Source organism: Acipenser ruthenus, chromosome 16, assembly GCF_902713425.1.
Source record: "Acipenser ruthenus chromosome 16, fAciRut3.2 maternal haplotype, whole genome shotgun sequence".
Classification (NCBI taxonomy): domain Eukaryota; kingdom Metazoa; phylum Chordata; class Actinopteri; order Acipenseriformes; family Acipenseridae; genus Acipenser; species Acipenser ruthenus.
The window spans coordinates 16,608,505-16,669,792 of record NC_081204.1 but is presented as its reverse complement, the minus strand read 5'-3'; the positions used below and the strand labels follow the sequence as shown (position 1 = coordinate 16,669,792).

The following is a 61,288-nucleotide window of genomic DNA, read 5'->3' as shown; positions in this document are numbered from 1 at the left end:
AGCCAATGAGTCCCGTGGCACAAGTAAAGGGGACAACAGCAAGTCTTTAGTAGCGTTACAAAAGTAAAATCTTGCAAGGATAGCTATACAGTACAACATTAGAGTACTCTGTTTAACATGACAGCGGTATTTAAGTATGTAATATGAATAGTGAAATACATCAAACCTGCAAACATGAATTTGATATAGCGCTATTTGAACTGCAGTACCAGTAATAATAATAATAATAATAATAATAATAATAATAATAATAATAATAATAATAATAATGTTTACAATAATACTAATACAGCCATACCTGATGGCAAGTTTATTTGTACTGTCTCTTAAGTAACAAGTCCTTAGAAGATGCTTCTGACACTAGAAGGAGCGTCCGAGTGACACTCCCGTGACGTGTTTTTATGAAAAACACAAGCCAAGTTAGTAGAAACAATTGGGGCAGCCTTGGCCCCCACTTCTTTTACAGTTGTGCCTGTTTGCTTGGTGCTGGCCAAGGTTGCCCCAGTTGTTTCTTCAAACTTGGCTTGTGTTCTTGATATCTCTACTTTCAATGGCTTGTCTCTTTTTAGAACTTGGGTGTTTTTTCACATTGAAAATGTGTTTTTATTTCAGATTGCACACACATAATACACACTGTCAGACTCTCTCTACAGCATGGATAGTTTGTGTTTTCAGGGTATTGGCGCAGCAAAAGTAAATCAGCCAAAAGCACCATTTCACTTTTAATTTGTAGTTCCCAACAGGTGAAATGTAGAAAAAAAGTCAATACCTGTCATACAGTAAGAGAAATGAGTCACCAAAGCAAGGTAAAAATGTTCTTCATTATCTCCCAACGTATTTTTTTGCAGACCCCAGGCACTTTTAACCATGCATATGTATACTACAGACCATCCGAGTTTAATGACAATTAACTTATTAATACACACGCCAATTGATCAGGGTGTGATAGTCATACACACAGAGCAGTTAATCAGGGTGTGATAGTCATACACACAGAGCAGTTAATCAGGGTGTGATAGTCATACACACACACACACACACATCAGGGTGTGATAGTCATACACACACAGCAGTTCATCAGGGTGTGATAGTCATACACACAGCAGTTAATCAGGGTGTGATAGTCATACACACACACACACACACATCAGGGTGTGATAGTCATACACACACAGCAGTTCATCAGGGTGTGATAGTCATACACACAGCAGTTAATCAGGGTGTGATAGTCATACACACACAGCAGTTCATCAGGGTGTGATAGTCATACACACAGCAGTTAATCAGGGTGTGATAGTCATACACACAGCAGTTAATCAGGGTGTGATAGTCATACACACACAGCAGTTAATCAGGGTGTGATAGTCATACACACACAGCAGTTCATGCAGACAGTCCTACAGGTTCATAATGAATTCTGTGGATTATGAGGCTTCATGAGTGGTTTGTTATACACAGCCTTCATGAAATGGTGTCACCTTAGTGAGCACTGTGTTACATTACCTATGGTTTTTGCAGCATTCAAAGGTATTGCTTAAATATTTAAATGTTTTCCGTTTTGTGGAGAAGCAATCAAAGTGTCTCTATACATATTGCATATTGAAGAGGTCCACACGCTGCCTCTGCTGCCTCTTCACAGTACTATCAGGGCCATGCAGGTTTGCACTTGCCATTCCTCAAAACAGCACATCCCAATCCAATAGGGGTGCTATTATTTTTAGTTTTAAATGCAGTAACAAATCAACATTACATTATATACCTATCTACATATAGCTATATACATTAACAGAGATTAATTATGGTAATATACACCAGGATTGTAAGTAAAAGTCTACAGTGCATAAATAACAACTGATCTTAAAATGTATTCACATTCAGTTTAACCCTATATGTTTCCTGTGCAAATATAAGATTTCATGGTCTATTACATGGTTTATTTTCTATTACATGGTCTATTGTACGTCTATTATACTGTATATTACATGGTCTATTACATGGTCTATGTTCTATTACATTGTATAGTACACTGTCTATTACACAGTCTATTACATGATCTATTACGCAGTCTATGCTTTATTACATTGTCTATTACATGGTCTATGTTCTATGACATGGTGTGTTACAACAATTGACACAGCAGAGAGGGGAGGATTCCAGTGTTCTTTGACCAATGTGGCTTGCTTATTGATACGAGACCTGTAGTTTACAAAGATCAGCAGGCAACAGGCTTTGAAATACAGAAAAACAAAACACTAAATCCTGTCTAATCGAAGCAGCAACATAGTTACTACTGAGCAGTTGTGGGTTTACTGGTCATGTTAAGTAATATGAAAGCTTCTGGCTTACTCTTGTGTTTATCATTTAGGGTATCACTCGTAGCCCTGAGAATGTCACAGCCCTCTTTTTAGTAGTCTCCTGATCTGCCAAGTGGTAAATGGAAAACAGGGTAGTATTATTATTATTATTATTATTATTATTATTATTATTATTATTATTATTATTATTATTATTATAGAGATGTGTCCATTGTAATGCGTTTCCAGTTGAAGGGGAGTTTGGGTCTACGGGGCAGTGCAGCCTAGCAGTTTGCCTTACTCCCCTTCTATTAACAGATTTTCAAGTCCTGTCAGTTCCACTTGGTCCCCTTTTGTCTACACTCCGCAGTTACACTGTACACATGGCAGCTGAGGCTTAGTGAAATCCTGCACTACTTTCCTCCGTGACTGTGGCACCTGGACCCCTTGTAACCAGAGAAATGCACCCGAGACAGTTCATACAAAATGTTTACAGGCAGGCCGACAAGAGGGGTGGAGTTGCAGCTCTGCTTAGGAGATCTTCTTGCTGCTGCTGTCCTGCTGCGCGATGAGGAATTCCAGGATGAGCTTGGCGGTTTTCCGGGGCCGCTCCATCACCACGGAATGACCGCAGTTCTCCAGCAGATCAACGTGGCAACCGCGAACGCCGCTGGCTAGAACCGTCGCCCCGGAGACATCAACCACCTGCAGCAGAAACAACGTGCATGAATCCTGCCCCAGCTCACCACACCACACCCCAGCACAGCTCACCCTGCCCCAGCACAACACACCACACCACACCCCAGCACAGCTCACCACACCACACCCCAGCACAGCTCACCCTGCCCCAGCACAGCTCACCACACCACACCACACCACACCACAGCTCACCCTGCCCCAGCACAGCTTACCACACCACACCCAGCACAACACACCACATCCCAGCACAGCTCACCACAACACACCCAGCACAGCTCACCCTGCCCCAGCACAGCTCACCACATCACACCCCAGCACAGCTCACCACACCACACCCCAGCACAGCTCACCACACCACACCCCAGCACAGCTCACCACACCACACATCACCCTGCCCCAGCACACCTGCCTGCCTGCCTGCACTGTGCCTCACCTTTCATGAGCACTCAAATCACAAATGAATGCTTCAGTTTTACCTGATCCTGTTTCCCCCAGATCACCTGCAGTGGGACGGTAATCAAGTGCATATTCTCCTGCAGGGAGTGTCTCGACTTCTCACCCACAATCTCTAAAAACACTGCCAACAAAAAAATAAACACATTAAATAAACCTAAGAAATGTGTCACAGAATTTCATGTACACATATCACTGAGCAAAAGCAGGAACAGCTCTTAGTACTGGTAAGGGGAGCTCCCTATGGCGTCTAATGTCTGATGAATAAGACTGAAATGTTAAGACAACCTTGGGGAAAAGACTGTGACTGCCAGTTGTACTAAAACCATCATGAATGAAGATCATTTCTTCAGAGATGACTGGGAATATATTTTACTGAGGTTCAATTATTCCAAAAACAAAATGACACAAACACCTCACACAATGACAGATCACATGTCAGCACCCCTCACACAATGACAGATCACACGTCAGCACCCCTCACACAATGACAGATCACACGTCAGCACCTCACACAATGACAGATCACACGTCAGCACCCCTCACACAATGACAGATCACACGTCAGCACCCCTCACACAATGACAGATCACACGTCAGCACCTCACACAATGACAGATCACACGTCAGCACCTCACACAATGACAGATGACACGTCAGCACCCCTCACACAATGACAGATGACACGTCAGCACCCCTCACACAATGACAGATCACACGTCAGCACCTCACACAATGACAGATCACACGTCAGCACCTCACACAATGACAGGTCACACATCAGCACCCCTCACACAATGACAGATCACACGTCAGCACCCCTCACACAATGACAGATCACACGTCAGCACCTCACACAATGACAGGTCACACGTCAGCACCTCACACAATGACAGATCACACGTCAGCACCCCTCACACAATGACAGATCACACGTCAGCACTCCTCACACAATGACAGATCACACGTCAGCACCTCACACAATGACAGATCACACGTCAGCACCCCTCACACAATGACAGATCACACGTCAGCACCCCTCACACAATGACAGATCACACGTCAGCACCTCACACAATGACAGATCACACGTCAGTACCTCAAACAATGACAGATCACACGTCAGCACCTCACACAATGACAGATCACACGTCAGCACCCCTCACACAATGACAGATCACACGTCAGCACCCCTCACACAATGACAGATCACACATAAGCACCTCACACAGTTACATTCAAAAACTACACTTGTACTAAGATATTATATGATTTTTTAATATCTGATTTGCATTTTCATTGCTAATTAGAGTCTGGGCCCGAATTTTCACTGTGAGCAAATTGCCCGTGTAATGTATTTATAATGGAGATTGTAATTTGCCTGCAATTTTTCCCCATATGGGTAAATACAGCCCCCTGTCTGTGTACAATCTCTGATTCTATCTGCATGAGAAAATAACAGGACCTCTTCTCTGACAGGTAATAACAGGAGCGCTTCTCTGACAGGTAATAACAGGACCTCTTCTCTGACAGGTAATAATAGGAGCGCTTCTATGACAGATAATAACAGGAGCGCTTCTCTGACAGGTAATAACAGGACCTCTTCTCTGACAGGTAATAATAGGAGCGCTTCTATGGCAGATAATAACAGGAGCGCTTCTCTGACAGGTAATAACAGGAATGTTTCTCTGACAGGTAATAACAGGAGTGCTTCTCTGACAGATAATAACAGGAGCGCTTCTCTGACAGGTAATAACAGGAGCGCTTCTCTGACATGTAATAACAGGAGTGCTTCTCTGACAGGTAATAACAGGAGTGTTTCTCTGACAGGTAATAACAGGAGTGCTTCTCTGACAGGTAATAACAGGAGCCAGCTTCTCTGACAGGTAATAACAGGAATGTTTCTCTGACAGGTAATAACAGGAGTGCTTCTCTGACAGGTAATAACAGGAGTGCTTCTCTGACATGTAATAACAGGAGTGCTTCTCTGACAGGTAATAACAGGAGCGCTTCTCTGACAGGTAATAACAGGACCTCTTCTCTGACAGGTAATAATAGGAGCGCTTCTATGACAGATAATAACAGGAGCGCTTCTCTGACAGGTAATAACAGGAATGTTTCTCTGACAGGTAATAACAGGAGTGCTTCTCTGACAGGTAATAACAGGAGTGCTTCTCTGACAGATAATAACAGGAGCGCTTCTCTGACATGTAATAACAGGAGCACTTCTCTGACAGGTAATAACAGGAATGTTTCTCTGACAGGTAATAACAGGAGTGCTTCTCTGACAGATAATAACAGGAGCGCTTCTCTGACAGGTAATAACAGGAGCGCTTCTCTGACATGTAATAACAGGAGTGCTTCTCTGACAGGTAATAACAGGAGTGTTTCTCTGACAGGTAATAACAGGAGTGCTTCTCTGACAGGTAATAACAGGAGCCAGCTTCTCTGACAGGTAATAACAGGAATGTTTCTCTGACAGGTAATAACCGGAGTGCTTCTCTGACAGGTAATAAAAGGAGTGCTTCTCTGACATGTAATAACAGGAGTGCTTCTCTGACAGGTAATAACAGGAGTGTTTCTCTGACAGGTAATAACAGGAGTGCTTCTCTGACAGGTAATAACAGGAGCCAGCTTCTCTGACAGGTAATAACAGGAATGTTTCTCTGACAGGTAATAACAGGAGTGCTTCTCTGACAGGTAATAACATGAGTGCTTCTCTGACAGATAATAACAGGAGCGCTTCTCTGACATGTAATAACAAGAGCGCTTCTCTGACAAGTAATAACCAGAGTGCTTCTCTGACAGGTAATAACAGGAGTGCTTCTCTGACAGGTAATAACAGGAGTGCTTCTCTGACAGGTAATAACAGGAGTGTTTCTCTGACAGGTAATAACAGGAGTGCTTCTCTGACAGGTAATAACAGGAGCCAACTTCTCTGACAAGTAATAACCAGAGTGCTTCTCTGACAGGTAATAACAGGAGCGCTTCTCTGACAGGTAATAACAGGAGCCAGCTTCTCTGACAGGTAATAACAGGAGTGCTTCTCAGACAGGTAATAACAGGAGCGCTTCTCTGACAGGTAATAACAGGAGTGCTTCTCTGACAGGTAATAACAGGAGTGCTTCTCTGACAGGTAATAACAGGAGCCAGCTTCTCTGACAGGTAATGACAGGAGCCAGCTTCTCTGACAGGTAATAACCAGAGTGCTTCTCTGACAGATAATAACAGGAGCGCTTCTCTGACAGGTAATAAGAGAAGCGCTTCTCTTACAGGTAATAATAGGAGTGCTTCTCTGACAGGTAATAACAGGAGCGCTTCTCTGACAGGTAATAACAGGAGTGCTTCTCTGACAGATAATAACAGGAGCCAGCTTCTCTGACAGGTAATAACATGAGCTCTTCTCTGACAGGTAATAACAGGAGCTCTTCTCTGAGAGGTAATAACAGGAGCGCTTCTATGACAGATAATAACAGGAGTGCTTCTCTGACAGGTAATAACAGTAGCGCTTCGCTGACAGGTAATAACAGCCAGAAACCTGAACACTGTTCCCTGTATGGAGTCCATCGGACCAGACCTGACTGATTCTGCCATCTACTGTGGGCCGAGGGAAGGTCATTGGACACCATCGATCCAAGTTGAATACAAACAGAATTTACTTACTTATAAAGTACTTGAACCATTTCAACCCCTTTAGGCTTTGGAGTTCTACTTCAAAACAGGACTCAGAAATACATACCTTCACGATAGAAATCATTGTGTGGTATTCGAACATCTACCAGTCCCTGCAGAATCTAGAAGAATAAAGAAACAAACACAAGTCAGAAAGCATCAACCTGTGCCATTTCACTGGACCTTGTGCATTTATTACCAGGACTGTGCTGCACAGTGCATCATTCTTTACATTTATTACCAGGACTGTGCTGCACAGTGCATCATTCTTTACATTTATTACCAGGACTGTGCTGCACAGTGCATCATTCTTTACATTTATTACCAGGACTGTGCTGCACAGTGCATCATTCTTTACATTTATTACCAGGACTGTGCTGCACAGTGCATCATTCTTTACATTTAATACCAGGACTGTGCTGCACAGTGCATCATTCTTTACATTTATTACCAGGAATGTGCTGCACAGTGCATCAATCTTTACATTTATTGGGTTTCTGGTTTTAGTATTTAACTGCTAAACACCCTGAAATGAGAAAGCAGACTATTGTACCTGCTGTGGCACTTTGAACCTCACGTAGGAGCAGAGCTTCAGCATGTCCTCCATCTCCTCGGGGGTGGAGGGGATGAGAGGGATCCCCGACATGTTCTGCGTTGCCTGGAGTTCCTGCAGCTGCTTCACGAACTTGCTTTCATTGGGGATCTGCAGACCTGAACACAGACACTTGCTTTATACTGAGGTTTCACTGGGGATCTGCAGACCTCAGCACAGACACCCGCTTTATACTGAGGTTTCATTGGGGATCTGCAGACCTGAACAGACACTCGCTTTATACCGAGGTTTCATTGGGGATCTGCAGACCTGAACACAGACACTCACTTTATACTGAGGTTTCATTGGGGATCTGCAGACCTGAACACAGACACTCACTTTATACTGAGGTTTCATTGGGGATCTGCAGACCTGAACACAGACACACACTTTATACTGAGGTTTCATTGGGGATCTGCAGACCTGAGCACAGACACACACTTTATACTGAGGTTTCATTGGGGATCTGCAGACCTGAGCACAGACACCCGCTTTATATGGAGGTTTCATACTTTTTAGTTCAGCAACTGTATTATACGTTTCATGAACTCTAACATTGTGGTTTTCTAAGCGCTGTTTCAGATTATTGGGTGTTTGTTCGAGTGTTGTAAATTGATGTAGAGTTGTGCCTTTAAACTTTGTAAATCCTCTCAAATTCCTGAGCCCCTTTAAGACATTCAGCTGCAGAATGCCCATCGTGTTGTACATGGTTCAGGAGGCAGCTCTATTGGTAGAGTACTAGCGTCCATTCTGATTCTCTCCGAAACCCAGGTTTAATCATCCTTTTCATGGTTGTGATCAGCTTGTCAGGTTTAACCATCCTTTTCATGGTTGTGATCAGCCTGTCAGGTTTAACCATCCTTTTCATGGTTGTGATCAGCTTGTCAGGTTTAACCATCCTTTTCATGGTTGTGATCAGCCTGTCAGGTTTAACCATCCTTTTCATGGTTGTGATCAGCTTGTCAGGTTTAACCATCCTTTTCATGGTTGTGATCAGCCTGTCAGGTTTAACCATCCTTTTCATGGTTGTGATCAGCCTGTCAGGTTTAACCATCCTTTTCATGGTTGTGATCAGCTTGTCAGGTTTAACCATCCTTTTCATGGTTGTGCTCAGCTTGTCAGGTTTGTATTCTTATTATTGGTGCAGAAGGGTTGGATATGAAACAGACCACACCTGGATTCACTCTGGATCTTTACTGAAGGGGAGTATAATTAAAAAACAAAAACTTAAACATTAGGATGTACTTTCATAGATCCCACTTAGCACTGATCTGGCACTGCCTGACCTGAAGTAACAGCAGGTAGTCCAAGATGAGTGCTAATCAGGGTCTGTGAAAACTTAGGCAGAGTTAAGATTAGGAAATCAAGACACTACTATAACCAAAACTAGCAGGTACTCTTTAAAATACATCAATGGTGCAATGGCCATAACTGTCCCTCAATATACTGTAAGGCAATATTTTATAATTGGCCAGTGGTTATTAGTGCAGTTTAACTGTAGTCAATATGCAAACATCTTGAGATTCAGGAATGAATTTTAGGGGAGTCAGTTTGTGCATATTCTGATGAAAAATTCTAATGATTTAATTAAGAAATGTATTTTTGTTTGACAAATTAAACTTTGTCGTTACTGTGGGGACCTAGGAAGTTCAAAGCTTTTGTGACCTCACACTGCTGCAAGCTCGCCAGTGAGCGCTGCACGCTTGGTATAAAGCAATATCCCAGAGCCCCTGTCCATCCCACTGACCTGCAGGACAGATGAGCGAGGCGCTGCAGAGGTCGGAGGGGTAGCGGGCAGCGTACACTCCAGCCACGTTCCCTCCCATCGAGGTGCCCACCAGGTGAAAGGGCTTCTTATTGAGACGGATACACTCGACAAACTGCAACACAAGAGAAACACTGAGGAGCTGGAACCACCAAACTAAACACAAGAGAGATGCTGAGGAGCTGGAATCAAACTAAACACAAGAGAAACACTGAGGAGCAGGAACCACCAAACTAAACACAAGAGAAACACTGATGAGCTGGAATCAAACTAAACACAAGGGAGACGCTGAGGAGCTGGAATCAAACTAAACACAAGAGAAACACGGAGGAGCTGGAATCAAACTAAACACAAGAGAAACCCTGAGGAGCTAGAATCAAACTAAACACAAGAGAAACACTGAGGAGCAGGAACCACCAAACTAAACACAAGAGAAAAACTGAGGAGCTGGAATCACCAAACTAAACACAGGAGAGAGGCTGAGGAGCTGGAATCAAACTAAACACAATAGAAACCATGAGGAGCTGGAATCAAAATAAACACAAGAGAAACCCTGAGGAGCTGGAATCAAACTAAACACAAGAGAAACCCTGAGGAGCTGGAACCACCAAACTAAACACAAGAGAAACCCTGAGGAGCTGGAACCACCAAACTAAACACAAGAGAAACCCTGAGGAGCTGGAACCACCAAACTAAACACAAGAGAAACCCTGAGGAGCTGGAACCACCAAACTAAACACAAGAGAAACCCTGAGGAGCTGGAACCACCAAACTAAACACAATAGAAACCCTGAGGAGCTGGAACCACCAAACTAAACACAAAAGAAACACTGAGGAGCTGGAACCACCAAACTAAACACAAGAGAAACACTGAGGAGCTGGAATCAAACTAAACACGAGAGAAACACTGAGGAGCTGAAGTCAGACTAAACACAAGAGAAACCCTGAGGAGCTGGAATCAAACTAAACACAAGAGAAACACTGAGGAGCTGGAGTCAAACTAAACACAAGAGAAACACATGACTTCAATTTGCTATGCAAATGGAATTCTTGCCATACCATTTGAGACAAATATACCATTTGAGAAATATAGCCAAACATAGACCAATTATTTCCGTATCTGATGCTGAGAGACTAATGCATGCCTTTGTTTAATCTAGAATTGATTATTGTAATGCACTTTTTTCTGGTATCCCAAAACGTGTGGTATCTCACTTGCAGCTTGTTCAGAATACCGCCGCTAAAATTCTAACTATAACCAGGAAAAGTGAACATATTACCCCTGTTTTGGCCTCTTTACACTGGCTCCCTGTGCAGTATAGAATTGGCTCTTTACACTGGCTCCTTGTGCAGTATAGAGTTACTGACCCTATATCTTTTGAACCGCACTCTGAGATCACAGGACATGGGGCTGCTGGTTATTCTGGGGTCAACAAAAGCAACACGGGAGGAGGAGCATGTTCCTGTAGAGCTCCTAAATTATGGAATGCTCTGCCTTTGTTCGTCAAGGATGTTGGGACCATTACAGTTTGTCAAGTCAAGACTAAAAACGCACTTTTATAAAATGGCTTTCTTATCTTAGTGGGTTTTAATGTAACTTTAAAATTGCTGCTTTTGTATTATTAAGTGTATACTGTTATTTACATATGTTATTTAAATGGTCTGACTGTGGCAGTTGTATGTGTGACATGCTATACAAATGTATTGTGGTTTGTTCTTTTTTTCTTCTGTGTACGGTACAATGCTTTGCGATACTTCTGTATAGAACGCACTATATAAATGCAATTTCAAAAGCTATACAAAAGCTGCACCTCTCTGTGGCAAGCATGTTTCAGTTTCAGCGGGCTAAGAGCAGGTGTTCCTGTGTACCCGAGTATTCGAGTTCCAGATGGTTTCTGAGGGCAGTCTCTCAAGATTCTGGTTCCTTATTGTGTAACCTGGTGTATAGAATGCAATGTCCTCCAATGACAATTTGATATTATTTTAATCAAGACTATGAAATCTGACAGAATCAGCCTCTTCAGTTCATTGTTTACCTGGTGCATCCTCAGTGAGACAGAGAGATACATGGAGACAGATAGACAAGAGAAAGAGACACAGAGACAGACCGTGAGACATGGAGACCGAGAGACAGACAAAAACAGTGAGACAGACAACAAGACAGAGAAAGACAGAGACAGAGACAGACAGCGAGACAGAGAAAGACAGAGACAGAGACAGAGACAGAGACAGACAGCGAGACAGTGCTTACCTGGTGTATCCTCCGCACCTGCCCCTCGATGGAGTAGTCCTCAGCACAGGTGCGGGAGGTGCCCTCGTGTCCTGGCATGTCCACACAGACCAGGTGAAGGTGCTTCGGGAGATACTGTAAACACCAGGACAACATTACACCCTCGCAAGAACCGGCTGCTTCTACCTGCATCATAAAGACCCCAAACACTGCCCAAGTCAGGGGAGGTTTTAATGCTGAACTTTAACGTGGCTCGTTGTGGCTGCATGTCGCTACAGCTTTGCATTTTGGATAAAATAATTCTTAGTTTCAAGTAGAAAATGCCTAGCGAGGGAAGCCTTCTGTGCACAGGTTGTTAATCCTTGGCGCTCCAAGGCTGTAAATCTATTGTTTAGCTGATCAGATGTTCCAATGCTCTGTGTAAGCGGTTGTTCACTGTTTAAACTGTGACACGGCGTGTGCCCCACTCGCTCCTCACCTTGACCACGGTCAGCCACATGTCTTTAAACTGTGACACGGCGTGTGCCCCACTCGCTCCTCACCTTGACCACAGTCAGCCACATGTCTTTAAACTGTGACACGGTGTGTGCCCCACTCGCACCTCACCTTGACCACGGTCAGCCACATGTCTTTGTGTGCAGAGAAGCCGTGCAGCATGAGGATGGAGGGCCGGGTCCCGGGCTTCCCGCGGTACGAGTAGCAGAAGCGATACCCGTCGCTCTCCGCATGCTTCACCTGCAGTCCCAGCGTCCGCCGCCAGTACCTGCACAAACAGCACAGTGAGGAGAAAGTTATACCACTAATGCTTCAGCACCATTCATTTTCACATCCGTTTATTATTCTACTATGTGTGTTCTGTAAGAGTCTCTGTTATTATTATTATTATTTATTTCTTAGCAGACGCCCTTATCCAGGGCGACTTACAATTGTTACAAGATATCACATTATTTTTTACATACAACTACCCCATTTATACAGTTGGGCTTTTACTGGAGCAATCTAGGTAAAGTACCTTGCTCAAGGGTACAGCAGCAGTGTCCCCTGGCTGTCAAACAAGTTTCAGATCCGTAAATCTTGAGTCTTAAGTCAGGACACTGAAAGGCCAGCGATGACATCAGACAAGGTCACCCAGCTTGTTCAGTGTCTGTGTATCCGTCATGTGATAACACAATGTGATCTTTAAACTCCACACACGGCCAGTATGTAGACCAGAGAGACCCACACGAAAGAAACAAATTAACAGGAATTCAGAGGAAAGACAACCTGACAATTATTCTTTGCTATTGTTTCTAGAAACATTTAAATGTAGTGAAAAAAACTCAATTTCTATAAATAGATTATGTATTGTCTTTGTATTGTTATAAAAGGGCTGGTACATGGACCCATCGATGCTCCATGTGAATTTATTTATTTATTTATTTTCATTTATATAGCACCTTACGTCATAGACCCCAAGGTGCTTTACAAAAAACATAACACACACAGCATAATAAAACATTCAAATAGCATAAGAAAAGATTAGAAAAAAGTACACAGAAAGATAACTTGGAACTGCCAACACAAGTCAAAAAGGAAGTTAGAAAGGCCAAGAGAGAGATAGAAATGAGCGCTGCTAAGGGGGCTAAAACCAATTCCAAAAAGTTTTTCCAATATTATAACAGCAAGAGAACATTCAAAGAGGAGGTTAAATGTCTAAGAGACACAAATGGCAAAATCATGGATGAAGAGAAAAAAATAGCAAATATATTAAATGATTACTTTTCACAAGTTTTTACAAAGGAGAACACGGACAACATGCCCCACCTGTTCCTATCCAGTTTTAAAAAACTTTAGCATAACAGAGGCAGAAGTGTTAAAGGGACTAGGAGCTCTTAAAATAAACAAATCCCCTGGGCTGGATGAGATCCTCCCAATAGTACTCAAAGAAATGAAAGAAGTTATTTACAAACCGCTAACCAAGATCATGCAACCAGTCTCTTGACGGGTTGTACCGACAGACTGGAAAATTGCAAACATAATACCGATCCACAAAAAGGGAGACAAAACCGAACCAGGTAACTACAGACCAATAAGCCTGACTTCTATTATATGTAAACTTACGGAAACTATAATAAGATCTAAAATGGAAAATTACCTATATGGGAACAATATCCTGGGAGACAGTCAGCACGGTTTTAGGAAAGGGAGATCGTATCTAACTAACCTGCTTGATTTTTTGAGGATGCAACATCAACAATGGATAATTGCAAAGCATACAACATGGTTGTGACAAAGAGAGAGTGAACTCTTGTTTTAGATCTCCCTCCCGACCGGTGAGGGCACGGGGGAGGAGGAGCAGGTGGAGCCGCGGTGCGCCACGTCACAGACCCAGTCGGGAAGCGCGGTGGCAATCATGCATTGGTTGACGGCGGTTGCCCTCGCTGACCAATGGGGACGGGACGGGGCGTACAAAAGGGGGCGTGGCCCGGGGTTCTGTTCCTTCTGGCAAGGCACTGTGTGTGTGTGTGAGAGATAGCGAGAGAGAGAGAGAGAGAGAGAGAGAGAGAGAGAGAGAAAGAGAGAGAGAGAGAGAGAAACGAGCAGAGAAACAGGGGAAGGGAATTGGAATATGGATCGTCTGTGTGCAGGAATTTATTCTGCAAACCCATCTCCTCTTTTCTGTGTTTTAGAGCACTAACGGGACGCTCCGGGATTACGCCGGAGGAGCGACAACCCGGAAGTGCTGGGGTTTATTACCCCCCGTGTTTTCCAGTTCCTGGAGTACAAAAGGAAGACAGACGTTTTCGTTGTTGTTTGTTTATTTGGGACTGCAACCTTTTTCCCTTTGATTGGGTCGGGTTACACATTGTTGTGTATCCCGGCATTATTATTATTATTATTATTATTATTATTATTATTATTATTTAATCGGGTTACACATTGCTGTGTATCCCGGTATTATGGTTTGTTGGTTTTTTTTGCCGTGTGAGAAATTAAAGCCGGGTTTTTTTTTTACCAACAAACCTGGACTGGTCTGACGATCATTTACACCACACGCTCAGCTATCCTGTCACAATGGTTTATTTAGATTTCCAGAAAGCTTTTGACAAAGTCCTGCATAAAAGATTAATTCTGAAACTGAACGCAGTAGGGATTCAAGGAAATGCATGCACATGGATTAGGAAGTGGATAACATGTACAAAACAGAAAGTACTGATTAGAGGAGAAACCTCAAAATGGAGAGAGGTAACCAGTGGTGTACCACAGGGATCAGTATTAGGTCCTCTGCTACTCCTAATCTACATTAATGATTTAGATTCTGGTATAGTAAGCAAACTTGTTAAATTTGCAGACGACTGGCAAACACTGTTGCAGCAGCAAAGGTCATTCAAAATGATCTAGACAGCATTCAGAACTGGGCAGACACATGGCAAATAACATTTAATAGAGAAAAGTGTAAAGTATTGCATGCAGTTCATTAAAAATGTGCATTATAAATATCATATGGGAGATACTGAAATTGAAGAAGGGAACTATGAAAAAGACCTAGGAGTTTATGTTGACTCAGAAATGTCTTCATCTAGACAATGTGGGGAAGCTATAAAAAAGGCCAACAAGATGCTCGGATATATTGTGAAAAGTGTTGAATTTAAATCAAGGGAAGTAATGTTAAAACTTTACAATGCATTAGTAAGACCTCATCTAGAATACTGTGTTCAGTTCTGGTCACCTCGTTACAAAAAGGATATTGCTGCTCTAGAAAGAGAGCAAAGAAGAGCAACCAGAATTATCCCGGGTTTAAAAGGCATGTCGTATGCAGACAGGCTAAAAGAATTGAATCATTCAGTCTTGAACAAAGAAGACTACGCGGCGATCTGATTCAAACATTCAAAATCCTAAACGGTATAGACAATGTCGACCAAGGGGACTTTTTTAACCTGAAAAAAGAAACAAGGACCAGGGGTCACAAATGGAGATTAGATAAAGGGGCATTCAGTGCAGAAAATAGGAGGCACTTTTTTACACAGAGAATTGTGAGGGTCTGGAACCAACTCCCCAGTAATGTTGTTGAAGCTGACACCCTGGGATCCTTCAAGAAGCTGCTTGATGAGATTCTGGGATCAATAAGCTACTAACAACCAAATGAGCAAGATGGGCTGAATGGCCTCCTCTCGTTTGTAAACTTTCTTATGTTCTTATGTTCGTAAAACCCCTGGCTCTGCTCACAGCATCTTTCCAGTGCAGTCTCTTTAACAATTATTGTTTTGATGTTGATCTTTTGTTGTCGCTAATCTGGTCCCAACCACCACTCTATAAATTAACTTCCTGTGTTACAGGTCATAGGACCCCAGCTAATTCATGCTTACTTCACTTATAAAGTGGGTTCCGGCCCTCAGAAGCGGATATTATTAGCACAGTCTTATAGGAACAGCCTTGTTAAATATGCAAGCACAGGCCTTCAAACCTCATGGGGCACAGCACACAGCAGGGAGAGAAAGTCCAAGCTGCGTCTGTTAATTCCATTTCTTGCTAGGCTTCCTCAACAAGGTTCAGGCTGGGGGCAGGCGTGTAACTGCGCAGAGACATGGGCCATACTGAGAGAGTCAGGGGCAGCACCAATGACTCCACTGCACACAGCAGTGCAGGGCACCAGATGGCACGCTTTAGACACACGTCATAGCACGCTTTAATTAGCAGCACAATTGACCTTACCAATAATAGACTTTGATGAGAGCCGCAGGCCACAGCAGAAAGGAAGCAACGAATGCCAGGATGGGAATGGCTAGCGTGCCGCCGACTATGAGAAACATGTTCACAAGGTCCAGGTCCATCTCCCTGCGCTGCGACACACCTGCAGGGGCAAACACAGGGGTGAGTCGATATACTGGTACGTTACAGTACTGATACTGTTGCTGTTATCCTACATCGCCCCTATACAACAGTTAATGCTATGCTCGTGTTCCTATAATCAGTACTTTCTGTTTTCTACATGTTAACCACCCCTAATCCCTAATCCATGTGCATGCATTTCCTTGAATCCCTACTGCGTTCAGTTTGAGAATTAATCTGTTAATTTGATATGAATCCCTTGCTTTGTTTTAGTTTTTTTAACAGTACAGTAATTCTATGAATCCTTCGCTTTGTTAACGGTACAGTAATTCTGAATCGCTTTCTTGTTGTGTTTTTGTGACAGTTAGCATGTGACACTGCATTCCCAAACACACTGCCCCCAGGTCTACAGCAATGCCCTAGCACTTTTCTAGCACCTGCTTTTTTACCTGCAAAGGAATCTGTTCTGTCCTGCTAGAGATAAACGTACAGTTTCAGACCAATAATAAAGTGTGCACTGATCTGTTTCAGCAGTACCGTTCAGCTGGTAGCAGCATGTGTAAATGACACGTGGCAGAGGTCCATCGGTTAATAGAGGATCGGATATAACAAGTTCTGCTGTACTTTTATTAGACCAACTCATGCAGAAGCAGGGGCAGTAAATACGACCTACAGTAGATGGACATATCCTGTGCTAAAGAATATTTGCCTTGGCTCATCCAAATTGGATCGTGTTTCTATAGATGGATGTAAATCTCTTGGTGTGGTGTGGATACACAGACGGGCAGAAAGCTCCTGTAGTCAGTGACATTCACTCAGCCTGTGGGACACGCACAATGTCTGCACTGTATGTGAACAAAAATAACTGACACAGTTACAATGCAGCCCAGCTCACAGGAGGTATGGCCCCAAGCAGGCGGCTGCTAACTGGAATTGTGTCAGTACCACACATCCCCTCACAGCTACAACTGGATAAGCTGTCCTCCTGTACCAGGAACGCTCAACCCCTACAGGGGTAAGAAAAGGGAACTGCTTGCTACAGTAGCACCCTTTTCAGTTCAATCTTCAATCTTTTCAGTTCACAACAACACTGTTCCTTTTTACAAGTAAGATACTCAGTACAGATAGTTCAGTAAACAGCCAGCACATTGTTATTTTCACATGCTACTAAATGAATTCTCAAGAGCTCCAGGGCAGAACTAGTTCAACAAATTTCAAAAGTTTTCACTGAAGGCCCGTTTCCTTTGAATTTAGGAGCTGGCAGGAACTGGGGGCCAAGCTGAGAATCATAAACGGAATGACCACCTGGAGCCAGACTGGACCCCAAGTCTCTGCAGGTGAAGCCATTAAAGGGTAGAGAATTAGCCTGCTGCGCCAGAGACCCAGCCCTGCTGCTTTCAAATATAAAATATGCACATACTGTATACTGGATATAGCGAGTGAGTGGCAAGCCTGGTCTCAGATACATTACCACCTTGATCAAGATACTCAACATCTCACTTCAGCCTGGAATCACAGGCCCATTGAGCAGGACTGGTGTCTCCTCAGAGAGGGGTAAGGACGTGCTCATTGAGCAGGACTGGTGTCTCCTCAGAGAGGGGTAAGGACGTGCTCATTGAGCAGGACTGGTGTCTCCTCAGAGAGGGGTAAGGACGTGCTCATTGAGCTGGACTGGTGTCTCCTCAGAGAGGGGTAAGGACATGCTCATTGAGCAGGACTGGTGTCTCCTCAGAGAGGGGTAAGGACATGCTCATTGAGCAGGACTGGTGTCTCCTCAGAGAGGGGTAAGGACATGCTCATTGAGCAGGACCAGTGTCTCCTCAGAGAGGGGTAAGGACATGCTCATTGAGCTGGACTGGTGTCTCCTCAGAGAGGGGTAAGGACATGCTCATTGAGCAGGACCAGTGTCTCCTCAGAGAGGGGTAAGGACATGCTCATTGAGCTGGACTGGTGTCTCCTCAGAGAGGGGTAAGGACATGCTCATTGAGCAGGACTGGTGTCTCCTCAGAGAGGGGTAAGGATGTGCTCATTGAGCTGGACTGGTGTCTCCTCAGAGAGGGGTAAGGACATGCTCATTGAGCAGGCCTGGTGTCTCCTCAGATATGCATCACAGAGAGGGGTAAGTAGTTCAGTAGTAAAGTAGTGGTCCTTAGTAGGTATAATTAGATAGGAAACAATGTACAGTAAGAGGGGCAGGGGCATCATGTCATAATGCTATGCAGTTTAAAGATGCCATGCCCTGTTCAATTCCACACTATCATAGTGCTACTGTTCTTACACCATGTAGTCCATTTTATTTCCTAAAGGCAGTTTCAGCTGATTGCCTAAATAGTCCATGGGCCAGACCAGAAATGTTCAGGATGGCTGCAACCCCTGAAGCTACACAATTTGAACTTCTAAAAGAGTTATTTACCATGTTTATAAACATCATGATACTACCTATCCTGATTTTAGGTTTTTTAAATTGCATTTATGGTCAGATAGTGTAGTTGGTTGGCAAGTAAAGACAATAAAAGCAGGATGCTGGAGTCAAGCTCTGGCTTTAAACACAAAATGTGTACTTTTATTAATAAAGCTGTTAATAATGATACATTAATTTAAACAATCTGGTCCTTAAGGCAATATCAAGATCCAAATAAATAAAGGAGTCACACTCTATGACACGGTTGTTATCCTCCAGTTCCAAACCAACACTGAATTGTGAATCTTCTTTTAATACAAGTGTGTGTGCAGGACTTCTCTCCAATTAAATTGGAAACAATAGTTAAGCAGATGAGAACCACTGCCTGTTCCCTTGACCCAATTCCTACTTACACTCTTAAACAATATTTTTTATACTGTTAGCAACCACATTTTAAAAATTGTAAATAAAACTCACTTTCGTCGAGTACAGCTCCACTAAGGTAGCTTTGGTAAAACCAGTACTTAAAAAACATAACCTCGGGGAACTCCAGAGTGGCGCATCCAGTAAAAGCGCTCTGCGTGGAGTGCAGGATGTGCCATAAAGCCTTGAGATCGTTGCTTCGAGTCCAGGCTATTCCACTGCCGACCGTGGATGGGAGTTCCCAGGGGGCGGCGCACAATTGGCCGAGTGCCGCCTGGGTGGGGAGGGCTTATGTCGGCCGGGGTGTCCTCGTCTCACCGCACACCAGCGACCCCTGTAGACTGGCCGGGCCTGCCTGTAAGTTGCCCAGAGCTGCGTGGTCCTCCGACGCTGTAGCTCTGAGGTGGCTGCATGGCGGGCCTGCAGAGTGAAAAGAAGCGGATGGCTGATGGCACACGCTTCGGAGGATGCATGCGTCCATCTTCGTCTCCTGAGTCAGTGCAGGGGTGGCAGCAGTGAGTCGAATTATAATAAAAAATAAGTGGGCTTTCCAAATTGGGGAGAAAATGAGAAAAAAAATGGAGATTTAAATTTAAATGGAGATTTAAATTTATATTTAAAAAAAACAAACAAAAAAAACACATAACCTGGATCCTCAAGTCCTTACTAACTATTAACCAATTTCTAATCTACCTTTTTTAGACAATTTTAGAAAGGATAGTTGCAACCCAACTAGATAAATATATCACTCTAAACTGAGTCATGGAGAAATTCCAGTCTGGATTCTGTAGGGCTCATAGCACTGAAACAGCCCTTGTAAGAGCTGTTAACGACCTGCTCTTCAGCTCTGAAACAGCCCTTGTAAGAGTTGTTAACGAACTGCTCTTCAGCTCGGACTTGGGCTCTCCTTCAGTATTAGTTCTCTTAGATCTAAGTGCCGCATTCAACACTGTAGACCACTCCACTCTACTTAACTGCCTTGAACACACTGTGGGACTGTCACAGTTCTTTCATGGTTTAAGTCCTATCTTGCAGACAGATTCCAGTTTGTCTCTTATGAGGAGGACATATCTGAAAGGTCTGCTTTCCTATATGGGGTCCCACAGGGCTCTGTCTTGGGTGCACTGTTGTTCTCATTATATATGCTTCCTCTGGGTGACGTTATCCGTAGACATGGGGTAAATTACCATTGTATGCGGACGACACACAGCTTTATTTGTCCGTAAAACCAGGATATATTTGTGCTGGCGGGCTGCTTATGGCTTGTCTAGCAGATATTAAGTGCTGGAAGACTGTCACAAAGACGGCCAGAGTGGGTGGCGTCAGACCAGATGCAGGAAGTAACAAACAGACAGAGATTTGGGTTTTGGTTAAGCTGAGCGCGTGATTGCGCTCAGCATTTAATACAGAAAATAAAAAGGTTTGCAACAAAACACAGGACACAGCACTATATGCCAAAATAAAAGGACAAACAAAACGAACTAAACAGTGCACAGACAGACAAACACGGTGAGTGAAAACACTATTTACTTTATATTTACGTTCTTCCGTTCTTATTATTTAGTTTCTCCTTCTCCACACTCGTTCTCCACTCACCGAACACCTAACCACGAGTGACTAAAAATGTGCCTATTTATACTGTTGTGCTGGGATTCAATTACTAATTAATTATTCACTTGAATCCCAGCACGTGAATTAATTCTGTGCAACCCCGTGCTCACATATTACATTTAACCAGCACGTGAAGTGATTTGTGCCCTTCTCGTGCCTAAATACAAATCTACACTTTTTAAATACACGTGAAACACAGACCCGTTTATATCCCATGTACCAATGACTATACACCAACATTAACACACGCACGCAACATACAACACATAACACACAATTGCACACAGGGGCGGGGCACATTGCCACAATGACTCACAATGTTCTGTTACTGAACTCAGAAAAACAGAGGTTATGCTAGTGGGTTCCTGTCACAAAGACGGCTGCAGTGGGTGACGTCAGACCAGAAACAGGAAGTAACACACAGAGACTTGGGGTTTTGATGAAGCTGAGTGCGTGATCGCGCTCAGCATTTAATAATTAAACAGAACAGAAAATAAAAGGTTTGAACACAAAAACAGGACACGGCACTTGCGGCCAAAATAAACAGGTAAACAAAACGAACAGACAAAAAACAAATCAATCATGTGGTATTACAAGAGTCTGAGCTTAGTAACGTCTCTGCAGGTCTTAGATCAGAATTCAAAACAAATCAATCATGTGGTATTACAAGAGTCTGAGCTTAGTAACGTCTCTTCAGGTCTTAGATCAGATATAAAAAAACTTAGCTGTTGTTTTTGCCCCCGCTCTGTCATTGGAGAAACATATTAGAGAAGTTACTAAAGTTTCCTACTATCATTTACGAAATATTGCAAAAATTAGCCACATAATTTCCATATGTGATGCACAGTCACCAGCCCTTTCTGGTAGAACCTGCTCCTCTTCTATGACAGCGCTATCGGTTGAACTATATGACATCACTGACAGGAACTTTGCATCTTTTATTTTCTCTTGAAGCTGCCTTCTTTCTACCTCAGCAATGTAGTGCATAAATACTCCTGCTTGTTTTTCATTCCTGTAAGTACTTCCTAGATTTAGCCCATTCTGTTCATCAACCCTATATTATTTATTTATTTATTTATTTATTTATTTAGTCGTCGCCAATGGCTTTTAGCCCGGTTTTTGCCCCAATTTGGAATGCCCAATTATTATTTTTTTATCCCGGTTCACCGCTGTAACCCACCCCCCCGGCAACTGCGGATCCACAGTGAAGCCACCTATAGTGCCGGAGGACAACACAGATCTGGCAGCTGCACTGCAGACCCGCAGGCGCCCTATCAGCCACAGGGGTTGCTGGTGCACCGTGCACCGTGAATTGCCCTGCCGACCTAAGCCTTCCCTACCCGGGCGACACTCGGACAATTGTGCGCTGCCCCCTAGGAACCCCCGGTCGGCAGTGGCATAGCCTGGATTCGAACATGCAATCTCCAGGCTATAGGGTGCATCCTGCACTCCATGCGGAGCACCTTTACTGGATGCGCCACTCGGGAGCCACAACCTTATATTATTAAAAATAATTTAAATAATTTAAAAAAAAAATGCTATTTTTTCTATTGTCACACTTTCTGACTGAGGATTTGCTAAGCATTAACTTACTATGTTTTTTCAAGCTTTAAAACAAGTGAGTTCAAGATCAAATTGATTCCAGTAAATAGTAAACTCACCAAAATTCATCGTTAAGGATAAGAGTTTGTCACTGTGATTTTTAGTACATTTCCCGTTGCAGAAAAAAAAACAAGAATTCACGATAATGTCACAGAAAGGTCACCAAATAATGTAGGTTTAGCTTCATCAACAAACACAAGAGCTTTTAAACAGTACACAAAAACCAATAATATAAAGACTACTGCTTTTGACTGCTGGCAAGTTTAAATGTTAATTTAGAGTACAAAACTTAGGTAAAGGTCCTTTCACACCAACGTAACATTATTATTATTATTATTATTATTATTATTATTATTATTATTATTATTGTTATTATTATTATTATTAGAATACTGTACAATGCAGGCTTTCACACCATGCAGCGAAACAGAAATAAACTGTGTTCCTGTTTCTCTGTGCGCGTCCGGCATAAATCTACATCTATATACAAAATCAGCATATGAAATTGTTTTTATTACAGTGTTCAAAATGAAACGGTATACCAGGGGTTTCGCTGTCGCTCGTCACTCTCGTAATTTGCGAATGTTTTTTGAAAGTGACGACAAAAAAAAATGTGGAATCGTCACTAGTGACGATCGTTTCTGTTTGTACTATAAAAAAAATCCCTTTTGTTAAAGTCACACACAACGTCTCGTTCTTCAAAAGAAGGGATCGCTAAACCATCAGCGCCTCAGCCTCTCGATTCATTGACTCTGCAACGTTCTCATCCCGTGGTAGGCGACGTAAATGCAGTCAGCCATTCAGCGCCTCAGTTTAATGTCGCGTGTCAGTTACCATGGTAACCCAGACCGCTTTATGAGGCTGTGCTCGGTGCTGCTGGAGCTTTCAGCCTCGCTTTATTCTTTGCAACCTGACAGCTTCTGCTGCTGCGATTTCACGACTACAGAGAGTTCTGCTCAAACCTTTGCATCTGCAGTGTTAGCGCCATTGCGCCAATGCCCCGCTGAAATAAAAAATATCCCGCTGAAATTCTCTTAACGCACTCGTGTGTCCCCCTTCCCTGACCAGACACAATCAATACCAATACGCAGTAAATGAATGTATGTTGTATTACCATGTTTCTTTACACTTGCGTTTTCATAATTAAACTCCCGTGTTTTATTCTCCAGTCAGTAGAATGCGCTCGCACCCTCCCTGGTTACAGTCAGTTTCACAGTAAAGCTTGGACGACAACATCGGGCTTGTTGACAACATAGCCCGGCGCATATATAACCTCAGTCGTATCCCTGTTACACAAGCAAGAAAACAAGCAGCAAAGTTTCAGCCTTATTGCAAAACTCTGTTTCCATGGGTTGTATATAATATTCTAACACTGTTTTTTTTTTCTTTTTATTGTAAAAAGACATACATGGTATAAGTAATTCATAATGCATTCTGTGTGTGTAGCTTTTCAGGGCAAAAAAATCTGGTTCTTGAGTTTTAATGTTCTAAAACTTTACAGCTGTAAATTACCAATTTATTTAAACTGTAGAGCATTATTAAAATGGTTTAATTAAATAATTGTTTTGGTCAATACAGTGATTTAAGGTATAACATAAAAAAACAGGATTCATAACACCCTTGAAGACTTGAGCTGTGCGCCAGTAGTGACTACTGAATATCTGGAGTGACTAATGTTTTTAGAAAGTATTAGTCACTAGTGACTACAAAAATTTAGAACCCAGGGGAAACCTGGTATACTGTATATTTTTTCTTCAATAATTAGAATGAGACATTTAACCTGGTTGTTTCTGAGTAGCCTACAGAGCACTGCCCCTTTAAACATAAAAACAAACAAAAAACAGGAGTACAAAGGTGAAATCACACAGACAGCAACGTGTCCAAGAAACAGGGCAGCACAAAGATCACAAAAAGACCAGAAACAGATCAACCTCTCGTTTTATCTACAGTTTGCAGGAAATAAAAAAAGATTTGTATTTTCAGTGCATGACATACTGCATTTTCAAGGAAATATAGGCAGTTCCTAACCAGATGTGTTTTTACATTCATTTCCAAGATTTCACAGACTTTTGTTTAAATTCTCGATTTTCATGACCTCTGTGACAAAATTGTGGTTGCATATAGTTATGGAACGGCATAACAGTCTTGCGTTTTGATTGGTCTATGTCTGTCACATGGATATGTCGTCACATGAGCGAGAAAGCTTGCAGGCATTTTTAACATTGTGATCAGAGAGAGAGAGAGATCTGCTTTTCACAGACTTTTAAGTAAAATATAATGTGGTATTTTGCTGTACTAATGTAACAAACTATGGGTGATTACTTTATATGAAGTATCATGTTATGCACAAATGTAAGAATTGGCTTTCTGTGGTGGTGTACTTTTTTCTTTCATAATATGTTAAGTAAAAACTTTATTCTGTGATATGTAAATATATACATATGCATTTAAATATTCTGTATAAACTAGGCGACGCTACATGGTATTGTTTTGTCACATCCCACATAACTGCTTCACATCAGCTGTGACAGAAGAGACACTTCAGTGAAAAGCAGGATTTTTTTTTTTTTAAGGACATATAAGGAACAAAATGATACCAAAAAACTTTAGTGTGACGGGGGGTGCAGCCAACTCAAAAACAAGGGCTTTCTGAGTCTGGGCTCATGGACTAAAATGTGTTCTTTGTTATTCAGTTCTGAAATAATTATATACTCAAATATGTAGCCAAGTGAAAAGTGTTTCAAATTTTGCTTAAACAAAAATATCCAGACCAAATATAGGTGCTAGTCTTAGTGTACAGGGCAGGCCAATGTATCACATCTTTCAATGAAATACTGCACACACACACACAGTCCAATGCTGCACACACACAGTCCAATGCTACACACACACACAGTCCAATGCTGCACACACACAGTCCAATGCTACACACACACACAGTCCAATGCTGCACACACACAGTCCAATGCTGCACACACACAGTCCAATGCTGCACACACACAGTCCAATGCTGCACACACACAGTCCAATGCTGCACACACACAGTCCTGTACACACACACACAGTCCAATACTGCACACACACAGTCCAATGCTGCACACACACAGTCCAATGCTGCACACACACAGTCCAATGCTGCACACACACAGTCCTGTACACACACACAGTCCAATGCTGCACACACACAGTCCAATGCTACACACACACAGTCCAATGCTGCACACACACACAGTCCAATGCTGCACACACACAGTCCTGTACACAGATGCATGTTTGTACACAATGTTTAACGGCTGGTTTCACTAATCTTGGACAATGCAATGTTAACTCAAAGGTAACCCCAGATCAGAGCTGTGGATCTTGCCGTATATGTTTACAGTTTTTCCCAATTGGAACTTGAAACGCAATCACCGAAACCTGAAACTCATATACCAAATCCCTAAACCAAGTCTGCAAAATTGCAAGCACAATTCCTGCTTTACACTCAGTTTCCAATTCTATATCACACTTTTTGCAAAACACTACACACAGTTCTCTACATTAGGCACAACATTCAAAATTAAAATCTCTGTAGTCCCTTTGGAAAGCAACGCCAATCACAATGCCAAGCTCTATACACCAATTGGCAACACCCACTCCTCACAGGTGTAAACACTAGTTGCTGAATTGTTCACTTAGAAATCAGAGCTTTAGCACTAGAAAAGGCCACAGATGAGCTCTCCTGTTTTGGAGGAAAATGGAAGTCAATGGTGAAGCAAGAGCTAGAGGTCAAGGAGTGAGAGTAAGAGAAGGAAGAGGAGGACGAGGACGAGGAAGGACAGTTGTCTCAGATGAGATCAGGGCCACATTGGTTGACCATGTGCTCAACCATGGATTGAGTATGAGGGAGGCTGGGCAGAGGGTTCAGCCCAACCTGAGCCGCTACACGGTTGCATCTATCATCCGTACATTCAGAAATGAGAACCGGTAAGTTACCTACCATCTACACTATGCTCTTTATGTATGATAAATGTAGTATACTGCAGTCCGACATATTAGTAGGCCTATGTTACTCAGTGATTGTTGGCCAATGTTACAGTAATGTCATTTCATATTGAAAGAAAATAGATTATTTTAGCTTACTGTAACCAATCATATCATATTTGTGGATCTTCTGCAGAACTGAGAGACGGCCAGGCCATGGTGGAAGACACCGGCTGTTCACACCAGAACAGGAGACCGCTATTGTGAACATGGTGGTGGCAAACAATACCATTAGACTACGAGAAATCCAGAACCACATAATTGCAGACAACACAATATTCAATAACATTCACCAGGTGGGCTTGTCTACATTGGACCGTGTATTACAGCGCAACCGAATCCGGATGAAACAGGTCTACAGGGTGCCATTTGAGCGAAACTCAGAGAGGGTTAAAGAACAGCGCTATGAATATGTGCAAGTAAGTACTATTCTGTGAATTTACTATCACATCAGCACTGTATATACACATTACAGTACTGTAATCCAGTGTATTGTGCCTCACCATATTGACTGCTCTAGGTCTATTTCACATATTGTCTTGTTGTCTGTTTCAGAGAGTCTTGGAGCTGGATGCCACTGCAATTCAGCACGTTTATATTTACATTGATGAGGCTGGCTTCAACCTAGCCAAAAGAAGGGGACGGGGACGGAACATTATTGGCCACCGTGCCATTGTGAATGTCCCTGGACAGTGTGGAGGGAATATCACCATGTGCGCAGCCGTCATACCCAGCAAGGCGTCCTCCATCACCATGCCAACCTTGGTCCCTACAACACCACCCTTCTCATCACATTCCTGGACACACTACATGGCATCCTCATTCCAGCCTAGCAGAGGGGTGGACCAGAGCAGCCCAGGTATGTTGTCATCTGGGACAACGTGAGTTTCCACCGGGCTGCTCTGGTCCGCAACTGGTTCATCGACCACCCACAATTTATTGTTCTATACCTCCCACCATATTCCCCATTCCTAAACCCAATTGAAGAGTTTTTTTCGGCATGGCGATGGAAGATGTATGACCGCCATCCCCTCCCATGCATGCCTCTTCTCCAGGCAATGGAGGATGCATGTGGTGAAGTTGATGTGGGGGCTTTCGGCGGCTGGATCCGTCACTCCAGAAGATTCAAAATAGGAGGCGGGATGCAGCCTAATTTCTTTTGTCTTACATTTTGCATGTGTTTTTGTCTTTTTGTGTTTAGAGTTTTGAAAGAATGAGCCACTTTCATTTTTTATTTTTGTACAGAAAACCCTTTATCTTACTGAATGTTTTTCCTGGTTTTCTCCTGTTGGGTATGGAAAGTGTTACATACAAAACACAAGTGTTCAAAAATACTGCATTTTGGAAATAAATGACAATGTTTTTGTTACTGTATTGCATTTGTGTGTGTTTATTTATATATATTTAAGTAGGTATACATTACTGTGACAATTTTTTACAACCGGCTACAGTGTAACACTGAAAATGCAAAAGGCATAAACCTACTGATGGGATATTCATAGTAGTGTTTTGCGTTGAGCACATCAGTGTGTTGTGTGTTTAGAGTTTTGGGAAAATGAGCCAAAGATTCAGCAAACGTGTGTAAATAATTGGGAAAAACTGTAAATGGGTTTATAGAATGGGTTGTGAGATCTGTGTCCTGATTGGCTGATAGGCATTCAAAGCCACTGAATTATTACAGTACAAAATCCACAAGACAAAACCGCTTGCAGTCCAATTAGAAAAACAAGATCTTCTTTCCAGCATCAAACCTGAACCCTTCAAACATCCAGCATCAAACCTGAACCCTTCAAATATCCAGCATCAAACCTGAACCCTTCAAATATCCAGCATCAAACCTGAACCCTTCAAATATCCAGCATCAAACCTGAACCCTTCAAATTTCCAGCATCAAACCTGAACCCTTCAAATATCCAGCATCAAACCTGAACACTTTTAATATCCAGCATCAAACCTGAACACTTTTCAAATATCCAACAGCAAACCTGAACACTTTTCAAATATCCTGCAGCAACCAAAACAGAAGGAACTCTATTCCACCCCATAGTGTATTAGTGTAGGGTTTAAAAAGGTCAAGATCCTCCAACACATTTAAAGGGGTAACATTTCCTAAAACCAGCACTTAAAAGGGAAACAGCAAACATACTTTTAAACTATAGAGAACGGAATTCTGCAGGCCTGGCCAGGCTAACAGTGGCATGCTTCTACAGTCCACTCAATGAATACTCATAGTGTGAGACTGGTGTCACAACACGTGTCGCTTGTAAAAGGTAAGTGAAATTCAAGGTGAATACAATGCAGTCAGCACCTTCCTTAATGCTGTACAGTGTGCTGCCACGTTCCAGTGTGTTTGCGCTATACATTTACTGCACATAGATTCTCAATATTTACACATGCATTGTACTGTATAACTAGACCAGGTATTGATCTGCTGTTACACAAAAGGCTACTGGCAGACAGCGGGAGGTCTAGCAAGGTCTCATTTTAATTAACCGGAAAAATCATTCACAAAAATCCTTTAACTTCATCAGCACAAATAACTGCATACAAAGACAGCCCCACTGTAACTATACCTGGAAAACAGTTGAGCAGTCTTTATGGAAATAACAATACAACAATGATATAAGGGCACACCCAGGACTGGACATGGTAGCTTAACTGGTGATTAGGGTTATTCTTCCTCGACCTCTTTACAAGTCTGCAGTGTTGAAAGAGCTAACTAATGCCTTCCCTTTTAAACAGCTCCTCTCTATGATTCTAGCACACGATTGTTGATGGAATGGGAAGGTGCTGTTATTTTAAACAGCCCCTCTCTATGATTCTAGCACACGATTGTTGATGGAATGGGAAGGTGCTGTTATTTTAAACACTGTGTAACTGGAGAGTGTACAGGGTACCACACACACTGTTGGGGGGGAGGTGAGAGGTGTGATAATGAGAGCAAAGGGGGGTGAGAGGTGTGATAATGAGAGCAGAGGGGGAGATGAGAGAGGTGTGATAATGAGAGCAGAGGGGGGTGAGAGGTGTGATAATGAGAGCAGAGGGGGGGTGAGAGGTGTGATAATGAGAGGAGAGTGGGGGATGAGAGAGGTGTGATAATGAGAGGAGAGGGGGATGCTCCTGTCTCTCCTGGTACAGAAGCAGTTCCACACAGCACTGTTACATTGTAAAGCCTGTGTGTGTTTCCTCTGCAGAGGGGGGGAGGTGAGAGGTGTGGTAATGAGAGCAAAGGGGGGTGAAAGGTGTGATAATGAGAGCAGAGGGTGGTTGCTCCTGTCTGTCCTGGTACAGAAGCAGTTCCAGACAGCACAGTTACATTGTAAAGCCTGTGTGTGTTTCCTCTGCAGAGAGGCCAGGCCCCAGCAAACAGACACAGTTAAGTTGCGATGTTATTTTAAACAGCCCGTCTCTACGCCTCCTCGCTGACTGTGTGTTAGCATCATTAGGCAGAACGCGAAACTAAAAGGCACAGTCACTGCCTGAACTTGGTTCCCATTCCAAATCTAATTGCTGGAAGGTTTTTTTTTTTTCGTTTTTTTTTTTTTTTTTTTTTTTGGTTAGCAGTCCAGTACCTATAAAAAAACAAAAACTGTTATATAATCAGTATTGCTACTGCAGGATAAGCAGGACACACAGGGTTCAACGTCCAATATTCATGGGTACATGTTTTATGGTGTAATCAGTATATTGTTATGCAGGATAAGCAGGACACACAGGGTTCAACGTGCAATATGCATGGGTATGTTTTATGGTCTCATTTCTTTAATATTTTAACAGGGGGGTGCAGAATGATTTTCTTGTCAATTTATCTTGTCTGCACTGCAAACGCCAGGAACAGTGTACAGTGATCACGATCCCATACGAAACGCCAGGAACAGTGTACAGTGATCACGATCCCATACGAAACGCCAGGAACAGTGTACAGTGATCACGATCCCATACGAAACGCCAGGAACAGTGTACAGTGATCACGATCCCATACGAAACGCCAGGAACAGTGTACAGTGATCACGATCCCTTAAGAAACGCCAGGAACAGTGTACAGTGAACACGATCCCTTACGAACATGTTCTAGAAAGATTCTAGAACGTTTTATACATTCTAAAGAAATGTAATAGAAATTATTTCAAAAATATTTTTCTGGAACATTTTCTTATGTGATGCCGCTGGCCCATTGTAACTGCAATGGTAAGCAATCACGCACAGCTGTGAAAATGCACCTTCGTCGCATACAACTAAGTGACAATACAGCCAGCCTATTTGAACTGCTGTGGCCAGTAATGTAAGACCAACTAGGCTAATACCGCCCCTGTACCTATGCTATAGTTGGAATGACTACAGTATACTAGCTAAACTAAAAGTTACATTGTTCAATGCTACAAAAGATAAATAAATAAAAACAAAGTTAACAAAAGTTCGAAAAGTAATAAAGCCTTCCTTGTTTCAGCTGCTGTGTCCCTGATGTAACTGCACAGCAGGTCCCTGCAGCGGTAGATTACTGTACTGTCACGGATTGTTCTGTACTCTGTCGTTGTTACAGTATACTCCACAACTCTTTAACAAGCCCATCATACATGTCTCATGTTTCTTACCTCGTCGTTATCCTATTTCGATGCTCCAGTCAATTTGCTCCACATTCGAGTGCTGCTTTAATTTGGGTGAAAATCTCAATCTGCAGCGACGATCACAGAAGCATGGTGACAGGGTGCTGATTCAAACACGACTGCGCAGCAGCAGTAGCGCGTTTGCTTTGTTGCTGCACTTAAAGGGATGGAAAAGGAAGGGCAGCGAGAGCCAATGACTTTGCCGACAGAAATGCAGTCGCCTAAGTAACTACGCTCCTTTGTGATAGTAAATATAAGATATTGTTTTATTTAACCCAGTAGACAACGTTTTTGAATTGATTAGTGTGTCTTCTGTGTTTCTGTAAGTACGCTATTGTGTGTTCATTGTTTAGCTGAATATAACATAAGATGTGAGGACATAACATGTCCCCAGTCTTCAATGTCATTACTGTAACATTGCCCACTAGTGAAAACATGCCTTAGGCCAGTGATTTCCAACCTTTTCATCTCCAGTACCAGTAACTATGTGCAATCTTAAACTGCTGTTGTAAAACTGAGACCTACCCCATTACAACCAGGTTTTGTTGTGTCTGTACTCACTTGTTTGTTGCCTCATTCTGCTGAGTGGTTAATCTATGCAGCTGATGACTGCAATGAACTCAGCATGTTTATATTTGTAATATTTTGCAAGTGTTGTGTGTGGAATTGGTGACAGTATGCTGCAGCTCCTATGCTCAGTGTTAGTGAAGTCCTGATCTGACAGCATGCTGCAGCTCCTATGCTTAGTGTTAGTGGAGTATTGATCTGACAGCATGCTGCAGCTCCTATGCTCAGTGTTAGTGAAGTCCTGATCTGACAGCATGCTGCAGCTCCCATGCTCAGTGTTAGTGAAGTCCTGATCTGACAGCATGCTGCAGCTCCTATGCTTAGTGTTAGTGGAGTCCTGATCTGACAGCATGCTGCAGCTCCCATGCTCAGTGTTAGTGGAGTCCTGATCTGACAGCATGCTGCAGCTCCCATGCTCAGTGTTAGTGGAGTCCTGATCTGACAGCATGCTGCAGCTCTTATGATTTAAATACCGTTTAGCAAATGGTGTTTTTTGTTTTGTTTTGTTTACTGCAATCAAGTAAGCTGCAGTACATTGTACACTTCCTAATTACAGTCCCTGTATTCTGTGAGTTCATTTTCACATTTTTTAAATGGTCAGTTTGAGAAATAAACTTTGTTTTCCCTGCAACAGCTGAACCTATTTAGTACAAAACTCCTGCTACATACTGTTACATTATGGTGATGGTGCTCTGAAATGACCGTGCCTGCTTCTTTGGCTGAAGAAATATTATCAGCTCATCATCTAACTGGGGAATCGTGTGCAATTAAATCAATCTTAAACTCCTGACAGTAAACAAAGTAACTAATTCTATTATATCATATTATATCAATTATATTATATTCTATTATATCAAGATGCAAGACTCAGCAGACGAAACAATCCATTCGTGTTGACTCAAAACTTTACAAATGTTGCATTTGTAACCATTTTGTCATGTCTCTGTGATGCAGGATCAGTGGTACAGATTGATACACTACGGTGCGATTGAGGGAGCATTGTGTTTTGAAGAATCATCTCGTCATAAAGAACTGTCGGTGCGTACCAGTGGCAAGCCTGTCACGTAACAGTAAAGGTACGCTTACCACAGGTTCAAAACCACTGCCTTAGGCAACACCATCATGTGACCATGAAAAGAGATTGCATCATTTCCAACATGGCAAACAAGTTCAAACATTTCTTTAAAAAAATCACTTAGTGTCTGAAAATCATTTGTTAGGTTTATTATGTGGAGGCCCGGAAGAAGGCCTAGGCAAGCTAAGACAGCAAATTTAGGAGGGGGGCAAAAAAACAAAAAATGAAAGCCAAGGCATCTGCATTATGTGCAAAGCACCGCTCCAGTGATGTTTAGCACTTCAGTAACTGACATCACACTGAAGAATCCTATCCTAACAGGCTATTTCACATATGGAGTGATTGATAGTGCACTGAGTTTACCAAAAGAACATAAGAGCATAAGAAAGTTTACAAACGAGAGGAGGCCATTCGGCCCATCTTGCTCGTTTGGTTGTTAGTAGCTTATTGATCCCAGAATCTCATCAAGCAGCTTCTTGAAGGATCCCAGGGTGTCAGCTTCAACAACATTACTGGGGAGTTGGTTCCAGACTCCCACAATTCTCTGTGTAAAAAAGTGCCTCCTATTTTCTGAATGCCCCTTTATCTAATCTCCACCTGTGACCCCTGGTCCTTGTTTCTTTTTCAGGTTGAAAAAGTCCCCTGGGTTGACATTGTCAAAACCTTTTCGTGATTTAAGGGTTTTAAAAAGAGTTGTTGGTTGTTTTTAAGTGTCAGATTCTACCTGAATGTTTCCTTTCATTGAGAACGTTATTAGTTTTTATAAAGCATGTCCCAAAAATGATCATTTCATGTGGAGTGCACTTAGGGGTAAAATAAATCACAATAACAGGATTTTAGATCTGAGATCCTTCACCCTGAACTTGTGGTGTCATGACAAATGTCGCCTCCTTGCCAAATTTCACCCCCCAATGTAGTCGTAAACAAGTAACATGACAATTAAGCTTTGTGATTAACAGGATAAAAACAGAAACACATTTTTTTATTGGTATTTAATCGTAATGTTTATACTTGTATTGCTTTTGTTATCATTTCTGGATGCTTAACATTAAATTGATCTGCCTGTGATTAAATACATAATCTTTACAGTAAATACAAAAATACATAAAATCTGGTTTCATTACCATACATCATAATACAGTGCCTTGCGAAAGTATTCGGCCCCCTTGAACTTTGTGACCTTTTGCCACATTTCAGGCTTCAAACATAAAGATATGAAACTGTAATTTTTTGTGAAGAATCAACAACAAGTGGGACACAATCATGAAGTGGAATGAAATTTATTGGATATTTCAAACTTTTTTAACAAATAAAAAACTGAAAAATTGGGCGTGCAAAATTATTCAGCCCCTTTACTTTCAGTGCAGCAAACTCTCTCCAGAAGTTCAGTGAGGATCTCTGAATGATCCAATGTTGACCTAAATGACTAATGATGATAAATAGAATCCACCTGTGTGTAATCAAGTCTCCGTATAAATGCACCTGCACTGTGGTAGTCTCAGAGGTCCGTTTAAAGCGCAGAGAGCATCATGAAGAACAAGGAACACACCAGGCAGGTCCGAGATACTGTTGTGGAGAAGTTTAAAGCCGGATTTGGATACAAAAAGATTTCCCAAGCTTTAAACATCCCAAGGAGCACTGTGCAAGCGATAATATTGAAATGGAAGGAGTATCAGACCACTGCAAATCTACCAAGACCTGGCCGTCCCTCTAAACTTTCAGCTCATACAAGGAGAAGACTGATCAGAGATGCAGCCAAGAGGCCCATGATCACTCTGGAGTAACTGCAGAGATCTACAGCTGAGGTGGGAGACTCTGTCCATAGGACAACAATCAGCCGTATACTGCACAAATCTGGCCTTTATGGAAGAGTGGCAAGAAGAAAGCCATTTCTTAAAGATATCCATAAAAAGTGTCGTTTACAGTTTGCCACAAGCCACCTGGGAGACACACCAAACATGTGGAAGAAGGTGTTCTGGTCAGATGAAACCAAAATCGAACTTTTTGGCAACAATGCAAAACGTTATGTTTGGCGTAAAAGCAACACAGCTCATCACCCTGAACACACCATCCCCACTGTCAAACATGGTGGTGGCAGCATCATGGTTTGGGCCTGCTTTTCTTCAGCAGGGACAGGGAAGATGGTTAAAATTGATGGGAAGATGGATGGAGCCAAATACAGGACCATTCTGGAAGAAAACCTGATGGAGTCTGCAAAAGACCTGAGACTGGGACGGAGATTTGTCTTCCAACAAGACAATGATCCAAAACATAAAGCAAAATCTACAATGGAATGGTTCACAAATAAACATATCCAGGTGTTAGAATGGCCAAGTCAAAGTCCAGACCTGAATCCAATCGAGAATCTGTGGAAAGAACTGAAAACTGCTGTTCACAAATGCTCTCCATCCAACCTCACTGAGCTCGAGCTGTTTTGCAAGGAGGAATGGGCAAAAATTTCAGTCTCTCGATGTGCAAAACTGATAGAGACATACCCCAAGCGACTTACAGCTGTAATCGCAGCAAAAGGTGGCGCTACAAAGTATTAACTTAAGGGGGCTGAATAATTTTGCACGCCCAATTTTTCAGTTTTTTATTTGTTAAAAAAGTTTGAAATATCCAATAAATTTCGTTCCACTTCATGATTGTGTCCCACTTATTGTTGATTCTTCACAAAAAATTACAGTTTCATATCTTTATGTTTGAAGCCTGAAATGTGGCAAAAGGTCGCAAAGTTCAAGGGGGCCGAATACTTTCGCAAGGCACTGTAATTTGGTATCGACCACGACGGCCCGTGCGGTTCCCATGAAATATTTTGTAGCAAACAGGCAGCGCGTCCCCTTGTCCCAGCGTGCTGCTGCCATCTGGTGGCAGACAGAACCTTCATCAGCATGCCGCAGGAACTGCACACTGGGACTTAATTAACATATGGCCAGAGCGGGGCATGATGGGACAGAGTGATTGGACTTTCTATCGGCTCCGAAGGACAAGTGGACTGTTCTGTTCTGTTCCGGACGCTAACCCTTGTTATTGTTTGCCCTTGTGTGTACCACCGTACTGTCTCTCCAGCTTGCATGAGGATTCCCTGACCTGTGTTATGCTCTGTAGTGGTATGGGTTGGATGAATAAAACTTGGTTGATTTAACTCTGTTGAATCTGTCATCACTTCCAGGTAGAACGCACATGTAGCAGGAGTGTTGCAACATGCAGGCTTGGGTGGTGTGTAACCCTAACCCAGAAGAATCTATATTTCATGGGAGCCACACGGCCCAAAGTGGTTTTAGGCACACGCAGTCCATGCAATTGCATGGGGTCCCTGTTGTCATGGCTCAGTTACTATTAGAAAACTTATATTTATCTTGTCTGCACCAGAATGAATGACTTCTTAGCCATTTTACTGTTCTTTTTATCTTTATGCCACAAGCCATAAACTGAACCAGCACGTGTTCTAGGGATTTAAAGCCGTGCACAAGTTCATGTCCATATGTGTTGCATGATCATGCTACCCGCGATTTAAGCTAAAAACGCTAAGACATTTAAAAATGAATTCATTTCGACACGCTGCAAGCAAAGTTGCCATCAGTGCTGCAAACTTGCAGGGAATACATGCATAGCATCTCAAACGTGTTTGAATGAACCTGGAAGGAAATGAACACAAATGCACCAAAGTCATTGTATTTATCTTGCTCTTAATTGTATTATTACTTGTACTGTGATCCTTGAAATGTATTTTTGTTTACGATTGTAAGTCGCCCTGGATAAGGGCGTCTGCTAAGAAATAAATAATAATAATAATAAAATGCGCAGTGTATCGTCCACGCCACTTGAGAGGCTCGACTATTATTATTATTATTATTATTTATTTCTTAGCAGACGCCCTTATCCAGGGCGACTTACAATTGTTACAGGATATCACATTATACATTATTTCACATTATACAGATATCACATTATTTTACATACAATTACCCATTTATACAGTTGGGTTTTTACTGGAGCAATCTAGGTAAAGTACCTTGCTCAAGGGTACAACAGCAGTGTCCTCACTGGGGATTGAACCCACAACCCTCCGGTCAGGAGTCCAGAGCCCTAACCACTACTCCACACTGCTGCCACGACTATATCTACAAGGGATATTTGCTGGACCTGCATCCTAACCTCAGTATTGCCTTTACTATTTGTTTATTTAGCAGACATTTTTATCCAAGGCGACTTACAGAGACTAGGGTGTGTGAACTATGCACAGTCACTTACGAGTCATTTACAACTACGTCTCAACCGAAAGACAGAACACAAGGAGGTTAAGTGACTTGCTCAGGGTCACACAATGAGTCAGTGGCTGAGGTGGGCTTTAAACCGGGGACCTCCTAATTACAAGCCCCTTTCTTTAACCACTGGACCACACAGCCTCCTATGCCTTGCGTCTGCTTTTGACAGTGCCAGTCACAAGCGTCAGGGGAGAGAAGCTTTTCTTGCCTAAACATGAAATTAATAAAAACAATGTCTTTATTTTCTACAATGTCACAGGGAGGTTTGACTGAACTAGAGCAGATATCGATCGGGCACCACATTTGCTTAAAACAGGATTATTCAGCTACAATTGCAGATTTTGCCGCTGTGAAAACACAAAAGGTTCATTTCTAACTGTCTCTAGGAGTGTGTTTTTTTGTGATCTCTGTAGTAAAATGCAATACATTTAAAAAATGTCATTTTTGCGCTGTTTGAAAGTCATAGTTTGTAGTATTACTGGTAAGGATAGGAAATAGGGGCCCCTGAATCAAGCTTTGCAAGGGGCCACCGTGGGACAAACACCTCCACAATACCGCTTATAAAACAGCTATTTCAAAGTGAATTGTCGTTTGGTGGACGAAATATAATGAAACACTTTTACAAAATTAAAAAACAATCCACTTTTATTGTGTGTACAACTGCAGTGTTATACAGTCCCAACGGACAAAACATTTCATTCGGATTCAATCATTCATTTTTAGTTTTACTTGTTAAAAATGACATGCCCATTTCCATTGATTGTGAATTTCTGCATTGAAATAAGTCGAGGGCAGTTGAGTGTTGTTTTCTGGGCTGATGAGTGTTGTTTTCTGGGCGGAGGGCAGTGTTATTGTATCAAACTCATGGTATAGTAACGAGAGCTTTAGTAGCAAGTGATTTTCAAATGAAATGTGTTAATTAAATCAATCCGTTAGCTTTGAAATTGAGTCGATGAGGTCATTAATGAACACATTTCTCATTAAAAAGCTTAATTGTCGCAGGCCACTGTGACAGAGATCGAATGATTCTTGGTGTTAGATCTCCCTCTCGACCTGTGAGGGCACTGTGTAAAAGGAAGAGTCCCCTTAACTAAATGGCATGACAATTTATTCCTTAGGGTACGTGGAAGTCGGTCATTTAGGAAGGGTAAACGGCGTGGCATCCGAGGATTGGAGGAGCAGATGTGCTCGTTAACCTAGGGGTCATGAGAGAGGGTATAAATAGGGGTCATAGCATAAGTGATCTGTTCCTTTGTAAATGGTTAGAACAAACCTAAAAGGAGAACCTGGGATTGAAACATGAGTGTTGTGCTTTGTTCATTGTCTGAAGTAAACTGGTTTTTTTTTGTTTGTTTCAAAAGACTACAAAACACTATCCGGAGCTCCAGCCGCAGGCCAGCAACAACCCCAGACACCAGCACTTCCCTGTTTCACAACGTACTGTCATTTTACCACGAGCACTAGTGTCATGCACTAAATAAACACTGTGTTTGTGTTCTGTGTTACGTGTGGGTGAGGAAAGAATCTGGACTGTGTTTTATGGTTTCGGATCAAACCCGAGGATAACAAACGGAGTGATACATGGCGTTGTATTACGTCCATCGTTTATTATTTACAGACGTTTGCCCTAAGGCTCTGGACATTGTATAATCAATAAACACCCTTGCACCTGGAAATCATTGTCTGTCTGTTTTGTATCCGCTCTGCACTGCGCTCACTTGTATCCACTCACCACTTTGCCACACATGGTTGTCAGAAGAGGGATGGCACTGCTGGAGCAGCTGGACAGCAGACGGGAGGCTGAGGAGAGACGGAGAGAGGAGAGGTACACGGCTCTGATTGAGAGGGTCATTTCCTACGTCTGCATTAATTCTCCATATCATTTTTTTTGCCTAACTCTATATACCACAATGCTTTGCGCGCAGCGAGACAGAAGTCTCCATTGAAAATCAGCGGAGTCGAGTATCTTGTTAAATAGAATATCTTTTGAAACGCCCTTCTAAATATTATTGGCTGAAGGAGTTTTGAGTGAGGCTGGATTTTCATTGGTTAAAATATTAGTGTGTGCTCTCATTGGCTAGAAAGGTTGCAGTGTTTTCCGCACAGTGCGAGATTGACAGTTGGAAGTTTGTCTGTTTGTTGGGAAGTTTGTCTGGTTGATTGGAAATTTGCAGGTCCGTACAGCCTTTCGTATTAATGAATTGACAAATTAATTAATGAATAGATGAATTAACAAATACGTTTATAAGAACATATGAAAGTACTTTCAATTCATACATTAATTCTTAAGAACATTATGAATTACTGTATGAATTGACACCTTTATGGACAAATTGCTGGACAAATTGACAAATTCACTATTTGACAAACAAATTGACAAACTAACGGCTGGATAGTTTTGGCACAAATAGCGCTCCATACAGAATGACTGTTTATGAGTTTGTCAGAGCGCTGTGCTTTGCTGGACAGCCACTGTTTATTGCAGAGGTGTAGTGGTGACTTTGTACAACAGTGCTGTCTGTTCATCAGTTAAACACTGCCTAACACAAATATTTGACAGAAAATGGTGATGCATTTTCTTTTATTTTTATGATTTTAAGGTAAATAAACCTGGCTTGTTTTGTGCTGATGTCCTGTTCATACCTTCTGTATAAACTATTTCTGTCAGCACAGCGACTGCCCAAACGTTCGCAAAGTACCACCTAACTTGGGAAAATGTGGCTTTGACTTGCACAGATTCTGCTTCATCATACATGCCAGGAACATTATCAGAAAGTAGAAATGCTACTCATCATATTCCAAAAGTGTTTTTTTTCTCAGATTTTTTTCCGCCGATTTTTACCGATGTTTCAATTAAAAAGTATTTTGTACCGATGCTATCCCTATTTTAATATATGTAAAATAAACTCAGAAAACGCGGAACTATGCATTTAGGGCAGCAGTGTGGAGTAGTGGTTAGGGCTCTGGACTCTTGACCCAGAGGGTTGTGGGTTCAATCCCCAGTTGAGCAAGGTACTTTACCTAGATTGCTCCAGTAAAAACCCAACTGTATATTGGGAATTGTATGTAAAAATAATGTGATATCTGTATAATGTGAAATAATGTCTAATGTGATATCTTGTAACAATTGTAAGTCGCCCTGGATAAGGGCGTCTGCTAAGAAATAATTTCATACTGTGTGTTGATCTGGCATACTGTATTTCACTGGAACCGCGCAGTGCAAAGGAAATTAGTGCAGTCTGTGCCAAGGCAAGCCCTTTGTACAGAGTGAACGTTCTCCCAGTAACTCTGCTATTACTGATAAGATTGCAAAGACAATGAAGCCAGCTGCAAAAGACATTTAGTGTCAAGGTTGAGTGATTGAGTCAGCTGAAATTATGCCAAACTCCATTTTATATTCAGGAGAGAATATGCATAATAATAAAAAAAAGTATTACAGATTTCTTCGAAGTGTCACAGTGTGTGTGTTGCAGTGCATGTGTCACAGTGTGTGTGTTGCAGTGCATGTGTCATAGTGTGTGTTACAGTGTGTGTGTTACAGTGCATGTGTCACAGTGTGTGTTACAGTGTGTGTTGCAGTGTATGTGTCACAGTGTGTGTTGCAGTGTATGTGCCACAGTGTGTGTGTTGCAGTGCATGTGTCACAGTGTGTGTTACAGTTTGTGTGTCACAGTGCATGTGTCACAGTGTGTGTTACAGTGTGTGTGTTGCAGTGCATGTGTCACATTGTGTGTATATATTTGCAGTGTCTGCATGGTTCAATCAGGAACCATGGGGTTTCTTCTCAATCCAGGCAGTTGAAGGGTTTTTGGTGGTCGGCTCAGACTTATGACTGGATACTTTCAGGGATACCATATTGTCTTGGTGGAGTAAAACAGGCAATAAAAATGCCTCATCCCCAGCACCACAAACCACTACAGTATAGGCCTATAACTGATTGTGTTTACATTGACAGTGTAAAAGAATACAGTCCTTTAAAGAATACAGTCCTTTATTATTATTTATTATTATTATTATTTATTTCTTAGCAGACGCCCTTATCCAGGGCGACTTACAATTGTTACAAAATATCACATTATTTTTACATACAATTACCCATTTATACAGTTGGGTTTTTACTGGAGCAATCTAGGTAAAGTACCTTGCTCAAGGGTGCAGCAGTAGTGTCCTCCACCTGGGATCGAACCCACGACCCTCCGGTCAAGAGTCCAGAGCCCTCACCACTACTCAGAATCGTGAACTAGACTGAGAATGATTTTGCAGCCTCTTTGCTTGCTCAGTGCAGCGGGTGTAGGGTGTTACTGATGGCTGTAATTTTGTATTTAGAGCTGTGCCAGGGAATTCATTCCTGTCTTTGATGGACCTTTCCAAGGTTTAACATACAGTGTAGTACATTTTGATGAGACAGGAACTCGAAACTGCTTCCCACGCCACAAGTGATTTATTGTTTTTCCTAAACTTGATAAACAGGAAAGTACAGTTAGGAAGGGGATCTGCAGCAACTTACACAACAGATTAAGCAACTATTGAGCATACAGTACTCTTAAACAGGACAGAACTCAGCCTCAGCTCTCACACACAGTCCTCCAGCATGCTGCTCCACTCCATTCTGTTGGTCCTCACTTTTACTGGGGCTTCAGCCCTTAAAATCTGTTCCTTCAACATCAGGTCTTTTGGAGAAGCAAAAACAGCCAAGCCAGAAATCATGGATGTGATTGTGAAGGTAAGAGTACTTCTATAAAAGCTTCAGTTTCCTAATCTGTATGAATTCAGGTGGCTTGTTCAGGACCTGTCTTCTATGTTGAATGCATACTCATGTAACTGTATTGATGTGTACAGCTTGGGCACCAGTAGCGGACTCCCAGTGTTCACTGGTCTACACCAGAATTTTGGAATAATTATTGCTTGGGTGCCATTATTTCAAATAAGGATCTTTTATTAGGAAATCAAATACTACTCTAAAGTTCCTCATTAAAAGTGCTGTGGAACAACATGGTGAAACACAGTCATGGTACCAACATGGGCCTGGTACGACATGTCTTTTCAGATCATTTCTCGCTGTGATGTCATGTTGATAATGGAAATCAAGGATTCCCACAGCAGAGCTTTGCCTCGCCTAATGACTCAGCTGAACAGGTAACTATTGCAAGGGTTCTCATCCCAAGCACACTGCTGTCTTTTACCATCTTAACATGAGCTCCTGGCCATCTACTATCCCAAATGACAGCTTTCTATCCCTCAGTGGAATGGTTTTAAATCATTTCAAGCAGAGATGGTGTAAACAATAAGTTATTACCCTGAAAGACCCCCATTAATGCTGTTGTCTCGCTGTTTTATTTGTTAGCAACTTGTTTGTTTCTGTCTGATTCTCCTGTTGAAATAAAACCTGATTCAACTTTTTTTTTCACTGAACCTAATAAAATAAACTTAATAATTAGCCCTTGACTAGAACTAATTAGAATTTATAAGGACCCCTGATTAGAACTAATTAGACCCCCTGATTAGAACCCTGATTGAACCCCTGCTCTTCAGAGTGTGAGTGTGTCATCACGGGTTATTGGAATGACTGAACCCTGATTGAACCCCTGCTCTTCAGAGTGTGAGTGTGTCATCACTGGGATTATTGGAATGACTGAGCCCTGATTGAACCCCTGCTCTTCAGAGTGTGAGTGTGTGATCACTGGGATTATTGGAATGACTGAGCCCTGATTGAACCCCTGCTCTTCAGAGTGTGAGTGTGTCATCACTGGGATTATTGGAATGACTGAGCCCTGATTGAACCCCTGCTCTTCAGAGTGTGAGTGTGTCATCACTGGGATTATTGGAATGACTGAGCCCTGATTGAACCCCTGCTCTTCAGAGTGTGAGTGTGTCATCACTGGGATTATTGGAATGACGGAGCCCTGATTGAACCCCTGCTCTTCAGAGTGTGAGTGTGTCATCACTGGGATTATTGGAATGACTGAGCCCTGATTGAACCCCTGCTCTTCAGAGTGTAAGTGTGTCATCATTGGGATTATTGGAATGACTGAGCCCTGATTGAACCCCTGCTCTTCAGAGTGTGAGTGTGTGATCACTGGGATTATTGGAATGACTGAGCCCTGATTGAACCTCTGCTCTTCAGAGTGTGAGTGTATCATCACTGGGGTTATTAGAATGACGGAGCCCTGATTGAACCCCTGCTCTTCAGAGTGTGAGTGTGTCATCACTGGGATTATTGGAATGACTGAGCCCTGATTGAACCCCTGCTCTTCAGAGTGTGAGTGTGTCATCACTGGGATTATTGGAATGACTGAGCCCTGATTGAACCCCTGCTCTTCAGAGTGTGAGTGTGTCATCACTGGGATTATTGGAATGACTGAGCCCTGATTGAACCCCTGCTCTTCAGAGTGTGAGTGTATCATCACTGGGGTTATTAGAATGACGGAGCCCTGATTGAACCCCTGCTCTTCAGAGTGTGAGTGTGTCATCACTGGGATTATTGGAATGACTGAGCCCTGATTGAACCCCTGCTCTTCAGAGTGTGAGTGTGTCATCACTGGGATTATTGGAATGACTGAGCCCTGATTGAACCCCTGCTCTTCAGAGTGTGAGTGTGTCATCACTGGGATTATTGGAATGACTGAGCCCTGATTGAACCCCTGCTCTTCAGAGTGTGAGTGTATCATCACTGGGGTTATTAGAATGACGGAGCCCTGATTGAACCCCTGCTCTTCAGAGTGTGAGTGTGTCATCACTGGGATTATTGGAATGACTGAGCCCTGATTGAACCCCTGCTCTTCAGAGTGTGAGTGTATCATCACTGGGGTTATTGGAATGATGTTGTTTTTTCTGCAGTCAGTTTAACAGCAGAAAGGAGGAGTATGGCTTCACCATCAGTGACAGGCTGGGAAGAAAGACGTACAAAGAACAATATGCATTTATCTACAGGTACTGTGCATTCTGAAAGTATATTCCATTATAAGGCTTACATAAAAGAGCAAGCACTCTCTTCATTATACATGTAATAATCACGAAACCTATTGAAATCAAGCCCTGCAATTCAATGGACTGGAAGAGGCCAGGTTTCTGAGGACCATGTCAGTGTGACTCCTCCTCCTCTTTATGTCGTGTCGGTGTGACTCCTCCTCTTTATGTCGTGTCGGTGTGACTCCTCTTTATGTCGTGTCGGTGTGACTCCTCTTTATGTCATGTCAGTGTGACTCCTCCTCTTTATGTCGTGTCTGTGTAACTCCTCCTCTTTATGTCGTGTCGGTGTGACTCCTCCTCTTTATGTCGTGTCGGTGTGACTCCTCCTCTTTATGTCGTGTCGGTGTGACTCCTCTTTATGTCGTGTCGGTGTGACTCCTCTTTATGTCATGTCAGTGTGACTCCTCCTCTTTATGTCGTGTCTGTGTAACTCCTCCTCTTTATGTCGTGTCGGTGTGACTCCTCCTCTTTATGTCGTGTCGGTGTGACTCCTCCTCTTTATGTCGTGTCGGTGTGACTCCTCCTCTTTATGTCGTGTCGGTGTGACTCCTCCTCTTTATGTCGTGTCGGTGTGACTCCTCCTCTTTATGTCGTGTCGGTGTGACTCCTCCTCTTTATGTTGTGTTGGTGTGCCTCCTCCTCTTTATGTCGTGTCAGTGTGACTCCTCCTCTTTATGTTGTGTCTGCGTAACTCCTCCTCTTTATGTCGTGTCAGTGTGACTCCTCCTCTTTATGTCGTGTCGGTGTGACTCCTCCTCTTTATGTCGTGTCAGTGTGACTCCTCCTCTTTATGTCGTGTCGGTGTGACTCCTCCTCTTTATGTCGTGTCGGTGTGACTCCTCCTCTTTATGTCGTGTCTGTGTAACTCCTCCTCTTTATGTTGTGTCAGTGTGACTCCTCCTCTTTATGTCGTGTCGGTGTGACTCCTCCTCTTTATGTCGTGTCAGTGTGACTCTTCCTCTTTATGTCGTGTCGGTGTGACTCCTCCTCTTTATGTTGTGTTGGTGTGACTCCTCCTCTTTATGTCATGTCGGTGTGACTCCTCCTCTTTATGTCGTGTCAGTGTGACTCCTCCTCTTTATGTCGTGTCGGTGTGACTCCTCCTCTTTATGTCGTGTCGGTGTGACTCCTCCTCTTTATGTCGTGTCAGTGTGACTCCTCCTCTTTATGTCGTGTCGGTGTGACTCCTCCTCTTTATGTCGTGTCGGTGTGACTCCTCTTTATGTCGTGTCGGTGTGACTCCTCCTCTTTATGTCGTGTCGGTGTGACTCCTCCTCTTTATGTCATGTCAGTGTGACTCCTCCTCTTTATGTCGTGTCAGTGTGACTCCTCCTCTTTATGTCGTGTCGGTGTGACTCCTCCTCTTTATGTCGTGTCAGTGTGACTCCTCCTCTTTATGTCGTGTCGGTGTGACTCCTCTTTATGTCGTGTCGGTGTGACTCCTCCTCTTTATGTCGTGTCGGTGTGACTCCTCCTCTTTATGTCATGTCAGTGTGACTCATCTTTATGTTGTGTCAGTGTGACTCCTCCTCTTTATGCCATGTCAGTGTGACTCCTCCTCTTTATGTCGTGTCAGTGTGACTCCTCTTTATGTCGTGTCGGTGTGACTCCTCCTCTTTATGTCGTGTCGGTGTGACTCCTCCTCTTTATGTCGTGTCGGTGTGACTCCTCCTCTTTATGTCGTGTCAGTGTGACTCCTCTTTATGTCGTGTCAGTGTGACTCTTCCTCTTTATGTCGTGTCAGTGTGACTCCTCCTCTTTCTGCCTTGTCAGTGTGACTCCTCTTTTTCTTGTTCAAGGCAGAAGCTTGTGTCAGTGAAAGCGCTGTATCAGTACCCAGACCAGCAAAGAGGAGACGAGGATGTCTTTTCCAGAGAACCCTTTGTAGTCTGGTTCAAGTCTCCAAAAACAGGTACAGTCTTCTTTTTACTGTCTCATATTACTTGCAATTGTCAGAGACACGTTTTTTAAAGGTGTGTGTGTTTAACAGATACCAGACTGCATCTCTATTTTTCAGCCATTGCTTTCAATCCCCCATAACACTGCTCAACATGACTGATTGTGGAAATGTGGTAACACTTGCATTGTCTAGCTACCTACACAGATGCTGCACAGTTACAATACAGCAACATGTTTCATTACAAAGCAGTGCTATTTAATAACTATGTAACCACACACAGAGTGTAAAGTGTTTATTGTAAAGTGTTACCGGAATGTTTCCTTCATATTCAATACATTGTAATTACAAAGTGTTCTAATGTAATCACAGTGTCTTTGATGGAGGGTTATCTTGAAGGGGACCGTGTTAGTGTTGGCTGTGCTGCAGGCCTGTGCTATCTCATGCAACTGAATCCAGGAAGCCTGCACAGGAAAGCCAGTGGAGACATTCAGTTTCATTCATGAAACCTGTGGATATTTTGAACTGTGACGAAGCCAGCTTGTTTTATCTAACATAGTTCCTTATTCTGATGTTTGTTGTGGAACTATGTGGGGATCCAGATTGTGGTGGTAAACATTCCCCTCGATTTCAAGTGCTTCCATGCTTTAGCTGTTTGTTATTTGTGGAGTTTTTACAGCTCTCATAACATGCGGAGAGGCTGCAGAGGTCTGCTTGAGGATAATCATCACCAGAGAGTTTTCACAGATGAGAGAAGTGACCACATAGCTCCCTCTAGGGGTTCAAGGATGCTCTGCACATGAGAAGTGACCACAAAGCTCCCTCTAGGGGTTCAGGGAAGCTCTGCACATGAGAAGTGACCACAGAGCTCCCTCTAGTGGTTCAGGGAAGCTCTGCACATGAGAAGTGACCACAGAGCTCCCTCTAGGGGTTCAGGGAAGCTCTGCACATGAGAAGTGACCACAGAGCTCCCTCTAGGGGTTCAGGGAAGCTCTGCACATGAGAAGTGACCACAGAGCTCCCTCTAGTGGTTCAGGGAAGCTCTTCACATGAGAAGTGACCACAGAGCTCCCTCTAGGGGTTCAGGGAAGCTCTGCACACGAGAAGTGACCACAGAGCTCCCTCTAGGGGTTCAGGGAAGCTCTGCACATGAGAAGATACCACAGAGCTCCCTCTAGTGGTTCAGGGAAGCTCTGCACATGAGAAGTGACCACAGAGCTCCCTCTAGGGGTTCAGGTATGCTCTGCACATTTCTCAGATTTCTTTTTTTTTCTTTCAAAGCTATACAAGAATTCACAATAATCCCTCTACACACAACCCCTGAGAACTCTGTACGAGAAATAGATGAACTCTACGACGTTTACATGGATGTGAAACAGAGGTGGAAATCTGAGGTCAGATATGCTTTTCTTTTCTTTGGTCAATATTTCTGAAAAATGCAGATCAATTAACAGCCAAACCCATTAATAATGTCAGCAATGTCAATAGAGTGTACGGCCACCATGGCAGCACTTTAAACAGATACGTGACCATTCATCAATGCACTTTAAATAGATACGTGACCATTCATCAATGCACTTTAAATAGATACGTGACCATTCATCAATGCACTTTAAATAGATACGTGACCATTCATCAATGCACTTTAAATAGATACGTGACCATTCATCAATGCACTTTAAATAGATACATGACCATTCATCAATGCACTTTAAATAGATACGTGACCATTCATCAATGCACTTTAAACAGATACGTGACCATTCATCAATGCACTTTAAACAGATACGTGACCATTCATCAATGCACTTTAAATAGATACGTGACCATTCATCAATGCACTTTAAATAGATACGTGACCATTCATCAATGCACTTTAAATAGATACATGACCATTCATCAATGCACTTTAAATAGATACGTGACCATTCATCAATGCACTTTAAATAGATACGTGACCATTCATCAATGCACTTTAAACAGATACGTGACCATTCATCAATGCACTTTAAACAGATACGTGACCATTCATCAAACTGATAAGAACTGTACTGTACATCATTCCCACATCTGAATAAACCCATTGCACAGTAACTGCAGAACTATTTACAAAACCAAACCCATTGCACAGTAACAGCAGAACTGTTTACAAAACCAAACCCATTGCACAGTAACAGCAGAACTGTTTACAAAACCAAACCATAGTCATCATCACCACCTAATAGGCATCTTTAATACTGTAGAACTCATACCACATGTAATACTGTAGAACTCTACCACATGTAATACTATAGAACTCATACCACATGTAATACTGTAGAACTCTACCACATGTAATACTATAGAACTCTACCACATGTAATACTATAGAACTCATACCACATGTAATACTGTAGAACTCTACCACATGTAATACTATAGAACTCATACCACATGTAATACTGTAGAACTCTACCACATGTAATACTGTAGAACTCTACCACATGTAATACTGTAGAACTCTACCACATGTAATACTGTAGAACTCTACCACATGTAATACTGTAGAACTCTACCACATGTAATACTATAGAACTCTACCACATGTAATACTGTAGAACTCTACCACATGTAATACTGTAGAACTCTACCACATGTAATACTATAGAACTCATACCACATGTAATACTGTAGAACTCTACCAATGTAATACTGTAGAACGCTACCACATGTAATACTGTAGAACTCTACCACATGTAATACTATAGAACTCTACCACATGTAATACTGTAGAACTCTACCACATGTAATACTATAGAACTCTACCACATGTAATACTGTAGAACTCATACAACATACAGACTAATGTGATTGGTGAATACCAGGCTGGTAAAAATAGCGTTAAATGATTCTGATTGGCTTGTTTTCTGTTCTAGAATTTCATTTTCATGGGGGATTTCAACGCTGCCTGTGGCTATGTTCCTAAAAAACAATGGAAAAGCATTCGTGTGAGAAGTGACCTGCGCTTCGAGTGGCTCATCAGTGATCAGAGTGACACTTCAGTGAGAGAATCCACACACTGCGCCTACGACAGGTAGACACACTGTCCTTCACACCAGAACCTTAATCAGGCCACGTGGCGCCTCTTCTCTGGCTGTACAGCTATGGCCAAAAGTTTCTCAATCTTGGAATTGCAGGTGATGCAAGCCTTGCATGCTGTATATGTAGTTTCTTGCCGGTGTGAGCACATACCCGCTCATTTCCTGCTCTTTATAAATATATGTATAGAGATGAACCTGTTAAAGCTTGGTCAGCTTGTCCTCTGTTATCCAGGGAGAACATCTTTGAGTCCCAGCTATATACGTTATTCAGTTTGTCCCATATAACTGATGCCAGGTTGCTTAGCCACATTTCAAGTGCAATGCTACATTGCTACAGTGGCACCAATGCTCCAGATAAGATTTTGGGTCATTGAGTAATTTACTCCCCAATTTAGACACTCTGGGGCCTGTGTACTAAGAGTTGTGCATGCGCCAAATTGCGAGATATGTACGAAAGGGAAATGTCCTGTGCATCTTGAAACATGCACAAATTCATAAGGGCAACTTTACTCCTCCGCAGCAAGATGCTCCAGGGAACTCGCAGATAGGTCCTTAGCATCCCATTGACCTCTGAGATACTCCAGGGAACATGCAGATAGGTCCTTAGCATCTCATTGACCTCTGAGATGCTCCAGGGAACATGCAGATAGGTCCTTAGCATCTCATTGACCTCTAAGATACTCCAGGGATCATGCAGATAGGTCCTTAGCATCTCATTGACCTCTGAGGTGCTCCAGGGAACATGCAGATAGGTCCTTAGCATCTAATTGACCTCTGAGATGCTCCAGGGAACAGGCAGATAGGTCCTTAGCATCTCATTTTCATACATGTTCAATGACTCCTGAATGTTAGCATGACCCTGTGATTTTCACACCCCTTCAATGACTCCTGAATGTTAGCATGACCCTGTGATTTTCACACCCCTTCAATGACTCCTGAATGTTAGCATGACCCTGTGATTTTCACACCCCTTCAATGACTCCTGAATGTTAGCATGACCCTGTGATTTTCACACTCAAGCAATGACTCCTGAATGTTAGCATGACCCTGTGATTTTCACACCCCTTCAATGACTCCTGGATGTTAGCATGACCCTGTGATTTTCACACCCCTTCAATGACTCCTGGATGTTAGCATGACCCTGTGATTTTCTCGCTCATGGTAACACTGAAGCTCACTTTGTTCTGTGTCAACAGGATCGTCATCCACGGAGAAGCAATCAGCAAAGCCATCGACAGGGAGTCAGTGGAGATATTTAATTTTCAAACTGCCTATGGGCTAACTGAGGAGCAGGTAATCTTATCCCTTACTAGTGCACTTCTAGATTTCTGAAAAAAATACCACAAAAAAAGAGCATGTCCTTTAACCCTTTCTGTACACACAGGGTTCTGTACATGCTCAGCGTGTCCACAGCAGCGCATGGGGGAGTGTGTCAACTTATGGATGTACAGACAGGCCAGGCTGTGTTCACACACTGTACAGACAGGACAGGCTGTGTTCACACACTGTACAGACAGGCTGTGTTCACACACTGTACAGACAGGCTGTGTTCACACACTGTACAGACAGGCTGTGTTCACACACTGTACAGACAGGCCAGGCTGTGTTTACACACTGTACAGACATGCTCTGTTCACACACTGTACAGACATGCTCTGTTCACACACTGTACAGACAGGCTCTGTTCACACACTGTACAGACAGGACAGGCTGTGTTCACACACTGTACAGACAGGACAGGCTGTGTTCACACACTGTACAGACAGGACAGGCTGTGTTCACACACTGTACAGACAGGACAGGCTGTGTTCACACACTGTACAGACAGGACAGGCTGTGTTCACACACTGTACAGACAGGACATGCTGTGTTCACACATTGTACAGACAGGACAGGCTGTGTTCACACACTGTACAGACAGGCCAGGCTGTGTTCACACACTGTACAGACAGGCTGTGTTTACACACTGTACAGACAGGCTCTGTTCACACACTGTACAGACAGGCTCTGTTCACACAATGTACAGACAGGCCAGGCTGTGTTCACACACTGTACAGACAGGCTGTGTTTACACACTGTACAGACAGGCTCTGTTCACACACTGTACAGACAGGCTCTGTTCACACACTGTACAGACAGGCTGTGTTCACACACTGTACAGACAGGCCAGGCTGTGTTCACACACTGTACAGACAGGCTCTGTTCACACACTGTACAGACAGGCTCTGTTCACACACTGTACAGACAGGCCAGGCTGTGTTCACACACTGTACAGACAGGCTGTGTTTACACACTGTACAGACAGGCTCTGTTCACACACTGTACAGACAGGCTCTGTTCACACACTGTACAGACAGGCTCTGTTCACACACTGTACAGACAGGCTCTGTTCACACACTGTACAGACAGGCTGTGTTTACACACTTTACAGACAGGCTGTGTTCACACACTGTACAGACAGGCTGTGTTTACACACTGTACAGACAGGCTCTGTTCACACACTGTACAGACAGGCTCTGTTCACACACTGTACAGACAGGCTCTGTTCACACACTGTACAGACAGGCTGTGTTCACACACTGTACAGACAGGCTGTGTTCACACACTGTACAGACAGGCTCTGTTCACACACTGTACAGACAGGCCAGGCTGTGTTCACACACTGTACAGACAGGCTGTGTTTACACACTGTACAGACAGGCAATGTTCACACACTGTACAGACAGGCTCTGTTCACACACTGTACAGACAGGCTCTGTTCACACACTGTACAGACAGGCCAGGCTGTGTTCACACACTGTACAGACAGGCTGTGTTTACACACTGTACAGACAGGCTCTGTTCACACACTGTACAGACAGGCTCTGTTCACACACTGTACAGACAGGCTCTGTTCACACACTGTACAGACAGGCCAGGCTGTGTTCACACACTGTACAGACAGGCTGTGTTTACACACTGTACAGACAGGCTCTGTTCACACACTGTACAGACAGGCTCTGTTCACACACTGTACAGACAGGCTCTGTTCACACACTGTACATCTTTATTAACCAGCTTGCTCTTCTCACACAGGGGCTGGCGGTCAGCGATCATTTCCCTGTGGCAGTGGATCTGAAGCCAGCTAGGGGTTTCCTCACATGGCTCAAATCTTCGGTTAACAAGACAAAACACAGCGCAAGCAAGTGAACACAGTGCACTGTGCAATTATTAACCAGCCACTCAGCCATCAGCATTCAATTACTAACAGTGTATATCCCACACAAGGCCAACAGGGGGCGGTTTTGAACTACAACACATGAAGTGATGCGGTATCAGGAACTCACAGCAACTTCTCATCCACAGCGTTATTTCAGATATTTGCAGACTCCAAATTGAGTTACATGCAAAAAAAAACCTTCAACAGAAGAAATGGGGATCAGTGATCATATTGTTAGTTAATAAGAAGTAAGAAAATCCATTTGTGAAACGTTGTTATTCTCTTTAACAACCCAATAGTGATCTAATACTTCACATGGTTAGCAGGCAGGTGTTCAGCTCAGCGCCGCCGCTTTCACAGCGTCTCACATGATCCCTCTTACTGGAGTCCTGCAGAAGACCTGTAGAGCTCCTGTTGTTTGAACGGGACGACACCACTTGATGATTCACTGTGTCTGGACTCCTTTGAATGAAAGCTGTCATGCTCTGATATTCTGAGTAGTTCAAGCTGTGTCCTTCTGGCAGGAAGCTTGTACTACCTGTGTATACTCCAATGTTACAACACCAGCAACTGTATGTAGCCAGCAGTGCCAGTGTGGCTATACTAATAAACATTAATAAAGCTGTTGATAAACCCGTTATGGTATTCTGGGAGTTATTGTGTATGAATGCAAACATGCTTCAGATACTAGCAGTGGGATTCAGTTCTAATGATGGCACTGCTGGCCTTATAACAGCTTTGAAAAAGCACCAAATTGCAAAACAAACAACACTGTGATAAAGATCACTGTTGTTAGCATTGAAAATTGCACCCTGTGTGCCAGCCCTGGTTTAATTAGAGGTCTGTTCCTTTAGGTCAGAGGTTCCCAAACTTTTGATTGCCGCGTACCCCCTTCCAGACCTATCACCTTTCTGCGTACCCCTAGCATTCAGATTTATATGTTCATGTTGTTTTTAATATATACTTTCATAATACACAGATTTATACACATACACAATAATATACTTACAATATAAATGACTATAATAATATAATTACAGCTTCTGATTTTAGGGTTTAACCGATAAAACACCCGATACAAAAAAAAAAAAAAAAAAAATCTGTGTATAATGAACACCAGAAAAACACTGGAAATATACTCAATTCACATAACTCAAAAACCTAATACATAAAAAACAAAGACAAACTACCTTTTCCTAACTTGTATTGATTAGTTATTGTTCGCGGGATTTAAAGCTATATTACAGTTAAGATACGTAGGATTTAAAACAGAATTGCAAATTGTGGCGAAATGTAAAACAAATGCCTAAACACAAAAAACCAAGAAGAATGTGTCCGTGACCACAAGGATTTCGTTGTGGAAGACAACAAAGGAAAGAAGGTACAAAGTGTGGTACTGTACAGTTACTACTTTGTGACAGAAAAAAAACAAGCATTTTGTAAAGTACAGTAACAGAAAACAACAATTCCATACAGTACATAAAAATCGAAAGCTCTGAAAAAACGATTTACATAAAAATCGAAAATAGCTCATCATAACCACCAAAAAAATGTAATTAATAAAAAACTAAAAACATACGTCATAAATATAATACATTTAATTCGCGCTGTGCAGTTATTGGTGGTGAGAGTTCTGTACGTCACTGTCCCTGTGTATCTTTGTTCTCATTGTTACCACTTGGAGGTTTGCAAAACGAGCACACCACAGCGTTGATCCCAAGTGTCCCGCTGCCCGCGAGATTGTCTTGCACGGCTCTCTGTTTGTTTCTCCATTTCACAGCAGAAATTGAAAGGAATTTCCCATGCGTTTTAAAGTTTTGTGTGAGTATGACAAGTCTTATGAAAATGCAAAAAAAAAAAAACTAAAAAAAAATGTACGCCATCACACAATTTGTCACGCGTACCCCCTAAACACGTCTCGCGTACACCTTGGGGGTACGCGTACCACAGTTTGGGAACCTCTGCTTTAGGAGAATCTCAACAGGCTGTCCATCTGCATTAACCAAGGTGCGTTGATGGGACACATCGGGAGCAGTCTCCTCAAGAGAGGCTGCAATTCCACGTTCCCAGGCTATACAAATACTATAGCTACTGCACAGAGTTTAGCTGATAATAATGTACAGTGCATACAAACCACATGCTGTTCCATCAATTATTTGCTGTCTAGATGCATGTAAACCTTGCTAAATTAATTAATTGTAACAAAATACCATAAGTAAGTGTACAAAACGGTGCCATTTTTAAGGATAAAGTGCATCATATTTAAGTAGACGGGTACATTTTACAATCCTCTTGTTTTCAGTAAAAGCACAGCGTTATATTAAAAGTACAAGTGTGTATCTGCTGTCCCTTTGAGTTCTGGGTGCTGAAGGGAAGCCATTTCTGCCCTGATGTAGTTAACCAGGAGAAACTACAGAGAAGGAGGTTCTCGCAAATACAATATGGCATTTTTATTATTATTATTGTTATTACTTATTTCTTAGCAGACGCCCTTATCCAGAGCGACTTACAGTCGTAAACAAAAATACATTTCAAGAATCACAGTACAAGAAATAATACAATTAGGAGCAAGATAAAATACAATGACTTCGGTTCTAGCAAGTACAAGTATATGACAAAATACGATTCAATAACAGAGCAGATAACAGTGTCAGTGATAGTTACATCAGGATATAATTTAATACAAAATACTACAGATTAAATAACACTTGTGACAGATTACAGTAATCTAAAGTACAGGATTAAATGCAGTAAAATAGGGGACAGATAAGAGCAAGTAAAGCGCATTTAAGGAAGAGTAATAAGTGCTGTAAAATACATTCTTAGTGGAAGCTTGTAGTTTCTTAGTCTTCCATTTTGTACCCAGTTCACATAGTTCTTCATCCACTTGCATGACATCTTTCAGGAACCAGCTGGCACTGCACTACACATAGCTGGCCACAAGAGGGCCTTGGATAGCGGTGTTATACAGAAAAATGGTGCTGTTCCTAAGAGAACTGATACAGTGGCTCTCAAAAGTATTCACCCCCTTGGACTTTTCCACATTTTATTGTGTTACAGCATGGAATCAAAATTGATTTAATTAAGAGTTTTTGCCACTGATCAACACAAAAAAGTCCATAATGTCAAAGTGAAAAATAAAATCTACAAATTGTTCTAAATTAATTACAAATACAAAACAGAAAATAATTGATTGCATAAGTATTCACCCCCTTGAGTCAATATTTGGTAGAGGCACCTTTGGCAGCAATTACAGCCATGAGTCTATTTGGATAAGTCTCTACCAGCTTTGCACATCTGGACACTGTAATTTTTGCCCATTCTTCTTTGCAAAATTGCTCAAGCTCCGTCAAGTTGGATGGGGACCTTTGGTGAACAGCAATTTTCAACTATTTCCACATATTCCCAATTGGATTGAGGTCCGGGCTTTGACTGGGCCACTCCAGGACATTGACCTTTTTGTTTTTAAGCCACTCCAGTGTGGCTTTGGCTGTATGTTTGGGGTCATTGTCCTGCTGGAAGATGAATCTTCTCCCAAGTCCCAGGTCTCTTGCAGACTTCAGCAGGTTTTCCTCCAGGATTTCTCTGTACTTTGCTGCATCCATTTTGCCCTCTATCTTCACAAGCTTTCCAGGCCCTGACGCAGAGAAGCATCCCAATAGCATGATGCTGCCACCACCATGCTTCACGGTAGGGATAATGTTCTCAGGATGATGTGCGGTGTTAGGCTTGCGCCAAACATAGCGCTTAGCGTTGAGGCCAAAAAGCTCTATTTTGGTCTCATCAGACCATAGAATCTTCTTCCACTTGGTCTCAGAGTCTCCCACATGCCTTCTGGCAAACTCTAGCTGAGATTTGATGTGAGTTTTTTTCAACAATGGCTTTCTTTTTGCCACTCTCCCATAAAGGCCAGTTTTGTGAAGCACCCGGGCTATTGTTGCCGTATGCACAGTGTCTCCCAGCTCAGCCGTGGAAGACTGTAACTCCTTTAGAGCTGCCATAGGCCTCTTGGTGGCCTCCCTGACTAGTGCCCTTCTCACCCGGATACTGTTTTTGAGGACTGCCTGTTCTAGACAGATTCACAGTTGTGCCATATTCTCTCCATTTCTTAATAATGGACTTTACTGTGCTCCGGGGGATATTCAATGCCTTGGAAATGTTCTTATATCCTACCCCTGACTGGTGCTTTTGAAGAACCTTATTCCGGATTTGCTTTGAATGTTCCTTCGTCTTCATGATGTAGTTTTTGTTAGGCAATGTACTAACCAACTGTGGGACCTCCCAGAGACAGGTGTATTTAACCTGAAATCATGTGAAACACCTTAATTGCACACAGGTGGACTCCATTCAACTAATTATGTGACTTCTAAAGATAATTGGTTGCACCAGAGCTTATTTAGGTGTGTCATAGCAAAGGGGGTGAATACTTATGCAATCAATTATTTTTTGTTTTATATTTGTAATTAATTTAGAACAATTTGTAGATTTTATTTTTCACTTTGACATTATGGGCTTTTTTGTGTTGATCAGTAGCAAAAACTCCTAATTAAATCCATTCTGATTCCATGTTGTAACACAATAAAATGTGGAAAAGTCCAAAGGGGGTGAATACTTTTGAGAGCCACTGTATACACTGTGTGAGAGCCCCCTTTACAGAACAAGGGAAACTTAAATTATAGGGTTAATAACCTACTAACTATATCAAACAGATGACATCAGCACAGTGTAGCAAGCAAGCCGTTTGTACATTATTAAACAGTCAGCTAGTACATATGTTAATTATTCATTTTGTGGATCACAAAAAGCCTGTTACATAGCAGACCCTACGACAGCCTCAGGTGTTACTAAGTTTTCTATGTGCTTTTAGAGGTATAATATCGTTTTTATGACATGTACAATGATTTCTCAAACTAGAACTGCAACGTGGGATAGTACTGTACAAACAGTAAAGTAACATTACTGTGGGGCTCTGGAGCTTAGGACTGGGTTCAATCCGCACTATTCAGTGTATTCCTGCATGTTGTTACTTCCTGATTAATCCATTTGGGATGATAGTATTACACACGTGTTCATTATTTATACAATCTGTTAAAAGGGTTAAATAAGAATCGGATCCTTCATCTTTCAATGTGTACTTTACAGTTGCTTGGTGACTAATAGTGTTTTTATAAACACAATGTGCTCACCCACATGCACAGTTACACACAATCACACACAGAAACAGAGGCACCCACATGCACAGTTACACACAATCACACATAGAAACAGAGGCACCCACACGCACAGTTACACACAATCACACATAGAAACAGAGGCACCCACATGCACAGTTACACACAATCACACACAGAAACAGAGGCACCCACATGCACAGTTACACACAATCACACACAGAAACAGAGGCACCCACATGCATAGTTACACACAATCACACACAGAAACAGAGGCACCCACATGCACAGTTACACACAATCACACACACAATTACACAGTCACCCACACAGAAACAGAGGCACACACACACCCACACAATTACACAGTCACCCACACACAGAAACAGAAGCACACACACACAATTACACAGTCACCTACACAGAAACAGAGGCGCACACACACACACAATTACACAGTCACCCACACACAGAAACAGAGGCACACACACAATTACACAGTCACCCACACAGAAACAGAGGCACACACACACACACAATTACAGTCACCCACACACAGAAACAGAGGTGCACACACACACAATTACACAGTCACCCACACACAGAAAAAGAGGCACACACACACACACAATTACACAGTCACCCACACACAGAAACAGAGGCACACACACAATTACACAGTCACCCACACAGAAACAGAGGCACACACACACACACAATTACACAGTCACCCACACACAGAAACAGAGGTGCACACACACACACACACAATAACAGTCACCCACACACAAAAACAGAGGCGCACACACACACACACACAATTATGCAGTCACCCACACACAGAAACAGAGGCACACACACAATTACAGTCACCCACACACCCACAGAATTACACAGTCACCCACACACAGAAACAGAGGCGCGCACACACACACAATTACAGTCACTGACACACAGAAACAGAGGCACACACACACCCACACAATTACAGTCACCCACACACAGAAACAGAGGCACACACACACACCCAATTACACAGTCACCCACACAGAAACAGAGGCACACACACACAGAAACAGAGGCACACACACACACACACAATTACACAGTCACCCACACAGAAACAGAGGCACACACACACAATTACAGTCACCCACACACAGACACAGAGGCACACACACACAATTACACAGTCACCCACACACAGAAACAGAGGCACACACACACGCACACCCAATTACACAGTCACCCACACAGAAACAGAGGCACACACACACAATTACACAGTCACCTCCACAGAAACAGAGGCGCGCACACACACACACACACACACACACACACACACACACACAATTACACAGTCACTGAAACAATCCAGTGTAAAATAATATGTGGTGCTGGCAGTTTTGCAATTTTAAACGATGCAGTATGAAGTCTTGTATATTGCCTGACAGTGAGGTAAGATGCTTAACAAGGCATCATAAAGTCAGTAATTCCAAAAATGAATCTTGCTAATATTATTATTTATTTCTTAGCAGACGCCCTTATCCAGGGCGAGTTACAATTGCTACAAGATAACAAGGGAGAAATTTTTTTATTATATAACGTGAAAAGACAAAAACTTTGCGAGATACATTTTTTAAAAGAATATTTAGATTGTACCAAGTTTTAGATGTCCTTCATAACCCCCTGCTGCTGCATGTAGGTAGGATTCGCATGCTTAGTTCATGGTGTTACAATGTGGTCAGAAAGCTTCAAGGAGGGGCAGCTTGTGCACCTGCACCTGAAACTACCCAGGGGGGGGGGGTAAACAAACTGGACAGGCAACATGGGGTGGTTTGTGATTAAGTAGAAAATGCTATTGTCTCATTTTAGGGTAAAAGATAACTAAGCTCAAAGGATTCCTATACACACCCCACAATGCCTTGCTGCTCTGTTATTTAACCCAGCCGATCAGTGGGAGCGGGGGAGTTGAAAATGCCGTTCCGAGCATAGAAGGTATCCTTCACAAGTCCAGATCTGCCGTAAACCGGCTTCTTCACTTCTTTGACTAACTCACCTAGAAAAAGAAAACACAAGAGTTTCCTTCTAATTCTCCCCAGTTCAAGCAGGAACTTTCCTACACATTCTCTCTGGTTTAGTAGTGACTTTCATATACATTCTCCTCACCTGAAGCAGTGAACTTCATATTAATTCTCCCCAGTTTAAACAGTGAGTTTCATATTAATTCTCCTCAGTTTAAACAGTGAGTTTCATATTAATTCTCCTCAGTTTATCAGTGAGTTTCATATTAATTCTCCTCAGTTTAGCAGTGAGTTTCATATTGATTCTCCTCTGCTGAAGCAGTGAATTCCACTCACCCAGTCTCCACCCGTACTCCCAGGAGGACAGGACGGGATGCTGGAATTTCTCATCGGGGCTCTTCTGGCTCCTCTGCTGCAGGTAGAGGTTCCTCCCTTTGCCCTCCTTGGAGAAGCCCTGGTAGAGTGTGCTGCGGATCTGTGGTGTCACTGGCCTCATGTCAGGCTGCAGCCCAGTCTCTGTAGTCTGTGCCACTGCAAGCTCCTCTGGCTTCTGAGTGCACATGACAGGAGGCAGGACAGTCCTTGGGGCTGGGAGCTTGGGGACCTCGCTGGCTTTCAGCCCCCTCAGGGACGGGCCTCTGGAGTACTCCTGCCCATACTTCACCTTCCAGGCCAACCTGGTGTAGACCTCCTTCTCAATCAGCTCACGGTAGCAGTTCTGCTTCTGTGTGGTCAGCAGATCCCTCATGTTGTTTTTGTCTCTCTGCAGTGCTCAGACAGGCAGCAGCTTTGGTTCCCCTTGAATGGGATCTTTCACTGCCATAGAGACACCAACACTAACACAGGCTCAGGTTTACTTCCTGCTCGATCTGCCTCCATGGTTACGCAGTGGAAGCCTGGACTCACTGGGAAGGAGCCTGGCTGAATGAATGGACAGAGAATCCTCAGAGAAAACCTGCAGCCAGGGGACGCTGCTGAGTGAAGCACTGCCCAGATCTGTCACAGACTCTCCACACTGCCTGACAGCCAGGGGCCTGAGCTCTCTACTGCAGCCACCTCTAACCTACGCCACTGCAAAGAATAGATACACACTGTATCGATATATAGATGAGTGATATTTATCATTAGCATAGATACACACTGTGATATATAGATGAGTGATATTTAGCATTAGCATAGATACACACTGTGATACATAGATGAGTGATATTTAGTATTAGAATAGATACACACTGTGATACATAGATGAGTGATATTTAGCATTAGAATAGATACACACTGTATTGATATATAGATGAGTGATATTTAGCATTAGAATAGATACACACTGATATAGAGATGAGTGATATTTAGCATTAGCATAGATACACACTGTGATATATAGATGAGTGATATTTAGTATTAGAATAGATACACACTGTGATACATAGATGAGTGATATTTAGCATTAGAATAGATACACACTGTGATATATAGATGAGTGATATTTAGTATTAGAATAGATACACACTGTGATATATAGATGAGTGATATTTAGTATTAGAATAGATACACACTGTGATACATAGATGAGTGATATTTAGCATTAGAATAGATACACACTGTGATATATAGATGAGTGATATTTAGCATTAGAATAGATACACACTGTGATATATAGATGAGTGATATTTAGTATTAGAATAGATACACACTGTGATACATAGATGAGTGATATTTAGCATTAGAATAGATACACACTGTATTGATATATAGATGAGTGATATTTAGCATTAGAATAGATACACACTGATATAGAGATGAGTGATATTTAGTATTAGAATAGATACACACTGTGATACATAGATGAGTGATATTTAG

General features: G+C 42.5%; 3 protein-coding genes across 3 annotated transcripts; 1 reads left to right on the top strand and 2 right to left on the bottom strand.

Annotated features, from left to right (window-relative positions):
• Positions 1-2,055: 2,055 nt before the first annotated feature.
• On the bottom strand, positions 2,056-31,299 carry LOC117412585 (monoacylglycerol lipase ABHD6). Its single transcript, XM_058988938.1, has 9 exons — positions 31,167-31,299; positions 16,398-16,536; positions 12,312-12,468; positions 11,727-11,840; positions 9,458-9,590; positions 7,672-7,829; positions 7,186-7,240; positions 3,470-3,570; positions 2,056-2,999 (listed from the first exon to the last, which is right to left on the bottom strand). The coding sequence occupies exons 2-9, from the start codon at positions 16,514-16,516 to the stop codon at positions 2,826-2,828; spliced, it is 1,011 nt and encodes a 336-aa protein (XP_058844921.1). The 5' UTR covers positions 16,517-16,536; positions 31,167-31,299; the 3' UTR covers positions 2,056-2,825.
• Positions 31,300-41,615: 10,316 nt separating this feature from the next.
• LOC117411896 (deoxyribonuclease gamma-like) lies at positions 41,616-52,871 on the top strand. Its single transcript, XM_034019726.3, has 8 exons — positions 41,616-41,811; positions 42,136-42,224; positions 43,926-44,018; positions 45,857-45,969; positions 47,236-47,348; positions 48,870-49,027; positions 50,231-50,327; positions 52,110-52,871. Exons 1-8 carry the CDS (start codon positions 41,680-41,682, stop codon positions 52,221-52,223), a joined length of 909 nt encoding a protein of 302 aa, XP_033875617.3. The 5' UTR covers positions 41,616-41,679; the 3' UTR covers positions 52,224-52,871.
• Positions 52,872-58,918: 6,047 nt separating this feature from the next.
• LOC117411764 (protein ATP6V1FNB) lies at positions 58,919-60,248 on the bottom strand. The gene is made up of 2 exons (XM_034019505.3): positions 59,765-60,248; positions 58,919-59,463 (listed from the first exon to the last, which is right to left on the bottom strand). The coding sequence occupies exons 1-2, from the start codon at positions 60,174-60,176 to the stop codon at positions 59,345-59,347; spliced, it is 531 nt and encodes a 176-aa protein (XP_033875396.1). The 5' UTR covers positions 60,177-60,248; the 3' UTR covers positions 58,919-59,344.
• Positions 60,249-61,288: the final 1,040 nt, after the last annotated feature.

Coding starts and splice junctions, on each gene's coding strand:
- LOC117412585 (XM_058988938.1), bottom strand. CDS start 16,516: ATGGACCTGGACCTTGTGAACATGTTTCTCATAGTCGGCGGCACGCTA. Junction 12,469..16,397: donor CTCATCAAAGTCTATTATTG/GTAAGGTCAATT, acceptor CTGTTTGTGCAG/GTACTGGCGGCGGACGCTGG. Junction 7,830..9,457: donor CTCGCTCATCTGTCCTGCAG/GTCAGTGGGATG, acceptor GTCTGTGTTCAG/GTCTGCAGATCCCCAATGAA.
- LOC117411896 (XM_034019726.3), top strand. CDS start 41,680: ATGCTGCTCCACTCCATTCTGTTGGTCCTCACTTTTACTGGGGCTTCA. Junction 42,225..43,925: donor CTAATGACTCAGCTGAACAG/GTAACTATTGCA, acceptor TTTTTTCTGCAG/TCAGTTTAACAGCAGAAAGG. Junction 50,328..52,109: donor ATGGGCTAACTGAGGAGCAG/GTAATCTTATCC, acceptor CTTCTCACACAG/GGGCTGGCGGTCAGCGATCA.
- LOC117411764 (XM_034019505.3), bottom strand. CDS start 60,176: ATGAGGGATCTGCTGACCACACAGAAGCAGAACTGCTACCGTGAGCTG. Junction 59,464..59,764: donor GGAGTACGGGTGGAGACTGG/GTGAGTGGAATT, acceptor TTCTTTTTCTAG/GTGAGTTAGTCAAAGAAGTG.